Consider the following 72089-nt stretch of genomic DNA (forward strand, 5'->3'; position numbering starts at 1 on the left):
TTGTTAAACAAAACAAAAGACATAAGCCAGACTTCTTCTTCTAGGCATAGCTCTGCTGTACCTACAGCTGTACAGGGCCACCCAAGAGCAATCCCATCTGCAGCGCTCTCTGGACTATGTGAAACGGATCCTCCGGAACCTGAACGGAAGAAGGGTCAGCTTCCTCTGTGGGGATGCTGGACCTCTTGCGGTGGGAGCTGTGGTGCATCACAAATTGCAGAACCAAGCCGAATCAAAGGACTGCATCACAAAGTAAGGGTACTCTTCCCTAAGTCAATCCATAGCAGTTGTACATAGAAGTAGAATCGTTCTCTTGACTACTTTGAAAAAATAATCGATATTGTACTAACAGTAGTACATACATTTTATATAGACTTTTAGGAGGCATCCCCAGAAGGCTCTTAAAAAGCCTGCTACATCATAAGTATTGGGCTTCTAAATCCATACTTATCCCAGAAGTGACCGGAGTGGGTATCCATGCTCACCATACCTGGGAACTTCTGAGCTCCGGCTACTCGGAGCCTTCCCTTTCGTGACACGGCCAGAACTGCCCACTGACATCAGATGACGTTGGTGGGCGGTCCCGCTGATGTCGGTGGGAAACACCCCCATTTAAAGGTAAAATGGGCGGGGAGCAAGGCGTATCAAGACCCTGCTCTCAGGACCCGGAGGATTCGAGTCTTGACCAGGAGAACCGGTGAAGGGATGCTTTACCCGGAGATGTCCCCAGGTATGATGCTCACTTGATACTGATCCCTTTTTTATACCTTCTTCTAAATGAGTCCTCTACCTCTGGAGCCCTTGTGTACGCTGACAGTAATATATAGGTGGAAATATCTAGTCCAATGAAAATATAATGGGAAAGTGGTTAGTTTGATATAGATCCCATTTGTAGCTTAATGCAGAATATCTCTTACAACAAAGATTTGAATAGATTTTGACAATCCTGCAAAAAGCGAGGTGGAAGATGATTGAGTTACGGTCTCAGGGAGTATCGGATTGGGTCGAAATTATATGTTTGCCAAGATTTGTATCCTCTACAAAGCAAAATGTACTCGGTAGAAAAATGAAACACGCAAAGAGGGTTTTTGAAACACTTGTGGCGGTTTTCCTTCTCGTGGTACACTATTGATTAATTCTTCCAGGAAAATAGATACAGTCATATTCACTCCAGAGAAAAGTGTTTCATTAATAGTTTGTGATCAATATATTCATAGGACACGAAGACAAGCAGTCTTAGATAAAATGTAATAAAGGATTATAGCCCTACCAAGTTTTTTTTTTTCTTCTTCTCCAAGGAAAAGGAGAAGACTGTGGCACTGGGTGCTGCTTGGATGGGACTCCACTTATGTTATAACTATATAGGCTCACCAAAAACACTTTTGCAGGAAATATAGTGAAAACTGGTTTATTTGAAAATTGAAAATGGCTAGTGACAAATGAAATAGTACATTGACTTTCAGGTTTGAGGTAAAAATAACTATAGTTGGCCAAGCCAGTATGAGCTGGAGACCAACACCTGGCTTGTTGGGAGTGGAGAACAGGAGGCTGAATCCAAGACCATTAAAACGCCACCTGCCGTATATCGATTCGTATGTGCATTATGAAGGACACACGTGAGGATCTTCAAAGCCCAGCTCACCAACTTCTGTGGTCTATTAAAAATAAATGAATAACATACCGAGTTGGTCCTACAATTGTAACTGTGAAAGGAATCCCTGACTGTTTTAGATGTCATTGTTGCTTTACATAAATAAGTAGCACATTTAGTTTTCTCTGAAGCCATCATATGTGTCCTTTTCTCTCTCTCAGGCTGCTGCAGTTGCACAGTGGTGTGGTCAGCACAGACTCCGAGCTGCCAGATGAGCTACTCTATGGTAGAGCTGGCTACCTGTATGCATTGCTCTATGTAAACACGGAGATCGGTCCTGACATTGTACCCGAGGCTACAATCAAAGAGGTTAGCGCCTGATAACTGCATCTGCCGCATGTAAATGTGTTAATGTTAAAATGATTCAGAGGGCCATTGCTTTGGATTAAGAGAAAACACTGCAAAACAAATAAACCCCACATGTAAATTTAATGCCATGAAAACGTAGTTAGTCGGGCATCTGTTCCTTGCCGCAGCTGGTGTCCTCATCAGGATTGTTTGGTCCTATTACTGTAGATATAAGACGCCCTGCGCAGGTTTTACCCTGTAATGCATCCATACCGCTAGCAGGAAATGGGCTTTGCTCAGGGATGATTTAAGTTGAAGCCAAAAGGCTATTTGAGGTTTCCGTTGTTGCCGAAGGGAAATACACAAAGCAAGGTGAGCTGCAAAGATCATGGATGTGATCTGGCTGGAAAGTTCATTTTGTGTCATTCACTCCACTCTCGTTTGAGAAACGGACAAACTAAACTTGCTCCACAGAGCTGAATTTATTAAATGGGCATATACAACATATGAAAAATGTATCACATAATTTGATTTTATTAACTGGGATACAGTACAGGATGTTTGTGTTCTGGTTTTTTTCCCCCCACTGAGCAGCAATCAAGTACAACTAGTATTCTGTAGTTTGTTAGCGATATGTCTTTTATACTTCTCCATGTCGGGTTTTGTTTGCTGATATTGAATAATTAACATCTACAGCTGTAGATTTATGTTTCTGTACATTTTTATTTTCTGTATAGACATGTGTATTATATAGACTTTCTATGGATATGAATATTTGAAGCTATTGGTTCTCATCTGTTTTTTCTTCTGAATAACAACATTTTTCAAATCCTTTGATCAGTTTTTTTTTTTCTTTAAAAAATCATTATTTTCTGTCTTCCGAATTTTAGCTTGTAGATGCTATTATTGAATCTGGTAAAAACTTGTCAAAAGAGGAACACAAAGCAGAGCGTTGCCCCTTGCTGTACCAGTGGCATAAGAAGCAGTATGTGGGAGCAGCACACGGACTAGCTGGGATCTACTACATGTTGATGCAGGTAGAGTGCTGTCATGGTTCCTCATTCTGTAGTGTGTGCTTATACACCTCGTTTTTATTACATTCTGTACCGAATACCAGTGCAGTGTAAAAGGGATTCCTTAACCCCTTAACGACAATTGCCGGTCCTGGCACGACACGGAAAAGCATGTGCTTTACGACAATTGACGTGCCAGGACCGGCACGTCTTTAAACGGGTGCAGAAAGCGATCTGTTTTCGCTTTCTGCACCCAAAAAACGTTGCTGAATGCCTCGACCTCGAGGCATTCAGCAACGCCGCTATCGGAACGAAGGGGCCATCTCTGGCCCCTCCACGGGGCGTCAACATCCGCCATACTTTGTATGCGGACGCCCGTATTAAAAGCGTTTAGGAGGCGATCGACGATCGCCTCCTAAACTTAAATGGTGTCGCTGGAATGCCTCGATCAGGAGGCATCCAGCAACACCAAACACTTACCTTTCGATGGGCTGTGACCGCTCCGGAGAGCGGTCACAGCCGCAGCTGCCGATGATCTTCGCCATCAAGCAAGATGGCCGCTGCCCTGTAACAGGAACAAACAAATTTTAAAAGTTCGCTAGACGGTCCAGACCATCTAGAGAACTTTGGCTCCACTTGCAGATGGAATACAGGTACTGCATTCACCATGCAAGTCAATGGAAGCCAGCTTTCTAATCACAGTGTGATTAGTAAAAATAAATTAAAAAATAAAATAAAATTTATAATAATTAGAAAAAAAATAGTAAAAAACTAGTAAAATGTAAAAATCATTTCCCACTGATGTCACTATCAGGGGAACCTCCAAGTTGAAAAAAAATGTTAAAAATTTTTTTTTAAAAAGACAAAAAAAATATATATATATATAAAAAATATATTTTTGTGAGCAAGTCCTAAAATTAGCATATTAGCTTAAAACAATTCTCGCATGGAAAGAGTTAAAATACTGGCATATTAAATGCCCGTGGGGTGTCTACTTTTAAAAAAGGTATGATTTGATGGGGTAAATTGAATTGGCCGGGTTCAACAACGTCCCAATTAACACCGGGGGAAGGATGGCCACACACCTAATTTCCAATTAGAAAAATGCACACGTACCAAATGTGGCCTTTTAGTTCCCACAAAAATGACACACCCATGCATGTGGGATATCACTGCACTCAGGAGATGTTGCTGAACACATTATGGGGTGTCGTGTGACAGCGGCATATACCAGGAGCTGTAAATTCATACATAAAGTAGGTGTGTGTGGGAAAAATACACACACAAAAATACTACTGCAAACTTTGAAAACATGCTGGTGGTAAAATGTGTGCATGCAAAGAGTTAAAATACCAGCATTTAAAATACCCTGTGGTGTCTAGTTTTGAAAAATATATGGTTTTGTTGGGCACACTGAAATGGCCCGGCTCAAAGATGTACCAAATAGGGCATGGGCAGTGGATCCCCAAATGCCAAAGTTCAACATTGAAAAATGCGCATGCCCCAAATGTGGCCCTTTTGCCCCCAAACGGCCAGGCAAAATCCTTCATGTGAGGTATCGCTGTACTCAGGAGATGTTGCTGAACACATATTGGGGTGTTTTGTGATAGTGACATATACGAGAACTTTTTAATTCATACCTGAAGTAAAATGTGTGTGGAAAACCAAATGCAAAAAAATGACTACCACAAAGTTTGACAAAGACTGGTGGTAGATATGGTGCATGGAAAGAGTTAAAATACTAGCATTTGGAATACCCTGGGCTGTCTAGTTTTCAAAAATATATGATTTGATGGGGTAAATTGCATTGGCCGGGTTCAAAGATACCCGAAATGGCACATGGGGGGAAGAATTACCAGATTTGGAAAAAATGGCTTTGAAATAGCAAAACGCTACCTGTACATATTGCTCCATAATGGGTAGAAAAAAGCAAAAAAACATAAAAACATTGGGTATTTCTAAACTCAGGACAAATAGTAGAATCCATTTAGCAGGTTTTTTCATTACCTTTTATAGATGAGTAAAAGATTTTTCAACTAAAAATCAGCCTTTGTCACGAAGGGGTTAAGCAGAATCTTTATCCAGTTATGAATGTGCAGAATTGGAGCCTTATTTAAGTGGCAGATACAGATACACTCTTGTCGTCCAAGCATACAACAACATATCGGCAGTACATTGGGAGCACAAATAGATGTTTCCTGATGTTTAACTTTCTCCCAGCGATGTCGCATTACACACTGCTGTAAATAAAATTATAAATGCTTCTGTTTTTTTCAGCCATTATCAAAAGTGGATCAAGAAACTTTAACTGAGCTGGTAAAGCCGAGCATAGACTATGTACGTCATAAGAAATTCCGATCTGGAAACTATCCCTCATCCCTAAGCAATGAAACAGACCGGCTGGTGCATTGGTGCCATGGAGCACCAGGAGTTATACACATGCTGCTTCAAGCTTACAAGGTCAGTCTGCCCCCCCCCCCCTCGCATGTAATGCTTGGAAAACTAACCTGCTCAAAAGTAGATAAATAAAAGGTTCTTCTTCTACCTGCTTTACTTGACATACTGTCAGAGTATAGAAATGTCCATTTGACAAGGCAGAGATTTTTTTTAACAAGATTAAACCAGCAGTGGACAAAGTTATGAAGGATATTGCAAGATGCTGTATTGCATCTTGGACCCATCAACACATCTTTGTTCTACATGCTTAAACGTCACCGTAATATGTATATATATTTAAATGCATTTAATGTCATTTAATACATAAATGTCTTACTCAATTGAATATACAGCTAACATCAGTTGACGAAAACCACCTGCCTTATAACCATGCTTCTAAACCTGCCCTCTAAAACAAAGATCCCTCTTTGGCCATTTGGAACATGGGCAGGTAATTTATGAAATATGTAGTATATGTCCTAATGGAGAGTAAAATGTACATGCGCTCCAGGTTTTCAAAGAAGAGAAGTACCTAAAAGATGCCATGGAATGCAGTGATGTCATATGGCAGAGGGGGCTTCTGAGAAAGGGCTATGGCATCTGTCACGGGACCGCCGGGAATGGATATTCTTTTCTGTCTCTCTATAATCACACCCAGGATAAGAAGTATCTCTACAGGGCGTGTAAGGTAAGCCGATACCCATCTAGCTTTCTGTTTTTGTTTTTTTCTTCATATGGTTTTCACCTTTTTATTAGTTTAACTACGGTTACATTGTTTTACCATTTTCTAGTGACAAAAGCAAGTTCAGTGTGATATAACTGATCCAGACACGGAAGGACATGATTGTCTAAATCTGTCAAGAATACCAAGCCAAAGAGCCAAGTCAGAGTGATTTTGGTCTTAAGAGACTTCACTAGGCCATTTTTGAGCTAGACTGGGTTAAGAACCTAGTGAGTCCCACTAAAGCTCAAATTAATGTTTCTTAGAGATGTTTTGCTTTAGTATTTATTTTATTTTTTTGCCCACACCTACTATACTTAACCTCACTTTTGCAGTCTCTAGAGTAACCTAACTTGTTCTGAGTGTCTAAATCTTTTGCTGCTCGGCAGCATTTACAGTAAATGATATCTCATGGTTAATATGATATGATTTCATGATCACGAAAATAACATTTTCGGGGAAAAGTTATCTTTTATGTCACATTTGGGCAAACCACTTAACTGCAACCCATTATCCTATACGCAACTTGCTGCGCAAATGATCGTTCGGCCACAAGAAGATTAAAAGCCTGATGCTATCCAGATGCAATCGTGTTCTTTTTATTCAGCAAAGTTCGATATTCTGAAATTAAAATTGCATTATCTTACAGATATAATTCTACTTTTTTTAAAATCATTTTTATTCACAATGCAACGTAGAAATGTGAACAATATACAGTATAGAATCTGCCATAGAGTTAACATACATCTTCCAGTCATTGAGGGCAAGGTTGGTGGAAAGGATACCTTTATTCGCTCTTAACATTTTTTTTATATCGAGGTGACTTTTTAATACATCTGATGTCTGCTGTAATAGGGTTTAGAACAAATGAACAAAGTACATAAGGGAGTAATTTTGGCCCCTTTGGTGCACGAAGGCCCTTGGGCCGACGATTTATTGGTGCAACAGTTGGGCCCTTGGAAGTTGGCACCAGTGGTTCTCAAAGGTGACCTGAGACGAGCCTTCTTTGGATGCACGTTTAGCAGCTGTATAACTGCCTTGTTCGTGTTGCTGTCCTCTGTCTAAATGTATGTTTGTTTTTTTTACTGTAAAGACGTAACTTTATCATAGTATTTTACTTCAATGGCTTACCCTTTCTCTCTGACAGTTTGCTGAGTGGTGCTTAGATTATGGGAAGCATGGATGTCGTATCCCCGATAGGCCGTACTCGTTGTTTGAAGGTAAAGGAGTGCGGGAATTTCTTGATCGTAATATATGAAAACTACCACGTATAATTAGGCCTAACCTTTTGAGCCAAATCAAAAGGATCATAGCGCACGTTATTTACATAAAACTGAATCCCCATAAATTGTCAAATACAAAGAAAAAAAAAAGTATAAACCATTAATAGTAAACTCTAAGTAAGAGAACGATACATGTATTATTTATTCACCAAAATAATAATGCAATCTCATACATAATGGTTTCTCTTAAAGTTGGACAGACGTCAGTATGCTGAAAAGGTGGCCATGATTTTAGGGAGGGTAAGAAGAAGAATGGAGGCAACAAAAAAGGTCATCTGTGTTTTATGGTGGTGCCCTGCCTGCACAAGCCTTTTTTTTTTATATATCTAAAGCAGAACAAATCTAGTTTATAAAAAATGGCTCTAAGAAAAGGATGAGCAGTAATGGACGAGGAAACCCTGTCGCACGCCATTCTTGATGTCAACATGATCCAAGAGGCCGCCATCCACCCTATACGCTATGGTTTCAGCTAGGGTCAGTGCCAAATGGGGCTGTAACTTACATGAAGAAAGGCCAGCTTCACCTTTTCTTTATAGGTGGATGGCAGCACACACTCCTTTTTAGAGCTGTTCATAAAATAATTAAGTTATATTGTGTATGAGTTATTTGGTCAATTGCCTATGGACCTGGGGAAAAAGCCCACTTGATCAGGCTTTTACAGGTCTTGGAGTTTAAGTTTCAACTCTCTCACTGCGCTATTCGTTATAAAGGGCGAACTCGCAAATTTCTCAAGCAAGAAGGGTTGAGCTGGCCCTGTATAATGCAATGAGAAGTCTTGCTAATTTAACTATACATTAGTTAAGCCAAGCCAGCCAAGTTCTTCTTGCAGCAGTTCACCGCGGTTGGTCCTTTATAACGTACAATGAATTCCAGGAGCATTATTTAGCATTGCTTTATCTTACAAGTAAACAGTTCTCTTACCCGTTCTGTGAATTCAGATGGTGTTAATGATTTTAGGGATTCTGTTAGTAACGAAAACATGTTTTTGGAACGGGTCAACAAGAACTTTAATGACAAACCCTCTATCTTGTGTAGGCATGGCTGGCACTATCCACTTCCTTTCTGACATGTTGAGACCAGAGATGTCACGCTTCCCTGCATTTGAACTTTGATCTCTTGCCAGGGACGATTGCCAAGGTTGTACACTTGCGTGCTTTTCAGAAGACTCACTTGAGCAGGTGTCGGATTTGCGTTCCTCTCCCTAAGCTGCCTGCTTTAGCACCTCACCGCAAACCGAGTCTTAACGCAAAGGTTACGACAGATGTCTGGCTCCCACATGCACCAAGAGCTGTTCAGTTTTGCTACGCGTGGACGCCTATTTTACGTTTTTTCAAGTTATGTTTCTCGATGCCTTTAGTTTAAGAAATATGCACCGTTCTCACCTTTCGCTCAGCGTGCGATATTCTGAAAAAATTGGTAGCGTTGTATGATTGTCACACGTGGTGCAATTCATTTGCAAACTGGGATATTCAGGAGGCTTCACAATAATAGTCAAACATCCGTCGAAGGCAGTTTTGTTAATGCACTTAATGAATAAATAAAATGTATAGTGAACACTGTGAGCCATTCTTAGTTTATTATGGCGTGTAGAATGTAGAGGAGAAATGTATTATAATTTATGACTTGTATTGGATGTTTTATGTGGCCATTGCAAGAAAACAGTCATAATTCTGGACAAAGTAAGCAAGTAATGCCTCATGTCGATTGAGTAGCTTTCCCTGAATTGAGGAAATTGCAATCAATATAACCTCCCCCTAGTTAAGGGATACATACAGTTGCCTGGCATGCTTCATGCAGATGCACATAATCTTATTAAGTAAAAAATAACAACTTACTGGGTATTTTGCATAGTACATGATTGTGATAAACTCAACTTACAGAGACAACCTCATATACAAAATAGAGGGCCGGTCTGCTTAGCTTTACAGACTAAGAGCAGGCATAACACAACTTAATAAGAAACATGGAAATAACAATATAAGCCAAAGAGAAAAATGAGGCTTTATTGAAAGTCGATACCTTTTTCTGTGGACCAACTAGTTGCATATATTTTCAGGGCCTCCGAGGTGTCTTTTTTTCAGATGGAATAGCATTCTCCGATTCTCCAGATTTTGGTATTTTGCAAAAACATTTATTTTTCAAGCTGAAACAGCTTATTTATAATTAAAGTGAACCAGTCATCTGCGCTGTGCTTTACCATGGAACTTATACATTTGCTTGGAAATATATATGGATACACTTCAATTTTATATTTCCCTGTTCATCAGAAATGTAAGTTTCGTCTGTATGTGTTCACATTCAAACATTGTGCGTTAACCCAAACGATGTAACAATCCGATTTATGCCATACAATGTATGCATATGTGATGTTTTCAACGTTGACATGTTTGTTGATTAATGAATCTATAGAGCAGAATGGTGTGAATTGCATTAAGTACTTTAAAAGGGATGAGCCTTTTAATTGTAACTTTAGTAATATATTTTTACTTCCATCACATGTTCTGTTAACTCTTACCCTCTCTTAATTTTTACCCGGCCTCTCCTTGAAGGTTCCTCATATTTTTATAGAACATTTCCAACTCTATTTACATTGAGCTTGTGCTGTTGATTAATGTAAATGTTTTTGCAGATTTATTTTCTTTTTGTTTATTGATGAATGGGCATCTCTATAAATTCTTCTAGTTTGCACTTTGTTCTTGATAAACGTAGGTGTCCATTTTTGGAATGTATGCCTGAATGTGTAGATATCTGTTAAAGTACAATTGTCCTGTATGTCAACATATGTGATTGTTATGGTCAAGGTATAAAATAGTGACATGTTGTTTGATACCATCCTCCATAATGAGGAACGTTTCATGAACAGTACAAATACAAAATCTATTGCTAGTATTTATATTTCATGGTATTTATTCACAGATAATGTAGTTATAAGCAATCTTTGCTCAGAAGTGCCACAGGATGACTGGATGTATCTCCATTTGGGAACCAAGTTCCACCATCTTGGGTAGCTGTTTATATGTGATACCTTCATACCTACATAATATTAAAAAAAAAAAAAAAGTTTACTTTATAATAATAATCCTTATTAGAAATAAGAGTATAAAGTAAACCTTTTTTATTAGGCTCAAACTGCAATGTAGTTACATTTTCTTCCAGCCTACCTTCTGTCCTAGTTTTGGTAAGGGTCAGGATGACCCTTCTATTGCTGTACAAGATTATAGCCGTCAGAGTGAAAAGTAAACAAGGTTGCATAAGCACTTGAAACTTTTCAGACATGCTGATTCGAGAAACTATTTTTAAAACATACATGCTGACTACGTACATTAGTGACTCAAGGCCTAATAGGTTTTCCTTGTGTGATGACAGTAGTATGACTTCATGCGATTGTCCTGTGCTGCTTCTGGAAGTGGGACCTCTGCCCCTGAACCAGGTATTAGTTACTGCTCCACCTACCACATACTTGAGCTTTGGAAAGAATCATTAAGTTAACAGGCGGGATTGCAACACCCCCCCCAGCAAAAGCTGATGGTTGAAGATCATTGTAAGTGGTCTATCTGAAAACCAAACCAGTTATGAAGATATCCACTTACTAGTTTGGCAGTTAAAGAAAGATTTTTAAAAAATGTTGTCTACTTTTCCACGCACTCATACATTTGTGTGAGCCTAAGCTGTCATACCCAAAGTGTCACAGGAGTTCCCTGGTGTGCTAATGCCCTGTTAGGTATTCAACCGCTTAGCTATAATAGGACGGAGACTAAGCTGGATCTCCTGCATGGTGTTAATAGTTATATAATTCAGTAGATGAATGGGTAGGACATTAATGAGTCTCCATAAAAAAAATCCCTGCACAATCCATTGGATGAATAGCATAGTTTAGTGACCTAAGGGTGGCCGTTATCCTTTAATAAAAAAAATGTGAAATATATGTACATACATTTTTCCACAACATTTTATTGATTAGGAAAGAAGAAAAAAACATGTTTCATCAAATTGGGATTCCATCAACAGCATGCCTTTTACTGTAAATGTTGCATGATCTGCAAACACTCTCTGGACTAGGAGGCAACAAGATGTACTGTACATCACCAGTTGAGAAACAAAGGTACAATGAAGTAGCTACATACAATGGAAGAGGATTAATAAAAATAAAATATCTGGCCTGTTCAGAGAGACACTGGGATAATTTTCTTGCAATTCAAACCCATTCCAAAGCTTTGATGATAAAAAAATAATAATAATAATGTTGCAGCGGGCTCTAAGAATAGTAGAGTTGCAATCACTTTCCAGAAGAACAAAATGGTTCTTCCGTTCGTCCAATCTGCACCAAGACACACAATACTTTTACGTCAATGGAGTCAGCATCATTGCAAAGGATGGTATGCCTCATGGTACGTTTGAGCAGTCATAAAGAGTCAGGGTTAGATAAAATACAGAGCCCAATGTTGCTTCATTTGCAAGCTTTCACCACTTGCTCATAGGGAGGTGGAGGTGTATTGTAATAAGGGGGAGGTGGGAAATTTTGATTCCCTTGCGGGGTTGTTGGCTGGGTGTGGAAAGTTGGTGTTGCTGGATTTCCTGCAGCTCCTCCTGGATCAGAATAATACGGCATTCCTGGTTGCTGAGGCCCTAGAAAATTAAATGATTGAGCTGTTGTTAAGAAATTGATGTAATCATACAATATGCATATTACTCGCATGTATTGATCAAACTCTTACAGGTTCCTCCTTCACATGTTAGCAACTTTAATATATTATGGATACAATGTCTTTATCAGACTGAGTGAAGGGCTACAAAAATGAGACAATAGTACACGGGAGAGGAGATAGGATAAAATATTTAAAAACTTTAACTACATGGATGTAATGTAAGAAAGTATTCCTTTACTAATAGAGTGCTGAATAAGTTTGGCATAAGCATAACACTTTTCTGCAGTAACAAAATAGCAATTACCTAATATGGTAGGCAGCTTAACCCCTTAAGGACCGGGCTCATTTTTCGTTTTGTACCCTGTGGGACCGAGGCTGTTTTAATACTTTTGTGGTGCTTGTGTTCAGCTGTAATTTTCTCTAGGGCTGAAACAACGAATCGATAAAATCGATAATAATCGATAACGGAAATCGTTGTCGACGATTTCCGTTATCGATTAATCGAGTGATCGATTCGTTGTTGGAGCACTCGGCTCCTTTTACTTACCTCCGCGAGCGTTCCCCGCTTCCGCTACACGCGCCTTCTTTTAGTTGCGGTTCGCTCTGTGCGAGTGGCTCCGTTCGCACAGAGCGGTTCGCTCTGTGCGAGTGGCTCCGTTCGCACAGAGCGGTTCGCGGGGGTGGGGGTGGGGTTTCAGGGGATGCAGGGCAGAGTGGGGGTGGGGGGGGCAGGCCAGGGTAGGAGACTGAGTGCAGGGCAGGGTGGGGGTGGGGATGCAGGGCAGGGTGTGAGTGTGGGGGCAGGGCAGGAGACTGGGTGCAGGGCAGAGTGGGGGTGGGGGTGCAGGGCAGAGTTGGAGACTGGGTGCAGGGCAGAGTGTGAGTGTGGGTGCAGAGCAGAGTGGGTGCAGGGTGTGAGTGTGGGGGCAGGGCAGAATGTGGGGGCAGGGCTGGGTGCAGGGCAGAGTTGGAGACTGGGTGCAGGGGCACAGTGCAAAGTGCCAGGGCTGGGTGCAAAGTTCTGGATGCAAAGTGCCAGGGCTGGGTGCAAAGTGCCGGGTGCAAAGTGCTGGGTGCAAAGTGCCAGGGCTGGGTGCAAAGTTCTGGGTGCAAAGTGCCAGGGCTGGGTGCAAAGTGCTGGGTGCAAAGTGCCAGGGCTGGGTGCAAAGTGCCGGGTGCAAAGTGCCAGGGCTGGGTGCAAAGTGCCAGGGCTGGGTGCAAAGTTCTGGGTGCAAAGTGCTGGGTGCAAAGTTCTGGGTGCAAAGTGCCAGGGCTGGGGCAAAGTGCCGGGTGAAAAGTGCCGGGTGCAAAGTGCCAGGGGTGGGGCAAAGTGCTGGGTGCAAAGTGCCAGGGCTGGGTGCAAAGTGCCGGGTGCAAAGTGCTGGGTGCAAAGTTTCTTGAACAGTAATAGTCCACCTCTTTTCAGAATGTTTGGGGTTATTTTGTTTCATAAATATTGTGTTTGGGTTTTTGTACTTTGAAAATATTGTTTTTTTATTACATCATAACAAAATAAGAATGTTAATGTAAATTTTAAGTTGTTTTTTAACATCCAGTTCATTAAATTATTTTAAATAAACAAAAAATTTGCATATTGGTTTTTTTATCCGATTAATCGATTAATCGAAAAAATAATCGGCCAACTAATCGATTATTAAAATAATCGTTAGTTGCAGCCCTAATTTTCTCCTCACCCATTTAGTGTACCCACATAAGTTATATATTGTTTTTTTCAGGACAAGATGGGCTTTCTTTAGATACCATTATTTTGATCGTATCATCTTATTTACTATTAAAAAAAATAAAAAAAACATGGTGAAAAATTGAAAAAAAAACACATTTTATGACTTTTATTTGAAAAATCTTTTACTCACCTAAAAAAGCAAGTAAAAAAACTAGCTAAATAGATTCTACTACTTGTCCTGAGTTTAGAAATACCCAATGTTTTTAGGGTTTTTTGCTGTTTTTTGTAAGTTATAGGGCAATAAGTACAAGCAGCGTTTTATGATTTCCAAATCTTTTTTAACAAATCTGGTCATTCTGCCTCCATCTCCTCTTTGGAACATCTTTGAAGCCGGTTAACTCAATTTAACCCATTCAAACCATATATTTTTGAAAACTAGACACCCCAGGGTATTCCAAATGCTCTTATTTTAACCCTTTCCATGCACCAATTATACAACTACACTTTGTCAAACTTTGTAATAGTAATTTTTTTCACACAAATTGTACTTTAGATATACAGGTCCTGGTATATGCCACTGTCAAACAACACCCCAATGTGTGTTCAGGAACATCTCCTGAGTGCAGTGATACCCGACATGCATGGATTTGTCGTGTTGTTTGAGATTTAAAATGCCACATTTGGGAAGTGCGCTTTTTTTTGTCCATTTTGGAAAGTCTGTACCTATGCCCTATCTTTGAGCTCAGCCACTCCAATTTACCCCATCAGCCATTTTTTTTTATATTAGACACCCCTTGGGTATTTGAAGTGCTTTTATTTTAACTCTTTGTTGAGATTTTTGAGAAATTTTAGCACTTGCTCAAAATAATAAACTTTATTTTATTTTATTTTTTTAATACTTTTTTTATTTTTATTTTATTTTTTACACATTTTGCTGGATGGTTCATCTAGTGACATCGCTGCATAATTATTTTTAAATGTTAGCACTTTTAATTTTTTCCATATTTTTTTTTTTTTTTAATATTTTACTAATCACATTGTGATTAGAAAGCTGGGCTCCATTGACTTGCATGGTTGAATGCAGTACCTGCATTCAACCTGCAAGTGGAGCCAGAGTTCTCTAGACCATCTAGCGAACTTTAAAAACTTGTTCGTTTCTTTTACAGGGCGGCCGCCATCTTGTTGATGGCGAAGAACACCGGCAGCTGCGGCTGTGACCGCTCTCCGGAGCGGTCACAGCCCACCCAGAGGTAAGTGTTTGGTGTCGCTGGATGCCTCCTGATCGAGGCATTCCAGCGACACCATTTAAGTTTAGGAGGCGATCGTTGATCGCCTCCTAAACGCTTTTAAAACGGGCGTCCGCCGACATACAATGTATGGCGGTTGTTGACGCCTCGGGGAGGGGCCAGACATGTCATGACGGTCCTGAACCGGCAAAGGTCGCGAAGGGGTTAAGCAACAAAAATACTTGCATTTGGAAGAAATCCTTACCTGTTGGAGGTACTGCAGGTTGCCGGGTGTAGGATACATTAAATGTAGGTTCCTCAACAAGTATGGGTGGGTACATTCTCCTCCTTATGAAGAATCCAGCCCCACAGCAAAACAGAACACCCATCATAAGCAGAAACCTAAAGAAAAGCAGTTATAACGATATTAAGCTATTCATTACTGCAGTGTAGCTTTTCTTACACAGTATCCCTCGACATCTGAAATAGAGTGTTTGTGAGAATTATTGTGCATGAACAAGTGTTATTAATATTGGCCAAATAAAAGCTAAAGGAAATTCGCCTTCTATGTTATTTCCAATATTAAATTCATGAAATGCTATACATTTGAGTTCCTTGTAGCATATATGTCAAGCTAATTAGATAATAAAATAACATTTTGAAATTTTTCATCTATGTATACTAAAATGTTTAAGTAGATTCACTAAGATATCAAGTGAGATTGCATACCCAAGTTATTGGTAAGTGTATGCAACCTTAAATTTTGCAGGCGAAAGCCATTGCACATGGGTCAGGGATTTGAAAAACCTTTGAGAAGGTATAGACCCCAATTATACTCTGAGCACCAAAATCCCTTTCTCAGATCCCAGGGAACCACACTGTACGTTAGTTTATTTATGTTATGTCAGTATTTTTACCTTCCTCTTAATATAAAAACATTTTTTAGACTATTGACCAAAAATCAAGTGAGGTTACATGCCCTTGCATGCTAATACTTGCGTTCATGAACTTACAAGTTGTTGGTGAGTGCATGCAACTTTAAATTTTGCAGGTGACTTAAAGGTATACAGACCCCAATTATACCAACCTCACCTCAATTGCCTGCTCAGGTCCTAGGGAACACTATTTTTGTTTAATTATGCTTTTATGTTTTTGAAATATGTTCAGGGAAGGGAGGCTCGCACAACAACTTGTGTCCCCTGGTTGCTATTCACAAGCAATTTGCAGGTCGAATCAGCGAGTTGCTTGTTTTTTTCCCACTTGACTCTCATGCACTTCTTTGTATGCGAGTTGGGAGTGATTATCTGCGGGTGCTGATGTGAGTTGGCCTTAATAAATATGGACCGCAGTCCCATTTTTTTTTTGCCAATTTGTATGCACCCATGCTTTAATGAATACACCCATCTGTGGCTATGGCTACAATGAACACAGGTTCACTTTATGTAGGATTATAAACCTTAATACAGCTATAGTAAAAATGTGCCCCAACCCCCAGTATTTAAAGGGTTAAATTTAGAAAAACTCACCATAAATACCATAGCCTCTGAATGGAAAGTGCTCGCACGCAGCATCTGGAACCACAACAATCTTCATATGTACGACATCTATAAAGAAGACCAAACAACTGTCAAACTGCTGGTGATGTAAAATATAAAGATATATTGATCTGTTGAAAACAATTCATACATTGAATAACAAGGAGTTTATTTAGGTCCATACAGAATTCAAATATACTGATGTGTGGGGAAGGCTAATGGCAGGTGATGGCTGAAACATCACTGTCCCAAAGAGTCCTAGACAGGGGGTGCGATATTACCACACAAAGGTGGGATGCCCAGGGTTGGTCCAAAATTGTTTACAAAAGGCTGGTTCCATGTGGACTGGGCCTTTGTGAATAATTTTGGACCGGCCTGGGAGAAGCCCGTAGCTGTTTGCCAGTGTGGCACCTCCCTGATGAGAGCCCCCAGGTACGTCACTGCAACCACTGCACCTCCGCAAAAAGGCTGAGCTTCTCGGCATACCCTCTCCCCCAACCAGAGGAATGGGGGAGAGGCTGTGCTCATCGCCTTTTAGCAGAGGTGCAGAAACTCTCTTTTTCCAAGACTATCGGGAATGAACCACCTGGACACGTGTAAGGGCCAACTCTGGGTAGGGTTGGCTTCTTATGCTACTATACAGCCCTGGTGCTACTTAACCTATCAATGTATCGTTATAATAATCATTATTATTGGGACGGCCCGACCCTTTCTGTAAATACTTCTTTAATCATGTAAAAATGGAAATGCTAAGCTGCCGTTATACGTTTTTGCTATAGAAAAGAAATGTTTATTTGGTTAAAATGCTAGAGAATTTAATGGCTGTTTTGCTTAAGTGGGACAGCGCCTTTAAAAAGCATGCCATAAATCACCCAACAGAGATTTAATTTTGGTCTTATCTCCTGGAAAGGTTTGTAGTTCTCAGAACTAATAAACAAGTTGTTTCAGATTACTGCTGTTAGCTTGGCAGCTCCGGGAACAGAACATGGCTCCAGGGAACAAAGCAAGACAAAGCATTTAAGCTTATTAATGCAGAACATTTGAATCCTACGCAGCTGGTTAAATTGTGTATGCACAAAATAATATATGATCATTTCTTCCGGCATGGAAAATACATGTAAATTTATGCATGTATATGTGTGTATATATATGTGTGTGTGTGTATATATGTTGTCACCTGGGAATTATCAGTCACGGTAGGGGGGAGCAGATGCTGCACACTAATTGGACTTTCCTACTAAACCCAGCAGAACCGGCAATGGCCACAGTGAGCTGCTGTTCTACAGAGGCTGAAAATGTTGTATGCGGTGGGCTGAGATGCTGTGTGCGAGTTGAAGGGATGGCAAAAAAATGAGAAAGGGAAAGAGAGAGAGAAAAAGGAGGAAGATAGTCAAGAGTGAAGAAATAGGAGATATGAGAGAGAACAGAAAGGAGGGAAGCACAGAAAGAGGGTGTGAAATCAAAAATAGAGGGAGAGAGAAGAGAGAAGGACAAAGGAAAAAAAGTAGAGAGTGCAGAAAGATTGAGAGAAGAAATAGAAAGCACAGAAATGGGATACAAAAAAAAGTAGAGAGGAAGGGTGTGAGGGAGAAAGGGAGAGAAAAAAAAGATGGAACAGCCCTCTAGATTGTAAGCTTGCGAGCAGGGCTCTCTCCACCAAATGTTTCGGTTTGTCTTAGTCTGTCAATTCTTGTCTTGTCATATCCCTTGATTTTATGTATTGTATTAAGCGCTGCGTAAACTGTTGGCGCTATATAAATAAAGGATAATAATAATAATAATAAAAAAGAAAAAGGTGAATGTTGTAGCATATACGCTGACCAAGTTTTACTGGTCAGCATATAATCTGACACTATTCCTGTTCTTTCTCAACCGTTCACTCTCTTAATTCCCAACAATGATCAACATTTATCTACTACCTCTCCTCTTTTCCATCTTGAATGTGTCCTGTCCGAACCTAGCTACTTCTTTATACAATTCCACCCTTGCATCTGTTCTCGTGGAAGTAGCCCCAACCACTTCTGGTTCCTTATTTTTCCCAACTCTGGTACACGACACCAACCAGACATCTTCAAAATTGCTCCTGCACTGCTGAAAGTAGCTGAAGGAAGTTTCAATCTGCATTGGACCTCCTACACTATAAATGATCACAACGTTCATATCACTCTGCCATAACTCTTGCTTAAAATACCTACTTAAAACACCAACTTTACCTCCTTATTGTCTCAAAACCTTAAACATCTCCATCTTCGATTCCCTACTTCGCCCAGGTACCCTGTCCTGCCATACAACCTCTGATAACCTTTGATAAAATAGAGACAATATATATATAGTCTATATAAATATATAGATATATATATATATGTTAAATATCTGTCTTCCTCCTGCTCTTACCCTCTCTTTTAATCACATATTTAATCCATCTTCCACCTTTACTGCACCCTACCAATCTGTCAAATCACTGCCAGATCCTTCTACTTCCTTTTGCCTCTGAGCTTCTACAACGGCTTGTATATGACCAACTTTCTCAACTCCAACTCTTTACTTGGCGCTCTTCATTGTGGATTCCGCTCGACACTCTACTTAGACCAGGTTTGCTTATGTGACTTAATGGTAAAACCAGGGGCCACTACTCCTTGCTAATCCTTTTAGACCTCTCTGCTGCATTTGACATTGTGGGCCACCTTCTTTTTCAAACTCTTAACAATCTCGCTCTCTGTGGCCGCTGGTGCTGATCCTACCTTTATGAACACTATAAGTGTCTCTATTTCCAGTAACCCTTCCTCTCTGCTTTCCTCCTCAGTTGGTGTACCCCAAAGCTTAGTTCTAACTATGTTTGGTGTTTAATGGAAATATTTGTGTGGCTGGTCTGTAACAAACATTGGTTCTTTTACATCTTGAGCAATAGACCCCCAACTTTTTCTAGGTCATAAGCTTGTTTGAGCAGGGCCCACCTTAACTTTTCTTTCTGTAAGTCCAATATGATGGTGCTATAGAAATCAATAAATAATATTAATGTACAGCTCCACTTTTTTTTTCACGCTCCACTTTTTTTTTCACGACGAAGTCGGGAAGTTGAAATGTTTAAGTTTATTGAGTGCACCTCATCGTTTAGACAGAAGGATTCTCTAGAGTGTTTTTAGTGTTTCTCATCAATTTACAGTTGTGTGCATAAACCCTTTAAATGGCAGCTTCCCACATCTGATGTAATGTCATTAAAATTAGAGGTAACTTTTAAACCTGACAAAGGGGTAACAATCTATGGTGTTTCATATCACGCGGGCACACTGACAAAGTGTTTATCTTGAACATCCACTTCTTCTTCAGAGACATAAATATAAAAATCGGTTTAGTATTGATGTCTCATTTTCTTCACATCCATTTCCACCCTTAAAAAAATGTAATTGTGATCCACAGGTCTGGATTGGATTTAACCTTGTCCATCAAAATAATCTCTGTTAAGTACCTCTAACATCTATGAAGTGTTCAGCAGCATTTTGACAACAATCTGTTGGCTACATAATTATTTGAGTTCTTTTTCTGCCACGTGTCTCCTGTGTATCAAATAGAATGCAACATCTACCAGTTGGATGACCACAAAATATTACTCTTTTACAATTTAGCTAATCTTTTTTTGCTTAAAAAAAAGATGTATTCACATTGTGAGTTGTGTAACAAGAGAACATTTTCCTGAAAATCGAGAGTCTGTTTAGACTTTAAGTGCTTAATTTTCAGGACTGATCTAGCTGAGGGAGGAGGAAGGCTCATGCACAAATGCGATTATATATAATACAAAATGTATACCACATTATTTATTTTTTTTCATTTAGAGGGTTTAACATTCATCCTCAAAACTTGTTTGGATTTGTGATTACTAAGGAACATAGAACTGGTGCCTCTCCTGGGGTAGTCCCAAGAACTAGGTTTATTACCTGTTTACCATTATACCAGGCCTTTGGATGCACAGTGTCAGAGTTAAGCACTGCAGATGGGGCCTTCCATTGGAAGAACATGGTTAGATATAGATCTTGATACTAGAAAACAATAAAAAAAAATCCCCCATGATGCATTGGTGGCCTTCTTCTGCTAGTGACACAATTAATGGGATGATAATTGTACTTTAAATTAGCAGCAGGCTTTCTCCCACAACTTGGAAGGCAGCTCACTTTTTATACGGAGACAACAGGTTCATCAAGTGGTTTTATAAATCATTCATTAAAATTACATGATTTTCGTTCACCCTCTCCTTTCACACAATTAATTGAGACATCGGACAGCAATGAGTCATCTCAAAGCACAAGCAGCAAAGTCCTCCTTTACAACAGAAATTTATATATTTTTTATTTTTTCTACCCACAATTCCTGTTCTGAGTATCAGATCAGCACATATTTAATTATGAGGCTAAGAGAAGTGTTTTTGCACTCAGTAGGATGTCAATTCGGGAGAAGGCAGAGTGTAGTCGTGATATTGGACCTACAAACATGTGAATGGCAGTTTCCACTACATTTGATTATCACACTATATTTATACACTGCGCTCAGGAAATTGCTAGGGCATACATATATAAAAAAACATACATACATACCTGACTGCAAAAAGTAGAATCAACATATACTTACATGTAGTATGTAGGATATAATCCTTCAAAGTACCAGCAGTGTTTTTTGGCCTCTACGCACTGAAAAAGAAATGAATGTAGAAGTTGTAAAACGAGCAAAGAATGAAGGTCCCAATAATTATTTCTAAATCATAGTATTTCTAGGAGGTGGTATGAATATAATTGCGTACAGGATTTGTTTAGTTATAACAGGATATCACAGTGGCAGTTTGTAGCTTTCTCCATGTTAGTTTATTTCAGTTCAACATGGTAACACAGATTTATAATCCACCATTTGTTCCTTACTTAAACTATATCACAGTTCTATGTTTAAAAGCTTATAATGACCAGTTTGACACACACACAAATACCTCGAAAATATGTTGCTCCAAGATATGACATCGTTAAGGTACTTTTATGAATTGTCTTAATTGTCACCTAGGCTGTGACCTTAACTCCTACTTCATATTTGCACTTTTTGGCTTATCGTCTTTTCTCATTTTACACCAAAAAAAAATCCCTTAAAACCTCCACAAGATAATTTAATCATAGAAAACAGAATAAAAAAAGACTGCCTAGATCTAATAATGTTCCTAAGAACTATATCCCTTCTCATCTGTACGCGCAGCACACCACTACAGAAGCAACAAGCTTCGATAAAGAGAAAAAGACGTCAGTATGGAATGCTACCTACTGTTTATTGGGAGTAGGCATCAAAATATCTTGGACGTTTGTTAGATTAGTGTGCCTTCTACTGACGCACAAATAAGAAACAATGGTGGGATTTGAGGGTGTGTGAGGCTACCAATCCTGATGTAGAGGACACATCCCTGGAGATACCAGATTCTGGTGGGTTGAACCACCATTCCTAGTCAGCACGACATATACAAATGGATTTAAGCATTTTACTACGGATTGAGTTCCGTTTCAGACAAACATTAAATCATGCATTAGGATTTTTTTTTTACGGATTTTCCTAGAGCATTTTCATTTTACGAGAACAGCTGCTGCAAAAATAAAGTGCTGATCCCAAGCACATGTCAAATTATACACTACACGCAAGTCAAAGATAAACATACTCATTAACATAGTTGATTTAAATTTAGGTTTCTTAACATTTTCATTACCAGAAACCAATCCATGTTTGTAACAAAGGGCAATCGTTTATTTTTTTTGAGCAGTAATAAAACCCTTAGATTGTTGAACGGGTACACCATGTGATATGGGCATCCCAGCTATCCTATGCACTTTAACACATATGATAGTTGCTTGATCCCTTTAAAGTTGTGTGTTGTTTGTTTTGTTGCATGTGCCTGTCAGCTAAATGCTGTACAGGGGATGTGTTTGCCTTAATATACTTATCTCCTATCAGCTGCAGCAGTGGCACAGGGAAGGCTGCAGGCGGGGGCCTGGTCAGATCCCTATGCGTGTGGAAAGCACACCCGTTAATTTCAACGGGAGCACTTTCCTGCCAAGGACAGTCGGATCATGGGAGAGGAGGGCAGCTGCTGCAGCAGGACTGCAACTTCTAGCTCAGTACTTAAAGTACTCGCTGCACTTGTTTTGGAGAAAATGAGTAAGTAGTTTACTTCACTGACGCTGATATCAATAATAGAAGGTAGCAAGGCTATGTTGAATCAATTTCATATTCTACAGCTATCTCCCTTCTCCGTCACTTCAAATGTTGAGAGAAACAATTGGTTTTGATATCTGAAAAAACATATGGGAGAATGCAAAGCTTTATCTTCACCAATAAACCTTTATTGTAAAGAGCAGTAAGTCAAGTTAGCTCAAGCCAGAGTGCAAATAATCCCCTCTAACCGGGAGCTGAGGCGTATCGGGATCCGCTTTAAGATCCCATATAATGACTCTGAAAATATATAGAAAAACATCAGCTCAAACTCCGGAATAAGGGTTTGAATAAGCACTTTAGGTGCAAAACTCTTCAAGCGCGTAGCCTGGTCCCGTTTGGTTTCCCCTTTTGTTCATTTGTATACTGTCCAAGGACGTTATTAAAGACCGTTTGCTTTTACATGGACATTGTTTCATCCCCTCCTTCCCATAAAAACAGTGATTTTCACAGGCTTTGTGAGGAGGTTGTGGAAGAATGATAGAAGTTGATTAGATATAGTAACTTTGCCACCTGTTGCAAATAGTCATAGCTTTTTTAGAATACTTGGAGAAGAATGTAGGATTTGGGAAAAGTGATAGATCCACAGAACAGGATGGGTAATTTGAAGTAATTCAGCTGTTTTTTTGTTTTGTTTTGTTACTTTACAACGTCAGCCTAATAGCTTGCTCGCTCACCAGAGAGATCACAAAGCCCCTTGGTACTTTATTCTAACCACTCAAAGGACATGGCATGTATAGGTCCTTTTAACAAGCAACTCCTACACCACTAGATGCTAATTAAACATTGTGCACTGGGTAGTATAATAATCAGCATCCATGACAAAGAGAAAATCAAGTTCAGCTGTGCTACGTGTTATTCTTTCTGTCCGAAGGCAGTAAACACAGTCACTATGAAGAGCTTATTCTACTGTCATGACTCAGACTCATCTAAGTTGCTAAGAGGTTACTATGGAGCCCGCCACAGCTGTGCTCTCCTGAGCCGCTCTGGTATAATCAGTAACCATATTACTTGCAATGACAGGTAGAAATGTAATATCCTATTTACAGTGGACTTCTCTCCTGAAGACGGCATTACATTTATTTACAAAAAAAAATGAGGTAGTTTCTATGTTGTATCCAATGTATTAACAGTTCCATCATAAATCCTACGGTTGGTCATACCAGGTGCAGCATGGCAAGCGTCTTAGAATTTGCACATTGTATACAATTGTTTTTTTCTTTTTATACAAAGATATATAAACTGGTGTGTATCTTTAATAATAAAAACATCCATGATAAAAGCTATATTCACACCAGAAGAGTAGTGTGCCTGTAGACCACATCCACACACAAGAACTTGGTCTCTCTTGGTCTATCTGAAAGTGTCTTAAGCCAAGGTCATAAGAAATAAATGAAACAACATTAATTATTATGTAAGTAAGCCCACCACATTGTCGTAATATTAAAACACAATGAATCCAGTTTATTATTGTCTGAGCTTTTTCAAAGCAATCAGTGTTGCACTGCGTCACTTCAAATCAGAAGGCAAAATTTGGAAGTGGCAGTGGGACATGGGATTGGAGATATCTTAATCCCCATGCCTAATTATTATTTGAAGGAAATTAAGTCTGAAATCTAAAGTTCTCTAAAAGGAAACATTTTGTAATTGTCCCAAAAGTATATGTAATAATTTTCATACTCAACAAGAACAAGTAGAAGTAGAAGAAAAGTAGTGATAATATATATCTATTAAAAATTACATTATATGTATACAATGGGGCTAGTTATCTAAAATTCCTGAATTACACATTCTGCCACATTAAGAGTGAATTTGTTAGTTTTGTTAGCTAACTGAATTGCATTAGATTGCAAGCTTTCTGGCTGCTCAGGGCTCTTTTTCAGGCATATGAATCAAATCTAATTTAGTTAGCCAATAAAGGTATCTTTGTTACCAAATTGTTTCCAGGGCTAACACAGTACAATTCTATACCTCCTCCACATTACGTTATTTATGGCTAAGGTGATGAGCAGATTGTTATGTTGACAAGAAACCATGGCACCGAAAGTTTTGTATGGGAGCATTGTACTTTTTGTAACAAAGGCTCCCACGTTGCGGGGAGCCCCCTGCCCAGTACTGTAAACACCCCAGGCACAAATGTACACAACATGTGAGGACCATGAAGGAGCAGGCAGAAGACGAGCTGTCCGGAGGAAGCTAAGGTGAGTTACAAAGAATATGTGTGTTAGTATGCTACTGTGTGTGTTAGTGTGTGTGATCATGTTACTGTGTGTGTTAGTTTGTGTAATTTTTTTACTGTCTGTAAGTACGTTTGTGTGTGTAAGTGTGTTATTGTTTGTAAGTATGTTAGTATGTGTAAGTATGTCTGTGACTGTTAGTAGAGATCAACTTTAAATAACTCATGTTCATGGTTTATGTTCCTTTTATGTGCATCTTTGTATCATTATGTTAAATGGTCATAGGCTCTGCACAGACTCTATTCCCCATGGCTTTGTCATTTGTTGCTACATCGGTAAAGATGTATCAGTTATTTTACATCGCTTTCTGTATGAGGTAACAAGCTGGGCTGGATCGTCTGTCTTATGAATATACAGATAAAATCGTGTTCTGGATGCTGTAACTTCTGGCAGAGATGCACAATCTTCTGTTATGCTTGAAACAATGGAAATATTCACAAATAAAAACATAAAGTTGATTTCATTAGCTTGAAAATACAGAATCATAGTGATTCTTATCCCATGGAAAATAGCTACTGTTGGTTAATAGCTTGACTTCTACTGTTGAATAAAGTGCACCAAGGCCATCTGATTACAGAAGTCACCATCCCGTCGGAAGCAATGTGTCCCTGATAGACATCAGAAAAAGGAAATAATCATTCCGGCATTAAACACATTGTATAACTTTCCACTAGGGGCCCAGTCCCGACTCCCAGGCCTTATAAAAAACTATTACGCAGACATGTAATGGGGATTAGAAACGCCTGTGGAATCAATCAATCTGTGAAGGCTCTTATGTTTTCCCGAGGGGCAATGTGAGTCAATAAAAATTATATATTGATTAGTATCCAAAAGTGAACTATAATTGAAAAACATCTTTGGATTCACCATCTAGAACAGACTAGAACCAATCAGCATAAAGATGTAATGAGGGGACACCAAAAAAAGAGTTAATTCAGGTTCTCCCAATTGAGATATTTGCTTCTGTCATATTTAATAAGCAAAAGACAAGCCACTTTGTGACCATATGGCCAGTGTGTTTCTCTTCTGAATGTTCAGTGTATGGCTATGCACACAGATGCTCGGAACACATTTCAAGATGCGCCTGTGTTTCTACCCCACGAGAATTCATAATGATGACAAGCTGTTTCCTCGAAGTGGTCTATTTATTTTATATACATAGAACATTTTTTAAGGTTACTTGCATGTCTTAGTAGAATAACAACATCAGTAATAGTAAATAATGTTAAGTTATAAACGGACATATAGATCCACATTTAATCTGTTATTCAATGTATTCTTCATATAAGACTGGATGATGCTAACATCTTGCGCAGTGTCTCATTGCATCAAAAATGGTTGCTCTCTGCTACCATTTAGATCACTCCAACTATATCGGTGGTTCCAACTGTAATCCACAGTCCTCCAATGGCTCCCTGCAAGGGTGATTGGGACCTAACTTCTCGGGAGATCTTTGCTGCCGCTAAGCTTCTTTTAAGGACTCAAGGCACGGGGGTTATGACTAATATACTACTACGAATGAGTGTTTAGCAACACCAGGATGGAAGAGAAGACACATGAAAGTACTGGACAAAAAGTGGGCACCAAACTATAACCACTGACCTACACAACATGTGTTCCTAAGAAAGCATGCACAATGATAAATATTTTTAGAAAGCTAAACTGTGTCAGCCAGTAGTGGAACTGGTACACGAATATGCCGGGCCCCCCTCCCTGGCACTGGTCCCAAATCAACATGTCCCTCCTGCCTCTACTGGTGGCCCTAGGAGCTCAAAATGTTTGGTGGGTATGAGTGTATTACCTGGTTCTACAGCCTTACAAGTCAAAAGAAAACAAATGTAAAAAGCCAAAAAAGTGATTGTAGATTAAATGATTTAACTTTTAATGAGTTCACATTGTAAACAAATGCAGACTGGAGTGGTTGGATGGATGCCACTGAGCTTAGGTGCATTCTACCTGTGGCAATGGTAATGGTTGCATGATTAAAAACTCCTTCACTAATATTGCGTGGTACCATGCAGAAGTCTAAAGGAGTGTGACTCCATTCCGAAAGTAAAGATTGCAAAGTCAGCTATAAATTTGAAGAGTTCGTATATAAAAAAACATCTACGAAGCTGGAGTTGTCATGTGCATGTACTGACTCCTGTTTCCCAAGCAACTTGCTACCAGAAGCCACAAACATTCATTTAAATAGAATCTTTAAAAAAAGAAGGTGGGATTTTCATTTTGCATTAAAATATCTGCTTCAACACAACATTTACTTTAACGCAAGCACATGGTGAGTAGGAGGTGTGACATACCTTTAAGGCAATCTATCATAAGAATGTTATAAATGCATTACACAGACACATTTGCCAGTGTTAGCAAAATCACATGCAACATTAATGGTTCGTTAAATAATTTATTCACTGCCTTAACTTACATAATCTTGCCTCATTTCACATGTAGGTTATCCATAAAGCAGAGTAGACATATCCAAAGAGCAGAGTTTTTTGGGATGCAATTATGTATTACCAGTATATTTATCAAAATCAGTAACACTGACCTTAAAGGCAGATAAGAACCAATCAGGCCATCTAGTCTGCACATTTTTTATGATGACCTTGGTCTTGTCTTAGATTCAAGATAGCTTTATGCCTATCGCATGCATGTTAAAATTCCCTAACTGTATTGGCCTCTACCACTTCTACCTGGAGGATATGGTAAAGTAAACTTTACACTCTGTAAAGTAAACTTTTTCTACATTACTCCAAAACCCCTGACCCTCTAGTTTTAAATGATGGCCTTTTGTTAAGTATATGCCTTTATTTTGTGGTCACACCGTCTTTAAAAGATACTATTTTACTTACTACTAGACTAATGTCTCCTGACTGCACTGTAAAGGCTGTAGCATCTCCTCCTATGTGTTATTTTTCTAAATCTTTTCAGCTGAAGGATCTTGTTAATAAGTGGGTCAGTGAGGTCAGTCAGTTGCTAAGCCTGACATTAAACATTCGGTGTCCTACAGATCATTCATGTAAGGGATATTTATCATGACCTTAAATGGTCCATTGTGTCATTTTTATTAATATTCATTAATTTAATTAAAAAGTGCCCCAACCTTCAATGACCTGTTTTAATAATAAAGTCAAGTTAGCAATCTAGAATGCCTAGCAGGCTTCTGTGCCAATGGTACGGACAGGGGCACTATTAGAAACGTACCTATTTATTATTACAACACTCAATTCACACATTCTATAGGGATGACTTCTAATACCATCATATATTAACTTTCATATTTCAGTTCTATCCCAATATTTTAAAATTCTATTGAAATCTACTATATTATGGGCAAACATAAGGTACTTACACGGCTGGTTGTAGAACAATAGCTGCAATGAGCTTCTGCTGTGGGAGCAACATGCATTAACACCAATTAGACATTTTTACTGTGTGGTTAGGATGTGGAATGCTGTGGAATGATTTTGAGATGCGCACGCTTAACACATGCATGCATTTGAGCAGCTACACAATCACTTATATTAATATTTAATACAGGAATTAACATGCTAAAATGTCAGTTAGATTTTACAATTCAAAATTCGAGATTTAGGATGGGTACATGAATAAATCCAGTAACCTGAAGGTCCTATACTCAAGAGTAGGGAACGCATTAGAGTGCTCTTTTATTCTTATCAATAAATAAAATAAAAAAAGTTGTTGAAAAGGTAATGTATTATTTATACATTGTCGGCTGCACATCCATGATGCGTTCCACCACATCCCAAAGGTGCTCCATTGGATTGATATCTGGTGACTGTGGAGGACATTGGAGTACAGTGAAATCATTGTCATGTTCAAGACCATTCTCTGTAAACCCTAGAGATGGTTGTGCGTGAAAATCCCAGTAGATCAGCAGTTTCTAAATGTTCGGTTTGAACTTCAGCAAGTTGTCTTGACCACCTCTACATGCTTAAATGCACTGAGTTGCTGCATTGTGATTGGCTGATTAGCTATTTGTGTTAGCAAGCAATTTAACAGGTATAACAGGTAAAGTGGCCAGTGAGAGTGTGTGTGTGTGCATATATCAGCAATATATTTAAATAAAACTACTGACATGTCTAACAGCTACAATAAAGGAAAACGTAACCACTAAAAGAGACTGTGCAATGTTCTGAAATGAACATAACACTCTAAAAAAGCAGAATACAGAGAGACTACAAGTCACGATTCCACAATCCATTAACAGCATTTCTAAGACTCCAGTGCTTTAGCATTTTGTGCACTAAGTAAGATGATACAGCAACAAGCATAATTAGCTCTCTCTCTCTCTGAGGAATTCTCACCATAATTGCAGTTACTGATGAGCTGATGTAGCATTAACATTGATTGCATGGTAACTGTATTTTCATCAGCAACAGTGCAACCTGTAACAGTCTTCACCTCTTATAATTGAGATCAATCTTGGCCATCAAGTGGTATCTACCCACCATTAATAAAAGCATGATGCTGCCAAAAAGTCTATATAAAATAGTTGCAAGGCAACAGTATAAATTGATAATACTGATTATCTGGATAGCAGTTATCAAACATTGTTATGTCTAGGGAGCATTTAAAGATGATTTTGGACCAAAGGACCATCTCACCACTTTGGACCACTTGGTCATAAGAAAAAACATAAATAGAAATAACATCTACATACATTAGCACCTTAAGGGCAGAGCTATTTTTTGTACAATGTCTGTTTGTACAATGGCCACTTTCACATTTTTGCGGTGTTGCTGCTTAGCTGTAATTTTCTAAAAGACTACCTTTCTTGGGAATTTTGACATCTGGGCAATCTGTGCCCATGTCCTATTTGGGACATCTTTGAACCGGCCAATTCAATTTACACCATGGGTATTTCCAATGTTAGCATTTTAATTATTTCCATGCCAGGATTTTTGGTAAGATATAGCTCTAATTTTAGGACTTGCTCATAAAAAAATACATTATTATTATTATTATTATTATTGGATTATAATTGGACTAACATTTTGTTGGAACTGGATGGTTACCCTTATGGTGACATCAAAGGATAATTATTTTTACATGTTACCATATTTTTTTACTATTTTACTGTTTTCTTTTTTTATTTCTTATATGTTTTACTAATCACATTGTGATTAGTAAACTGGGCTACATTGACTTGCGAAACTACCACAGTGCTTCCTGGGATGCGTTTTCAGTGTTGCTGAATGCCTCACTATCGAGGCATTTTAGCAACACCGTTTTAGCTTAAGGAGCTTTTAAAGCAGGTGCACGTATATGTAGCACATTGTCGCTCTGTGGGGCAATTACACAGGGCCCCTGCGGCAGTTTTGGGGGTTGCCGAATGCCTCAATACTGAGGCATTACAGCAACACCATTTGGGAGAAGAAACCAATCTGATCACTTTTTAAACCCGTTTAACCCCTGTCACACCAACTTGTGTAGTGCATACATGGACTTGCTACTTGGTAGAGATGGTATGGCCAATTTCAGTATGAGAGGGGTTAATTTGATTGTACAGTCGTGTGGTGCCAAAAGGTCTTGTGAGATAAATGTGTCCTTTGAAGCTCGGACTCCAACCGGGGCCTTCTACAGGGTGTTAGGTCCTGCAGTGGAGCTGCCGTTTTGTCTAGGTTCAAATGTAGACGACCATATGCCTGTTTCCCCCTCATAATACTGGATTCTTTGATATGCTAAGTGACCACTAGCAGTCAGGAAAACCATCTCATATCCAGGTCATATCCAACACATATCAATAATAACTCATATATTCATTATCATACCTCCTTGTGTGCATACCTAGAACGGGGAAAGCGCAGCCTACAAAAAGAGTACAAACATGACAGCGCAACGTAAACGGTTTGGAAGGAATTGTGAAGTCTATGATGGTCAGTCATATGTAGCAAGTGTGACATATCTATGGACTTCACAATTTACAGGAAATTCATAAATGAATTATGGCTGTGGCGAGCACAGGAGGGACGATACAATGAAAATAAGTTATTTTGACGGATATGTTTCCACTACTCAAGGGGGAGGTCACTTATGGTACACCTTCCCTCTGCTTATACCACCTCTGGGCCGGCTTGGAAACTCGAGATGAACTGGGAAAGAGTATAAAGTTAGTGAAAGAAGATTGGTCAGTGTGCTTACTAGGGGCCAAGATCTAATTTTGAGTAAGTCGCCATCTTTCCTTGCCGGAGCCCTACGGACAGAAAAACTGTTACTTGACCATTCAGTGAGTAGTTAGGTTTTCTGTAATTTTCTCCTTTTTATTTTATCTGTTTGGTGTAAATAATCTGTTTATCATCTTTTTGTGTATGCACTGTGATTTTTTTTTATTCATAATAAATATTCCTTTATTAAGTTCTGCCTTTGTCTGGTAAAGACTTGCGTTACCTGAAGAGACTGTTTTATTGGTAATTTTAAATCACATAATTTTTGGGTTAAAATATACTGTGTGGGTTTTTATAGTCTGATTCACTTGGGGTACCAAGACACCCCATTTCTAAATTGTCTTGGTGGTGGCAGCGTTATTTTGATATTTGTTATATCATTCTAGTTAATTGCGGGTGGTATTAAGGGTGGATATTTGTATTTTTATCACTATTTCCGGTCTAGTGCAGACAGATAGTGAATTTTAACCCTTTTACCACCAGAACCAAGTCACGCGCACGCTTGGAGTAGAGTGCGTTCGTGACAAATTGGTGGCACAGCGGTGGGATAGTTAAAAAGATTTTTTCCATCTTTTTCGGTACCAGATTTCAGTGTTGCTGGATTTGCTAGTTAATCCAGACACTAAAAAGAAATTGTTTCTCAATTTCCAAAGGCTGAACTCAGTGCATACTTAGTATATTTACACCTCAACAGTCCCCCCCCCTCTTTGTTTTTCTTTTCTTTTGCTATCATTTGTTTGGGCCGGTGTGATAAATGGAATACCAAACACAGTCCAAGAGTGCTCTGGAGCAACGTTGCCGTGAACAATGTATTCCCATCCGGGGAAAATCAAAGGATGAACTTATTCAAGCGCTTGTGGACTATGATATGCAACAAGCAGCGCAAAGTGATGCTGCAAACACTTCTGAGGGAGGCATGGTCACACGGGAGATACCTGCAGCTGATGTCGGTGACGTGCCAAGATCTGGAGATCCCTTGGACTCTTATCTACAAACTGTTTTCAAATACGTGGACTCAACAGATGCAAACCTCAGACTGCAGCTTATCCTTAAATATCAAGAGAGGGAAGCTGCAGAGCGCCAGGCGGCAAGAGAGCATGAACTAAAACTGGCAGAGTTGGAGAGGTTAAGTGCCTCGCCTATCAGTGTGGTTTCAAGAGACTCTTCTGCACCCAAACCACGTGCAGAGAATTTTCCCACTTTGGACAAAGATGGGGATCTGGATGTTTTTCTGCGCAGTTTTGAAAAGGTTTGCAGGCAGTACCAATTACCAAAAGACCAGTGGGCAAAGTACCTCACCCCTGGTCTCAGAGGTCCTGCACTGGAAGCATTTGCAGAGCTACCAGCAGAATCTGACCAGGACTATGAGGCAATTAAGGCTGCACTGCAGAGACGGTACAACCTCACCCCTGGGGTGTACCGAAAGAAATTCCGGACTTTGCAAAAGCGTTCCACCGAGAGCTACACTGCAGTTGTGGGACACCTGACGACGGCATTCCGGCAGTGGATTAGAGGGCTGGAGATTAAAACCTTAGAAAGCTTGGAAGATCTGATCATCAAGGAACAGTTTTTGCAGCTGTGCCCAGCCAATGTACAAGAATGGCTGCTGGACCGGGAGCCCAAAACAGCATTGGAAGCGGGTGAGCTGGCTGATTTCCACACCGCCAACCGAGCACAATCGGAACGGAGCAGAGGTTTTTCTACGGGAGCATCCAGCTGGAAGAGCGCTACACCACGGCTTCCCATCACCCAGTCTACTATACCATCTTCTGCGTCAGTTTCTACCTCAGGGAGAGGGGGAGCTAGTGCCATTTCTACGTATGGGGATAGCCGCAGGTGTTTTATTTGTAATAAAGTGGGGCACATTAGCGCTACTTGCCCGGAGAAAAGAAATCCTACGCCATCCACAGGAGTGGGTCACCCCTCAGAATCACCATCTTCGGTGTTGTTCGTCTGCAGCGCTGAGAACACCCCCAATGTGAATATGCAACCTGTCACTGTGGGAAACAAGGTAACTGTGGGGCTCAGAGACACGGGGGCAGAAGTGACCCTTGTGCGTCCAGAGCTAGTGAGCTCTGAGGACTTTATTCCTGGCAAGACCTTAACAGTGCGGGGAATTGGAGGAGTACGTCATGCAGTGCCAATGGCACGAGTATTTTTGGATTGGGGAGCAGGGAAGGGTGTAAGAGATGTGGGGGTATCAGATAACATTCCTACTAATGTGTTACTGGGTACTGATTTGGGTAGGCTGTTGTCAAAATATATGCCGGAGGATGATACTTTTGATTTATCCAGGTCTTCTAGGGGCCCTACCATAGAAAGGGCAGTGTATAAAAATGTACCAGGGCAGCCTCATGGGGAGAGTGGGCAGAAAGGTTGTGCGTGTCTGCCTGTACTAGAACCCAGAATGTCTGAGGTGCCGTGGGAGAATGTGAAGGTTTCGCATCACTGGGAGGGAGGGCAGATTGAATCTGTGCCAGAACCAGGGATGTCTGAGGTGCTGTGTGAGAATGTGGAGGTTTTGCATCACTGGGAGGGAGGGCAGAGCGAATCTGTGCCAGAACCAGGGATGTCTGAGGTGCCGTGTGAGAATGTGGAGGTTTCGCATCACTGGGAGGGAGGGCAGAGCGAATCTGTGCCAGAACCAGGGGTGTCTGAGGTACCATGTGAGAATGTGGAGGTTTCGCATCACTGGGAGGGAGGGCAGAGCGAATCTGTGCCAGAACCAGGGGTGTCTAAGGTGCCATGTGAGAATGTGGAGGTTTCGCATCACTGGGAGGGAGGGCAGAGCGAATCTGTGCCAGAACCAGTGGTGTCTCAGGTACCATGTGAGAATGTGGAGGTTTTGCATCACTGGGAGGGAGGGCAGAGCGAATCTGTGCCAGAACCAGGGGTGTCTGAGGTGCCGTGTGAGAATGTGGAGGTTTCGCATCACTGGGAGGGAGGGCAGATTGAATCTGTGCCAGAACCAGGAATGTCTGAGGTGTTTTGTGAAAGTGTGAGAGGACCGCCCGACTGTGAAGAAGGGCAGAGAACGAGTGAATGTCCGTCTGTGCCAGATCCCAGAATGTTTGAGGTGCCGTTTGAGAACTTGAAGTTTTCGCATCACTGGGAGGGAGGGCAGAGTGACTCGATGCCAGAACCAGTGATGTTTGAGGTGCTGTGTGAAAATGTGAGGGGGCCACCCTGTGAAGAAGGGCAGAGGGTGAGTGAGTGTTCCTCTGTGTCAGGATTAACTGGTTCCCAGGGTACTGTATGTATGCCTCCTTGGAGTGGAACAGGTGGAGTGACAGATGTTTCAACCATAGCTGTGGTAACCTGGCAGCAGAATAGGGGACAAAGAGAGGGCTTTTGTGCACCTGTGCCCATATTCTGTGGGACTACGAAGTCAGGACACAAGGGAGAGGGTGAAACTGGTGACCATTCTGTTATCCCTTACGAAGGGCCTACATGGTTTGGGAAGCCAGGGCGAGACACCCTAGCTACCCATCAAGTAGATTTGTTGGGGCTTGTAGCTATACCGAGCCGCATGGAGAACCAATCTGTTACTAAGGGGATGGACTATGCCCCTGGGTACCCTGAGACCATGGCCTTTTCCTGTAACAGAGCAGACAACGTAGCCGATGCTTTGAAAAGTACCTTCTGTAGGGTGGGTTTTCCCAAAGAAATACTTTATCTTAGCCGGAAACTGTTACCCAGGGAAAGAGTAGGTAGGCGCAGAGATAAGCTTGTGGCTTAATCTCTGGGCCACCATCTTATTTGGGGGAGGTGTCACACCAACTTGTGTAGTGCATACATGGACTTGCTACTTGGTAGAGATGGTATGGCCAATTTCAGTATGAGAGGGGTTAATTTGATTGTACAGTCGTGTGGTGCCAAAAGGTCTTGTGAGATAAATGTGTCCTTTGAAGCTCGGACTCCAACCGGGGCCTTCTACAGGGTGTTAGGTCCTGCAGTGGAGCTGCCGTTTTGTCTAGGTTCAAATGTAGACGACCATATGCCTGTTTCCCCCTCATAATACTGGATTCTTTGATATGCTAAGTGACCACTAGCAGTCAGGAAAACCATCTCATATCCAGGTCATATCCAACACATATCAATAATAACTCATATATTCATTATCATACCTCCTTGTGTGCATACCTAGAACGGGGAAAGCGCAGCCTACAAAAAGAGTACAAACATGACAGCGCAACGTAAACGGTTTGGAAGGAATTGTGAAGTCTATGATGGTCAGTCATATGTAGCAAGTGTGACATATCTATGGACTTCACAATTTACAGGAAATTCATAAATGCATGAATTATGGCTGTGGCGAGCACAGGAGGGACGATACAATGAAAATAAGTTATTTTGACGGATATGTTTCCACTACTCAAGGGGGAGGTCACTTATGGTACACCTTCCCTCTGCTTATACCACCTCTGGGCCGGCTTGGAAACTCGAGATGAACTGGGAAAGAGTATAAAGTTAGTGAAAGAAGATTGGTCAGTGTGCTTACTAGGGGCCAAGATCTAATTTTGAGTAAGTCGCCATCTTTCCTTGCCGGAGCCCTACGGACAGAAAAACTGTTACTTGACCATTCAGTGAGTAGTTAGGTTTTCTGTAATTTTCTCCTTTTTATTTTATCTGTTTGGTGTAAATAATCTGTTTATCATCTTTTTGTGTATGCACTGTGATTTTTTTTTATTCATAATAAATATTCCTTTATTAAGTTCTGCCTTTGTCTGGTAAAGACTTGCGTTACCTGAAGAGACTGTTTTATTGGTAATTTTAAATCACATAATTTTTGGGTTAAAATATACTGTGTGGGTTTTTATAGTCTGATTCACTTGGGGTACCAAGACACCCCATTTCTAAATTGTCTTGGTGGTGGCAGCGTTATTTTGATATTTGTTATATCATTCTAGTTAATTGCGGGTGGTATTAAGGGTGGATATTTGTATTTTTATCACTATTTCTGGTCTAGTGCAGACAGATAGTGAATTTTAACCCTTTTACCACCAGAACCAAGTCACGCGCACGCTTGGAGTAGAGTGCGTTCGTGACAACCCCCATGACATGTCAACTGTCATTAAGGGGATGCATTTACATAACGTGCCTGGCATGTCAATTGTCGTCAAGGGGATAAATGCTAAACTAAAAGTAATATATATAGAGGAACCTGTTAATGTTTGCAGTGACATTTTCTCTCCTTCTTCAAGATTTCTAAATGCATACACTTATTTAGTTTTACATCTTTAACCATTCAAATGTCAACCTAGAAAGATCAGTGGGCCAGCTATCAGAAGCACTAATGCAAGGCTTTCCATTGCATCTAACATTTTATTAAAAAAAAAAGTTTATTTGCTTAAGAGGGAGCCTCCAGGTCTACAAATAAAGGACGTTTGTTGAAACAAAAGTAGATTAAAACAGGTTTTGTCAATGCTAAACTACATTACTGTATATAGCACTGTATTTCATGCTCGATAAAAACATTTCCCATTTGTCTGTTCACAAATCTGTATCCTCCTAGCAATCCTCCTGTTTGCCGTGTGACGATTGTGCCTTATGTGTTTTTACCTTTATCTAGTAAATTGTCATCCTGCACTTTATGTTCTTCCTCTGTTATTTCATAATTGTAGTGATTTGGAAATCCTACTTTGATAAGAAGAGCATTATACCCAGTCTGTTTGGGAGTATAATTATTACGTCAGACAATCTGTCTTGAAATACATTTGAGTTGTCTTTAATGAACAGCTGCTCCATTTCATCTAACTCAACATAACTCGGACCTTTATAGATAAACTCCAAAATGTAGACTCCTCTGTTCTGGCTTTGCATTAAAGATGAATATCTCAGCTCAGTTCATCGTGCATTATAAAGGGCCAACCCCTGTGAGACTTTCCTGCAAGTAAAGATGCATTGGCCCTGTATAATGCATTGCTACGTCAGGGTTTGAAATATTTTACTACGGGTTCGTGACAACCCCCAACATTTACTCTTCATAAATGATGCTCCACTGCCTAATATCTGTCATATAAGTAGGGGTATTTAATGATTTGGAAAGGTGTGTAGTGTTTTAGACAACATTAATGTTTGTAGACTTGCAGGTAACATATGGATCAAAACCTTTTTAAATAGTTGTTTGCACTCACGGTGCAATCCCATATGATTCTCCGTTGCACTAGTTCATTAGACCATAGAGCTATATGATACGGTAAGATAAATATATTTCAAACCTATTTTTTCTGTTTTTTTAATATTTGTTACAGTGATACTTCCACTTTAATTATAGTGTTCACTTTTTGTTTGTCACGGTAATATTCAAGTTAAATGTTCACCTTATTGACGCTGAGGTCTGTGGCTGCATGTGGCAGAGCTAACAGTATCTAACAAAATTCCTGTCTTTCTATTTTTCTCATTCACCATTACAAAGGCTGCATGGACCAATCAACAATGATCAGCAACTTAACAATAGGAAGAGTGTTCCTATGGTATACAGCTAATATTTAATGAAAAATATTTGTTATTTAATTCATTTATCTAGCGTACTGTAAGATGTAGCATGTGATAAAAGTGACAGTTCCACTTATAATATAAACATCCATGTTTTTAGAATGCAAAAGCACCTCCCTGTACTGTCTTATATGCTTTTTCATCAAGCTCCCAGGATCTACCTGGCATCTGAGTGATTTTAGAATCATTCAGAATCAAGCAATCCACCAATTTTCAGTATTTTCCTACTATCATAGGAAGACTGGTCTACTTATTCCAGTATTGTTTCCCACTTAGATATCCTTTAAAACAGCCAATCTTTAGTCAAATCTCAGTTTATTGCCAGAATGTAAAAGATGAGCATACAGGGTAAGAATGCACAATGTATTATGAAGCATAGCATGTAAAAACGAGTACGGCGACTGTAGACATAGTAGACAATCCACCTGACATAACAGTGTACAAGGAATGAATGGATACATGACAGGTCTACAAGTACATAGCACAACAGAGTCACAAGTACATTCATTGTAATGTCCCATCAACGTGGAATGGGAGAGAGATTTCCGGAGACGCGAAGGCGTAACACGAGAAACTGTTACCAATAACATAAAATACAATGTAAACAAAAACAAAAATTGCTGCTACATCAATGCCGTTAAAACATCCAATCTTTAACTTAGCTGAGGACCTAAATAGTATTAAGCAGCCCTGCAGCTGCCGTCCTCTTCTGTGGCCTGATGATTCTTGCCACTGATTGGCAGCTTGAAGCAGCCAATCAGTTGCAGGATGGACTCCCTTTAAAATCAATGGGAGCGCTTTTCACTCATGCGTATTGGGGCTTGAACAGACCCCTGCCTGCAAACCAGTGCTGGAGCCGACTGGAGATGAGTATATCACGTGCACTAAGATGTATTCGGCCAAATAAATATCATGCATGGATAATACCTGGGATGCAGAGCAAATTCATATGGGGGGATTCTGCAGAAAGTCCATTTGCAAGTGGGACACCATAAAAAGGTAAAGGAACCACACAGCTATCATATGCATTAAAGTGCGTGAAGCGGCTGGGCTGTGCACTTTATTAAAACTACCTGTATTTTTGGTTTCATAAATATTTCACTTAAAATGGCTATTTTACCTCACTTACTGGCAGATATTGCCAAGTACTAACTCCTTACTCATCATGTCATGCTCCTAAGGGGTAAAATGTAATATTTGGGACAATGCCATATCATCTTAAGTTAATGATGGAAGTTGCACAATACTCGATGGATCCAAGTTGGCAAACAACACTTTAAATAAAATATCAAAGTGAAGACCCCTGCAACACGGTTACAGACTAGCACAAATATACCAATAAAAGTAATATACCGGTTTTTAAGTTATAGTTATTTACATAAACTATACAAAGCATAAACTTTACAACAGATACACCCTGTCTTATTTTAAAATTAGTTTCTAATTGTTGTTGGAAATGCCTAAGGGATGACTAAAATGAGACAAAACAGGCCATTGCCAACATATTAAAACCATTCTGTGCTTTTTCTAAGACGATAAACAGATCCATCACTGACAGTAGAGTATTTTATTCCTGTCTAAGAAAAGATTTATTGTTACAATCAGTAGAGTGTAGATTTGACATGGAATCATTTGGGTCATGTAATCTGGGTCCGCATTCAAAAGCATGTTAAATATTCACAGGTGGCAAAAGAACATGGGTTTTCATATAAAAAGATGACGTCATATGTTTTCTTAAGTGTTTATTTTTTATTTTTGTTGTGTTGTAGTGCACGTCCCATCAAAAAACATTTGTTACATTTTAAGTTACTTTGTAGAGTATCTCATTTCTTATACAAATTAGAACAACACCAACAAAATAATAAAATATGCAGGGTATTTTTATTTTCTGAAATGTCAATTACTGAATAGACTAGTGTCATAATTAGTCTCTATCAAGTATTCTAGAATCATACTTGTGGTAGAGTGATGTAAGCTACCGCCACCTTAACACCTCTGTCCTTTCTTTTGGGTGTCGGGATATGACATCATACCCTGGTGCTCGAATTTTAAAGAATTGCGGCACAAAAGGAAACTACAGAGGACTATATTCTGGCCTAAAATATGCCACTGTTGTGGTGTCAGAATCTTATGGAGATCATAGTTAACTGTTTATTATAATCTATGATTCAACTGATTTGTCCAAGAAAAATATCAACATAAATGTGATAGTGGGAAAACAAACTGTTAGAACAAAGAAACAATTGGATACAACAGAATTTTTGTGCACAAAATAAGACTATTGTGTGCCACAGAAATGAATAAATATTGCTTTTGTTTTCCTAATCTAGTAAACACTTCTAGAAAGAAACGATGCATCCACAATAAAGGGCGCCACTAAAATGAATGAATGTTTCATTTTGGCATTTGTTCAATAGGCCCATGAGGACGAATTCCTACATTAAAATATAGCAATGTGGATGGCTGTGCTAATGTATAAACCCATGAAACTGAACATAAATGTAAAAAAATAATAATAAAACGGGGAAAGGAGGAGGTCAACCTAATATACTTGTAAAGGTTATTTTATAACAAAATGTTGGGAGGATTACTAGGTCTCTAACCTTCTATTTTGCTTGTCTTATCTATGTAGAACAGCCTTGGTCCAGCAGGCCCCTCTTTTGTGCTTACGCCTCCATCTTTACTCTCCTTTCCCACCCATGTTAACAGCTTGCCTGTCTCCTTGTTTCTCAAGACCAGCACACCACGATTACCAGCATAATAGAATGTATATATCTCATGAGGAGCCGTAGCAAAAAATGATTATTTTCCAAGCAGTGTTCAGCTTCACTGACATCAAAATGAAAGAGCATATCAAATAGGGACTCATTTATAATACATGAAAGTAAAGCAATGTAAGGACAGGAAAGTGGGCCACGTATTATCAGACATCTCACTTGGCACATACCTCCCAAGTGCTTTTGCTTAGAACAGACTATCCCGCACTAAAATCTGTGTTACTCATTTCTACTCTCTTGTTGCTGTTTGGGGTTCTCAGAATGTTTGGTAGTATGTATCCCATAGCAAAACCAATATGTTAAAACAAAATGTTCTTACACTAAAGGAATTACTCAGGTACACAAAAGGGCTATCAAACCTTTATGAAGACATGTAAAATGGGTTGCCGAAGAGCATACACTTAATTATGCCCCAAAACACAATAGTCCTTCTAATGCTCTCTGAGATATCGGTAATAAAGATGTGTTCTGTGACGCAATAAGAGTATATCAGGCACTCATAAAAATGGAACGGCAGGGATGAGGAACTTTCTGTACTGAGACTAATTCCTTATATCCCATTTTATGACACTGGTCTGTTAATGAAACGTAAAAGTCAAAACTTGTATAGACTTGCTCTTTTTTTCCCACTGCCAGCAAACTCCAGGGCCCTGGCTGCTTCCCTATACATGTGCAACGAAATGGCTCCCTTTGATTATATATATAGTATACAGTACATTACTACTTACTAAGAACCTTAATACGAAGACACAGTCATTGTTAGTGATGCTGTTTGGAGCAGTAGACTGTACCTTTAAGAGGCATCTATGGATTATATAGGATGGTATAGGAGACACGAGTCCAGAGCAAAACAAACACCTCTCAAAGCCATCAAATAGCTATTTTGAAGCCTATTTTGAGACATAAAATTGTATGTTAGCTCCGTGGTATATTTAGAGTTTAGCCTAATATGGTACTGTCAGCAGAATGAAAAAGCAAGAGAACTGAGATTTTTGCTCCTCTGGCTTGCTCCGTCATGCCATTATACAGAGTGCCAGGAAGTTATATCATAGCAAAATATTCCACGCTACGAAGTTGCTATTTAAGGAGAACCGTTCTCAAGGAGCACGCATCCTATCTACCTCCAGCAATGTGCACTGCCAACAGGATGTCATTTATTTTGGGTGAGATGATGCTTCCCAGCTGGGCCTTGGGCGAAACGCCACTAAATAGATGAATACGCCATTATGTGACATACCTTATAGTTGGAGCCCTGGTAAACATTACCCTAAAAAGTATATAGATATTTTAATGTGACATTTCATTGTCTTTCGTGGCTTTTCATAATTTAGAATGTAGCATGTCCTATTTGATACTTTAGCCTATAATTACCTAAAATAACTTATGTCATACCTCAGCCTATAATTTAAAGCTTACTGGAAAAATAACAGGTTAACTATTCTACCGCTTACCTTTTAAATGAAGTGGCAGGTACATTCTCTTTATTATTTTATTTATAGCTGAAGACTCCCTAGCTCTTTGACCAAGTCAACAGGGATCTCTATCTACCAGACGGGTACTAACTAGGGTCCTCTGTGGGTTTAAAATATGACATCAATTTATGTCAGATATTAGACTTGTGCGCATGGACCAAAAAATGATTCGGACAAATTTTTCATTTTGTTTTCGGACTAATTTTGCTTCGGATCAGACAAACTTCTGAGGGATTTTTTTATTTGGAAATGAAATTCCTTGTCACTCTTATTCAATTTCTCACAGACTCCCTCACACTTTCTCACTTTCTTACACTCTCACACTCTCTCTCTCTCAATGTCTCCCAACCTTGTCCAACAACGGCTTCCATGTCTCCACTTCTCAGTCTCCTTCTGGGCAGCTCCTCTTATTGTTCTCTGTTTCTTGTTTTTCTCCTTCTTCTTCTCCCAGCTCTCCCCAACATTATCCTGGCACCCCCCCCCCCCTTCCCGATGTAGGGGAGAGCCGGGAGCAGCAAAGAGCCAGGAGAGTTAGAAAGAGAAGAACAATTAGCAAAGCTGAACAAGAAGTGGAAAAGAACAAGAATTGGAGAAACTGAAGCAGTTGTTGAGTGTGTGAGGGAGTGTGCGAGACAGCATGAGAGTGTGTGAGGGAGTGTGCGAGACAGCATGAGAGTGTGTGAGGGGAAAAAAAACACTAAAATTACAATGGAAATTAGTTGCTTTCGCTTTTGTTTTCATCTGTTTTGTTGAGGTTACTTTCTTGTACTCAGACATTCATACAAACTAAAGAAATTGGTAAATTTCATTACAATCAAAGTTTGTATGAATCTGGATACACAAGTCTACCAGATAAACTAATCGCATACTGTCCTGAAAAGTCTTGTAATCCTAAAGCATAGGTTATGTGTGTATATATATATATATATATATATATATATATATATATATATATATAATACTGAAACACTGCTACCCTTCCATATTCAAATGCATCACGTTTTTATGAAACAGGCTCCATTGCTGACAATATGCACTGTACCGATTACTGCTACATCATCGCCAAGCCCAAAGCATTGGGAGCATGTGGTCCCACTTTGTGGGAGTCGCAGAAGCCTTTGCAGCTTCCTATTAGCATACCTAGGAACTCTCCAGGTTTGACCCGGAGATCGCCAGGTGAAGCACCCCTTTTCCGGGTTAAGACCCGAATTCTCCAGGTCGTGGGAGCAGGGTCTTGACACGCCCTGCTCCCTGCACAAGTGCTCTATGCTAGGCGTCCACCCCATTCATCATGCATGCTCGCCTTTAAAGGGCAGGAGATCTGCGCCATACTGCCTGGGAGGACGACCTCATGGATCGGATTCAAGGTATGGAGCGGCAGCACCCATGATTAAAGACTTCATATATTACAAAAGAAACAAAACCAAATGTGTGTGACTGTATGTGGCAAACATCACAGATGATTTGGGTTTTCTATAAATTAAATTATTAATATAAAATAAGAAATAGCAAAGCAAAAAAAAGCAAAAGAGCACTCAACAAAGCACAGTTTCACATAATTACTTGCTGATTGCTTTCATTAAAGGGATAGTTTACCGTACCTGACTCCGCTTCTAAAGATGAATGCATATCAAAGTATTCATAAAATGACGAAAACAATGAAAAAAGCACTTACATAATATGAAATCTGCCGCCCGATTGGCTGTTTGAAGCAGCCAAGCAGCAACAGGAAAGTGCTCCCATTGAAATCAATGGGAGCGTTTTCCACACATGCACTGTTGACTGGGGTGAGTATATCAGCCAAAGAAATCTCCTGCACGGCAACTTGCTAGGGGATGGGGAAAGGGGTAAATCCATACGGGGTATTGTGCGAAATCCCCTCATGCATTTGCAAAAGGAACAACATGAACATTAAAAGGATCCATGTATGTATCATATACATTAAAGTGCATATGATGGCTGGAGTGTCCCTTTAACAATTGTTGTCAATAGGTTCTCCCCTGGCACTGGTTCAGGCATCTGTTTTGATGTCCTATCTAGCAGATTATTGGGCAAGTCAATGGAATGAGGAGATGTTTTGGTGTTCTACACGATACAGGGACCCTTGGGAAACTCAACAGTCATCACAAAGGAACATTCATGAAAAAAAAGAAAACTGATATGGCCGTCCATGTAACTGAATGCTTTGTAGGCACGAGTATAAGAAATGTACTAGTATATTTGAAATATCACTGTTCCTATGTCCCTGTACATTATTAAAATATGCATAATAATTCAGCTAGTTGTATACTGTGAGATTAGGTTTAAAAATTGTAGGGTTTTTTTGCCACTTGCATGTGTGAATGTTTTATAATTACTTGCAGACCTATAGCAAATCTTGTGAAATGACTTGAAAATTAACAGAAATAGTAAATAATGACCAGCAGTTCGTGTTCTTGTAGCTCATTTTCAAAGGTCAGCAGCGTACCAGAGAAAGCAAAAATTATGTAGTCAATGTACGTTCTCAGGATATTGATTTAATTGAATGATCAAAAGGTCAGAAAATTCAAATTTAAGGTAAATGATGGAAATTGTCTATATTTTATATGTATTACAATCAGCATGGCTCATATTTACAAGGTCTTCCAGTTTAAATAGTGTGGATGGAGGTCAGACGGCTGTGATGTGATACATAGATGAGGAATTAGAAAGAATTATGGACCTCTTCCATTTCAATAAATCTTTTAATTAAGTTTTTTAATGAAAGGGAACATTGAGGAGAAAAGTAAAATCACAAATAGAGGTCTTCTACTTCTCTTTACACGATCCAGCACTTATTCGGTGATATTCGAAGCTATTATTTTTTTTTGGTGTATATAGCGCCATCATATTCCACGGAGTTGCACAATAGGAGCCTGGGATTCAGATCTAACATTGGCACCAAATCATTGCATGAAGGGAACTTGCTAGACATTGTCCATAAGACAACTTTCATTTGTGTCATGAGAACAATTCGGGTTATTTCTTTAGTGGATACAATGATCCGAGAATGAGTCAACTGACAGTATTTCAACCAAAAACATCTTTTAACAGTTTCATGGTAGAATTGCATTTGAAATTGGCCTTGAAAATACCCAGAGGCCCAGTTTCACGCACCCAACAAAATGCTTGTACGTTGAGCTGGATACTCCATTTGTTTATTTGTGACAACTAAACATATCAGCAAACATGGACAAAACTGAAATTATTATTATTTATTGTTTTATATAGCACCATCATATTCTGTACCGCTGTGCAAAGGGTAGAAAGGATATAACAAGTAGTATATAACATACCAATTTGACAGAAACAACAGGTGAGAAGGTCAAACGAGTTTACAAAGTCCTAACTTTATAGACAAATGAGAACCATTTTTTTTTTAAATAAGATACATTTTTATTAAATTAAACATTTAAAATACACTTTTACTTACAGACAGATTGATTGAGTTTATTTAGAGATGGAACATACTAGTCATAGAAAAGGCAAGCTGTAATGCTGCACAGAACACAGGCATCAACAGGTTAACCCAGTATATACAGACATAACTTGTTGTTAAGTGAATAGTAATAAAAGAGTATACCTGAGACATTGACACTCATACATTTGTATATGTTATACGTCTATGTATATGTCACTTTTGATTCCTTACCCATTGTTATATGAGCTCCCCCTTTCAATATTCCTGCCGTTTTATATATATATATATATATATATATATATATATATAATTTTAACTAAGAACAGAAGTTAAAAAATATCATTCTATATAAAAAAGAACTGCTTCTTTGGTTTTTGGTGGCATAGGATAACCTTTGTGACTTCTGCACTGCCTGGCAAGGTTAGATTCCAGTATCTTGTTGTAACCAACATACTTTGTGACCCTTTGAAATATGTATTTACAAGTAGACAGTAAAAAAGAATATATAAGACATTTTCATAAGTCGTTCCAAAAAGCCTCTGAGAATCTTACAAAGTCAAGTTATACACTGAGTTTCCAATACAATACAAAGCTCATATAAAAGCATATGAAAACAAGATAAGTGTTTCATCCAGTGTGGCTGGAGGTGCAGCTGTGAATGGACCCCCGAGTCACTATGGCTAGCAGAAACCAAGCAGCCTACCTGCTGGAAGGAGATCTAACACTAATCTAATTTTGCTGCTCACTTTCTGGTTCCCATTTTCAGTCACTGCAGGCATCGGCTATACTGCTGGGTAATATATTTGCATGGAGTCCCGATGGAGGAGCAGGTTTGGGCACATGACTCTGGGCAGGGATCAAGTGTTTCAGTAGAGCTTAAATACAGTTCAGGTAACAGGATCAGAATAAACATAAGGTAGCAACTAGATATCAATGGTAAAAGAAAGTGTACTGAAAAGGCATGTTGGGTAGGAAATCAAAATCAAGCTTGTACAAAACTTCATTTTTTATTCCTAGAGATCCGAGGTACCCCATGCTACCCCTGATCATGTGAACATAGGTGACAGGTGATGAATATTATGCCTGAAGAAGAGACCTAGATAGTCTTGAAGGCTTGCAATCCATTCTACGTCAGCTAGCCAATAAAGGTATCATCTTTACCAAATATTGGTAACGGGTAACCTTATAAAAGGCTGTTCCTAGTGTGAAACACTGTACACAATTCAACTATTTGAGATGCAAGGCAAGGTAAAAATAAAAAGACAAGACATGACGACAAACCCGCCTGCTGGCTAAATACAATCAAACCCAAGAAATAACAAGGTTTCTTGTTCAATCCCGACAGCATCAGAACATGATGTTCAGCAGTCCCAGGTCTGAAGCCAGAGCAAGAGTCAAACGAAGACATGAATATTTATACAAAAACATCTATATGTGCTTCATGTTGGAAATATCTATTTTATGAAAATTGCAGCTGCAGACCTCGTTATAAAAAGACAGAAAAGGCTAGATAATCATGTAAATGTAATTGTAGCTTTCTATGTTTTCTATATCTTACAACCACTTGTTTTTCATTGACATAAGCTATGCGTGGTGGTAAAACCTACCAGGTGGGTTGTGAGTTTCTTAAGCCTTACCTCATGAGGGGGTGTCCAATAGAAACACAGAATTTGACCCGAGATAAGAACCAGTCGGGCCATCTAGTCTGCCCATTTTTCCTTAATCAGTCCTGTTATGCCTTGCGGCTTAGCTAGGAGCCAGTAGATCTATGCATCTGCCGGCACGTATATATTTTCTGTGCTTCTTACAATACATAAATTCAAGGGGTATGACAAGACTGGAATTGACAGACTAAGACAAACCGATACATTAGGTGGAGAGAGCCCTGCTCGCAAGCTTACAATATGTTGTTCAAAGTTAGTTTTTCCATAAAAAATACATTCAAAAGACACTCCACTGTGCCATAGAGTCCCACCATCAAGAATGCACATAAGCGCGGGAGACCCCCTTTAAATCTCATGCAAACCAGTGCTGGAGTCGGCTAGGGGTGAGTATACTCCGCATGTGCAACAGAATCTGCTAGTCGAGGCCCGAGGGCAGTCAAACTGTGCAAGTGTACATGGGGGATTGTAATGTATCCCTCCGTGTATTTATAAGAGGAATATTAATATGTTATTAAAGAGGACACAACTATCCCAAGCATTAAAACGCATATGATGGCCGAAGTATCTCTTTAATGACAAAATAATTTAGGTCAGAAACTGAATTCCAGTAACTGTTACGGAGTATTTTCCATAAAAAAAAAAAAAAAAACCTCACAAACACGAAGACAATTTTGTGACCTACTTTTTTTTATTACTGCTGCTAGGTAACGTTTCTTGAAATCTGTTTTGTAGTTAAGTAGGCTGGCAGTTTGTACGCAAAAGCTTCCCCTTCTTAGCAAACCGGTTTTTTATGTACACTGTATGCGTCTTCATTTTCAGATCTTTAACCCCTAAAGGACCAGGCTGTGTTTTACCTTTTGTACCATTGGGACCGAGGCTGTTTTAACACTTTTGCGGTGTTCGTGTTTAGATGTAATTTTCTCTTCACTCATTTAGTGAACCCACACAAATGATATGTTGTTTTTTTCAGGACAAGAAGGGCTTTCTTCAGATACCATTGTTTTAATCATATATCTAAAAAAATTAAAATATGATGAAAAATGTAAAAAAAACCCACATTTTCTGACTTTTACCCCAAAAATCTTTTACTCATCCAAAAAAGCTAATGAAAAAACCTACTAAATATACTCTACTATTTGTCCTGAGTTTAGAAATACCCAATGTTTTTATGTTTTTTTGCTTTTTTCTGCACGTTATGGAGCATTAAGTACAAGTAGCGTTTTGCTATTTCAAAACCATTTTTTCCAAATCTGGTAATTCTTCCCCCCATGTGCCATTTCGGGTATCTTTGAAGCCGACCAATGCAATTTACCCCATCAGATCATATTTTTGAAAACTAGACACCCCAAGGTATTTTGCTAGAATTTTAACTCTTTCCATGCACTAATTCTACCACCAGTCTTTGTCAAACTTTGTGGTAGTAATTTATTTTGTGTTTTTTATCGCTAAAATTGCTCTTCAGGTATGGATTTACAGCTCCTGGTATACATCACTTTCAAACAACACCCCAATATGTGTTCAGCAACATCTCCCAAGTACAGTCATACCCCCCATGCATGGGTTTGTCGGGTTGTTTGGGAGGTAAAATGCCACATTTAGGAAGTGCACATTTTTTAACTTGGAACTTTTACATCTGGTCATTCTGCCCCCATGTCGTAATAGGACCATCTTTGAAGCCAGCTAATTCAATTTACCCCATCAAACCATATATTTTTGAAAACTAGACACCCCAAGGTATTTCAAATGCTAGTATTTTAACCCTTTCCATGCATGAGATTCTACCACCAGCCTTTGCCACACTTTGTGTTAGTATTTTTTTGGTATTTTTTTTTACACAAATTGTACTTTGGGTATACATTTATAGCTCCAGGTATACGTCAAACAACACCCTAATATGTGTTCAACAACGTCTCTCAAGTACAGTGATACCACCCATGCATGGGTTTAACTGATGTTTGGGGTTAAAAGGCCACATTTGGGAAGTGCGCTTTTTTTCCCTATTTTGGTCAGTCTGTGTCTATGCCCTATCTTTGAGCCTGGCCACTACAATTTACCTCATAAAACCATATATTTTTGAAAACTAGACACCCCAAGGTACTTAAAATGGTAGTATTTAACCCTTTCCATGCATCAGATGCTAGCACCAGCCTTTGCCACACTTTGTGGTAGTATTTTTTTTTGTATTTTTTTCACACAAATTGTACTTTGGGTATAAATTTATAGCTCCGGGTATACGTCACTATCAAACAACACCCTAATATGTGTTCAGGAACATCTCCCATGTTCAGTCATACCCCACATGTATGGGTTTGTCTGGTGTTTGGGGTTAAAATGCCACATTTTGGAAGTGCGCTTTTTTTTCCCCCATTTCGGTCAGTCTGTGCCTATGCCCTATCTTTGAGCCCGGCCACTCCAATTTACCCCATCAAACCATTCATTTTTTTAAATTAGACACCCCTTGGGTATTTGAAATGCTTTTATTTAAATTTTTCCACGTCAGGATTTTTGGGAAGATACAGCACTAATTTTAGCACTTGCTCATAATAATAATAAACTTTATTTTTTATTTTATTTATTTTACTCTTTTTGGACTTTTTTTTTTTACATTTTGCTGGAACTGGATAGTTCCTGTAAAGCATAATAATTTTTAAATGTTACCATGTTTTTTTTAAGCTTTTTCTTTTTTTCCTTTTTTTTTTTTATTTTTTTTTAAATATTTTACTAATCACACAGTGATTAGAAAGCTGGGCTCCATTGACTTGTATGGTTGAATGCAGTACCTGTATTCAACCTGCAAGTGGAGCCAGAGTTCTCTAGAGGGTCTGGAGACCGTCTAGCGAACTTTTTCAACTTTATTTTTTTTTTTCCCGGGCCGCCGCCATCTTGCGGATGGCGAAGACTGCGTGCAGCTGCGGCTGTGACCGCTCTCCGGAACGGTCACAGCCCGCCCTGGGGTAAGTATTTGGTGTCGCTGGATGCCTCCTGATCGATGCATTCCAGCGACACCATTGAAGTTTAGGAGGTGATCGTTGATCGCCTCCTAAACGCTTTTAAAACGGGCATCCGCCGCCATACAATGTATGGCGGATGTTGACGCCCCGGGGAGGGGCCAGACATGGCCCATCATGCCGATCTCAGTGTTGCTGAATGCCTCGACATCGAGGCATTACAGCAACACCGTTTAAGCTTAGAAAGTGATCGTTGATCACTTTCTAAGCTTGTTTAAGTCTCATGACGTGTCAGGCACGTCATAGGTCGTTAAGTCATTTGCATGACGTGCCTGACCCGGCAATGGACGTTAAGGGGTTAAATCTCCCTTTTTAATGTTTTCCCTGAAAAATTTCTGTAATATAAAAGCATAGAAAAATAGAATTTGAAGACAGATTCGGCCCGTCTTGTCTGCCCATTAATTCTGCTGTAAAGGTCTTGTCTTAAATTTAGGATAGTCTTATGTCTACCATTTCTACTGGCTGTCCCACTTGTCTACCACCCTCTCTATGTGTTAAAAAAAAAATATACTAGCTGGAAAAACTATTTGTGGAAGGATTCTTAATTCTCAATAATATCAACTCGGCTAAACTGCAGAACGGTCAGTGACCTTAAATCAAGTAAATCTGTCTTGAAATCCACAGTGATGGATTTTGGTGACCTTTGGTCACGAATGATGTATAAAAAGAGCAGTGGCTTGTATGATTTCCAACAGGTCTAACAAGATCTCCCACGCATGTTCGTGATTTCAAAGGGGACACTAACTGGTCACTGACCAAAACTAATGCAAAACTCTGCTGACACGCAGGCAGATGAGGGTAAGATGAAGTAACTAGTAAAGGTTTGCTAAAAGTATGTAAGCTGAAAATCCTCAGCTAATGTGAAAATTCACTGACAATACTTAGAATACACAGCATAAGTCACAGTGGGTAAAGAAGACCTCTCCAGTTAAAATTAAGGAGTCAGCAGAGGCATAAATACTAATTTGCAACCACCAGACAAGCCCAGAGACATGCTGGTAGTGCTGCCACCACTGCAACCGATTCTAGGTAGGCATGTGAAAATAAGGTTAACGATGATCACCTTTTTGCCCTATACATGGAGCCCTTGGAGCAAATGTCTGCTGTGCTAGACAGCCATTAAACAGAATTTGGGACAGAGGTACAATAGCCAGATCACCACTCATGGACAGCTGTATGGTGCTTTCTGGGAGGTTGGATACCGGCTTACTGCTTCAGCCTTGGAGCAATACATGAAGCACACACAACATAAGTTGTGGTGGGGTAAAGGTGATGGATAACACCTCCAGGTAGCATGTATAAAGTGGATATAGAAGCAAAAGGTGATCACTGTTGGCCTTATTTACTTATACCTACCCAGAATCCTCTGCAGTGGTGCAAGATTTCTGTGGGAAAAGCACGTCTTCTGGCTTGCCTGGTGGATGTGGATTAGTGTTTAATAATGCCTCTAAATTCTTAGAATTGGAAAGGATGTTATTGATGTACAGATGGATTACTGCCAAGTAAAATTACACAGCCAACCATCACTGTTTGGAAAACTTTGTAGGATGTTCATTTTTAGTTGTGGCTTCACAAGAAGAGTCATAACCATTAAAAAAAACTTCACTTCATCACTTAAGCACCTTAGACATGCAGTATTTATTTTCCTCTTAAAACAGCTATGTTAATCAGGTAATCAATTCTCAAAGGCATTTGAATGGCAAACTAGCTTATCCTCGGACTGTGTTGTTTCTCTAAAGGAGAAGGCAGCCAGTAGGACATTTTTTGCATCTTTAATTTTTATTTGCAACAGTTGATATTGATTTCACAAGGAACATCCCATGAAAATGATGTTTCAGAAGAAACTCCGCTCATCCTTAGATATAAGTAACTTTCAAATTATCTCAAGATTTAAAGCCAACATTTTTATATTTAAGCATTTGTTAGCCTGAGGGAGATGCATTCCATATCTTTCATATAACCTGCGGTAGTCAACCTCCTTTGAGTCCAGGGGAACTACAGCTCTCCAATGGCTCCCAAATGAACTGATAGTAGAATATATCTAGCTAACATTGAATGAAATGGTATATTACCTGGAAAAGATCCCAAAAAGAGCTATAACGCAACTAGAACAAATTAGATGCTAGATGGAGTCAGCCATTAACCTAAATAAATGCCACAAATACATTCCAACCTCCTTTCATCTTTCCCAATCTCTTCAGTGTTAGAAGTCATCTGGATAATGTTCTTCAAGGGAAACATCTCTAGTCGTCTTCCCATATTTAAAGGGGCATTACAGTTACCATATGAACTATAATAGCACTATGATAGCTCTTTAAATGACAATTTCTACCCCCTGTAAAGGCCCATCTTCTTCACTGCTATGATGGATGGGAAGTGTCTCCTTTGTGTCTTAGGGTTAGGAGAATAAGAGTTTCATATGGGAGAGAAGCGAGGATGAAAAGCCTTTCCCCATGGCTTTAAGGTTTTCGAACATTTATTTTATGGGAAGATACAAGGCTGTATTGCTTCAAAATATGTAGTAAATTGGGTGTAGAAACAACAAGGTTGGTTAAAGGCACTAATATGCAATAATGTGCGTATGATGACTGGAGTGTCCCTTTAATGAGACCCATAACCAACAAAAATAAAATAAACAAAATAAAAATGTATTTTTAAAGGATATTCTATAGGGCTGCAACAACTAATCGATAAAATCGATAATAATCGATAATGAAATTCGTTGCCAACGAATTTCATTATCGATTAGTTGAATCGATTATTATCGATTATAAAATGAGGGTTTTTCAGAGCAAACGCTCTGAAAAATACCCCTCATTACATAATCCGTTTAGTCTGACTCACAGCAGCAGCTCCTACTTACCAGCCCCTCCCTGTAATCACTGTGACAACTGGCCCCGCCCCTTCCTTCTCCCAGAAGGCCAGAACCACATGGCTGTGACACTCATCTAACTGTAAGTATAAAATTAATATTTGGGCTACTGAAAGTTAGGGGAGGTGGGGGTTAATTTAGGGGCAGTTATGGTTAATGGGGTGTTTAGGGTTAATTTAGGGGCAGTTATGGTTAATGGGGTGTTTAGGGTTAATTTAGGGGAAGTTATGGTTAATGGGGTGTTTAGGGGCAGCTATGGTTAATGGGGTGTTTCGGGGCAGCTATGGTTAATGGGGTGTTTAGGGTTAATTTAGGAGCAACTGTGGTTAATGGGGTGTTTGGGGTTAATTTGAGGCAGTTGTGGTTAATGGTGTGTTTAGGGTTAATTTAGGGGCTGTTGTGGTTGACAGGGTCTTTAGGGTTAATTTAGGGGATGCTGTGGTTAATGGGGTGTTTAGGGTTAATTTAGGGGCAGTTATGGTTAATGGGGTGTTTAGGGTTAATTTAGGGTAGTTGTTTTGATGGGGTATTTAGAGTAAATTTAGGGGTAGTTATGGTTAATGGGGTGTTTAGGGTTAATTTAATGATGAGGACTGAGGGTTAATTTGATTAATTTAATAAAGTTAACTTAAGGTGCAGTTAGAGATAAAGGGGGAGCAGACTAAGGGGAGTCTAAATCCTGGGGGCAGTGAAGATTAACCCAGTACTTATTTATAAAAGTATGGTGTCAGTGTGCTGTGAACGGGTCTGTGACTCAATGAGGGGACTATGAGATATCTGGGGGGTATATGGCAAATCAGGGGAGGATGGAGTGACATATCTGGGGGTATAAGGCATATACATTATATAAGGCATATGTGGGGAGGGCAGTGTGGCATGTCTGGGGAGGACGGAGTGGTGTATCAGGGTGTATAAAGCATATCTGGGGCCACAGTGGCATATCTGGGGGTAGAGTGGAGTGGCATATGTGGGGAGGGCAGCGTGGCATGTCTGAGAGGTAGTGTGGCATGTCTGGGGAGGATGGAGTGGTGTATCAGGGGGTATAAGGCGTATCAGGCACAGTGGCATATGTGGGGGTGGAGTGGTATATGTGGGAGGCAGCGTGGAGTGGAATATGTGGGAGGCAGCGTGGAGTGGTATATGTGGGAGGCAGCATGGAGTGGTATATGTGGGAGGCAGCGTGGAGTGGCATATGTGGGAGGCAGCGTGGCATGTCTGGGAGGCAGCGTGGCAAGCCTGGGCTCAAATGTGCATCAATTGGGGGGGCTGGTTGGGAAATAAAGACAAGAAATTTATTTTATCAAAGTTTTTTTTATTCTCCTGTTTGTATTTAACATCATTTGTTTATTAAATTATTTTAAATAAATGAAAAATTTACATTCATTTTTTTTATCCGATTAATCGATTAATCGACAAAATAATCGGCCAACTAATCGATTATGAAAATAATCGTTAGTTGCAGCCCTAATATTCTAAAAGAAAATCTGTTTGCCTCTTAATTGTTATGCAGTAAACTCCTTCTGCCCAGCATGAGCATTTTAACCAAGTCTGTCCATTTTTCATTTCAATGTCTTGTTATTATATATTATTAAATTACGTTGGCGACAAAGAGAAGCAGAGAATAAGAGAAGCAGGTTTGTTGAGCAAACAAAAAAAACATATTTGCCTTTTTTGTGTGTGTTTTCAGTTTGTGACAAGGACAGTCCCTCCTTAGAACCCAAAACCGTGCATCTGTAATTCCTCCCCTGATGTGTAGTGTATATATGTTTGTATTTCTTTAGCACCAACAGAAATACTCAGTGCTTTACAGCTTACAGTGTAATAAAAGGAATGTACAATAGATGCAGTCATATAATAAGTATAGTAGGTATTCAACATGTATGAATAAGTTAGGAAAGGAGCTCCCTGCCCTAAAGATAGAGGCAATCTAGTTAAAGGAGTTTGTGCATTTTAAGTGGTTGTACATTATTATTTAATGTCTTATATAGCGCCATCATATTCTACAGTGCTGTACATTAATGTAGTGCTACAATATAAATGTGTTCCTTTAGCTTTGTTTTTGAAGTTGTGGGGAGTTCATGCTTGGTGAAGGCATGGCGGAGTAAGAGGGAAAGCCTTTGCTAAATCATGGTCAACGCGGGACAATATATTTATCCATAGCATTTGTGTTACAATGTTTTGGCCCACATATGTGCTTCCTACAACGAATCTGTGCTGTGGATTTAAAGATTGGTCCTCTATCCGAAAACAAGCTTATCTAGAAGCCAGCGTAACCTTCCACATAGTCTGTAAACCTTGTAGCATATTAACCAAAACATCTGCTTAAGTTCAGAGCTACAGTAAAAGATTTTCAGTAGACTTTGTTACTTGGCCTCTGCCGGCCCGACGCATTGTTTTTCTCATGGTTAAGAACTTAAAACCCAAGTTAGGCAAATATTTACAACAGATATCACGTGTATCACCGACACTTTCCCTCTCCAAGGTTCCGTGTCAAGCAAGCAGTTCAAGGGTAAATTTGCACAGTCTAGATCCATCCAAATCAAGTTCCATACAAAAAGACGAAAAAAACAACAGCTTCCACTTTGTAACATCAGTTATATCACAACGGTAACATGTATCACGACAATGAAAACAAAACAGATTATATGTTGTTTCAAAGAAACTCTATAGATAATTGGTTGTGCTATTATCATACGTGGGTCTGAAAATTCCACTTACTGCACATTTGATTTATATTATATATATATATATATATATGTTAGTCTGTGTATAAATGTGTGTATATACCGTATTTGCTCGATTATAAGATGAGGTTTTTTTCAGAGCAAATGCTCTGAAAAATACCCCTCGTCTTCTAATCGGGGTCGTCTTCTAATCAGACCTCAAATACAGGTCTGATTATGAGACTAAGATCCAGATCCCCCACACCGCTGCAGGGGACCTGGATCCTCCTGTCTCCCCCCCACACACAGACACTTACCGGTGCTTCCTGCTGTATTGCCGGGGTAGCGGGTTGACGTCTACGCGATCCGCGTAGACAAAGTCCGCTGCAGCCGGAAGGAAGTGTGGCTAGCAGCGGAACTCTGATCTCTGACAGCCGGGGAAGGTATCCGCGACGGACGCAGACAACCCCCACTGCCAACTCCACCTCCTTCCGGCTGCAGCGGAAGGAGACGTCAACCCGCTGCCCCGGCAATACAGCAGGAAATTGGAAGCACCGGCAAGTGTGTGTGTGTGTGTTAAATGGGGGCATAGGGCATTTCTGGAATGCCTTATACCCCTATATGCCACTCTGGCACTTAGGGGGTTAAAAGGCATATTATGGGGCAGAGTGGCATATAGGGAGGTATAAGGCATTTCAGGAGGCAGAGTGGCGTTAAGGGGGCATTTAATAGAGCACTCTGCATATCATGGGCCACAGTGCCATATTGGTGTGGCAAGCCTGGGGGCAGATGTGCGTAACTGGGGGGCAGGTTGGAAAATACAAGGAAATAAAAACAAAAAAAATATTTTTCTCAATCATAGCTTTTATTTAAAAAAATAGTTTACGTGAATTAACATTTACAGGTAAAACTTTTTTCCTTTAGGGTCGTCTTATATTCAGGCTTTTTCTTTTTTTCCTAAGTTAATATTCAGATTTTGGGGGATCGTCTTATAATCAGGGTCGTCTTATAATTGAGCAAATACGGTATATATATATATATATATATATATATATATATATATATATACACAATATACATATTAAAGTATATACAGTATAGTATGTAGATCAAATGTGCAGTGATTTGATCAGTATTATATACCGTATTTGCTCGATTATAAGACGAGGTTTTTTTCAGAGCAAATGCTCTGAAAAATACCCCTCGTCTTATAATCGGGGTCGTCTTATAATCAGACCTCAAATAGGTCTGACTATGAGACGACTAAGATCCAGATCCCCCGCAGCGGCAGGGGACCTGGATCCTCCTGTCTCCCCCCCCCCCCCCGCCCCACTTACCGGTACTTCTGAGTCCCCGGTGTGCAGCCAGGGCAGCGTGTAGATGTCTACGCGATTCGGCCACGCTGGTGCCGAACTCTGATCTCTGACAGTCGGGGAAGGTCTGCGCAATGGACGCAGACAACCCCTGCTGCTAGCCACGCCTTCTTCCGGCTCCAGCATAAGTGCGTGGGATCTACACGCTGCCCCGGCTACATGACAGGGAAGTCAGAAGCACTGGTAAGTTTGGGGGGGGGGCGGAGGAGTGTTAAATGGGGGGCATAAGGCATTTCTGGAGGCAGAGTGCTCTGTGAAATGCCTTTTAACCCCCTTAATGCCACTCTGCCTCCAGAAATGCCTTTTTAACCTTCTATACGCCACTCTGCATCCTGAATGCCTTAAACCTCCCAGTGGCATATAGAGGTATAAGGCCTTTCTGGAGGCAGAGTGGCACATAGGTGGTCAAAGGCATATCATGGGGCACAGTGGCATATAGGGTTAAAAGGCATAGCATGGGGCACAGTGGCATTTAGACGGTTAAAAGGCATATCATGGGGCACAGTGGCATATAGGGGGTATAAGGCATTTCTGGGGCAGATGTGCATAACTGGAGGGCAGGTTGGAAAATAGAAGGAAATAAAACCAAAATATTTTTCTCAATCATAGCTTTTATTTAAAAAAAATAGTTTAGATGAATTAACATTTACTGGTAAAACTTTTTTCCTATAGGGTCGTCTTATATTCAGGCTTTTTCTTTTTTTTCCTAAATTAATATTCAGATTTGGGGGGTCGTCTTATAATCAGGGTCGTCTTATAATCGAGCAAATACGGTGTATATATATATATATATATATATATATAATAGAATATATATACTGTGTAGTATGTAGACCAGATGTGCAGTAAGTAAAAGTAGTATATACATAGTGTATTCACTCTGTACGAGAAGGTTATACATAGAAATGGCATATTGAAAAGACGGTGTTCTGGACCATGGTCACTAGAGCTTACAATACATGTGTGTGTAATGATCAGACATTCAGAATCAATTCAATCAACATTGGGAGTCAATAAATCGTGGGATTCACAGCTGCTGTGGTTCAGCATCTCACTTTTTGACCCCATTCGCATGCCTTTATTACTGCGCTGTATTGAGTTTTGATGGAAACTGTAGGCTAGGTACATGCAGCCAGCGAGACCATGAAGCTGAGAGAGCAAAACAATGAAGTTACAAAGTTACATTCAAGATCAGTCTCCTAAAACCCATCTGCTTGGCGAAAGGGTGCACTAGATGTAGTCCATGACTGAATAGGTATTGGTCTTCTTCATTAGACACATGTCAGGGAACGAGAAAAGGCCCTGCAGTATGGATTTGAAACAAGTTACTGTGCCTCAAACTGAAACGGGGCATTCTAACTAAAGGAGAACAACGTACTGCATGCTGTAAATTCCGTATCATATATCAATAACAGCCATTCAGCCCACCTAGTATGTTAGTTATTCCCTGTGAAGACTCAAACCTTACATGATTGCTCCAGGAGAGTGTTACGGGAGGTCTAACAAGACCCCTGCTATCTGCATACACAATAAGTACTCTTACTGAGTTCAATAAGAAAACTTTCTTGACACTGATTGGCTAATTAAAGCAGCCAATCAGGGGTTCAAATCATAGACCATGGAGGAGGCAGGGAGCTGCAGATTCTACTGAAAGGTAAGTCATTTTTCTAAATATTTTTTTTGGGTTTAAAGTATGAATTCTTTAATTAAAGGACTGCTCTACTACCCTCTAAGCAAAACAGGAAAAGTACTAACAGTTTAGCTCAGGCATTTATTTGTTTGTCAAAGCAATATGAATGTATTTTGAAACTTTTGTAGCAAAATATTTACATTGCCGATCCCCTAATAATTTATTTTGCAAGTCATGGTGTTTGTACAAAAAATAGTTTGTAGGGAAAAACACTGTAAAGAAACGTTTAAGTTGTTACTTTCCAAACTCCTTGCGTATATATACACATAGACATATATGATATACACCGTATACATACATATCTATAAATTTCTATATAAATATATATATATATAGATATATATTTATATAAATATATAAATTGCGTGCGCATCGGGGTCGTCTACCCAAAATGCTCTTTGTAGGCTAAACCCTTCTCCAGGGGGTAACTTTTCATCCCTACATTTGCTAGAAAAGTGGCTTGCGCAATGTATAGATCAACTTTTTCCCTCTACTGTCACCATTTAAAGTAAGTACTTTACTGAGATTTACAAAAGTAATAATCATATAAGAAAGGTATTACGACGGTATTTAAACATGCAGATTTAAAAGAATAGTAAGGGTTAAACAATTCTCTTATCTACAAATGACCTCACACATACATTACCTCACTGGCTTCTGTGATGAGTGACTGAAATGTGATAATGGGCTAAATAATTTATAATATTCCAAAACAGATTAGCCCCTGAGACCAACTGTTTCTTGCAGTGTGATAAATGATGGAGCTAAGGACTTATTCTTCTCCCACACAGCATAGGTTCAGTACTGGGATCCGGGCACCTCTATAACGCTAAACAAACACGCTTTACTGAGAGGGTGGTAGATAAATGGAACGGCCTCCCATGAGAAGTGGTAGAGGCTAATACAGTGAGGAAATTTAAACATGCATGGGACAGGCATAAAGCTATCCTGAATCTAAGACAAGATAAAGGACTGATTAAGATCAGGGGCAAATTTCACCTTCTCACTCACACTTTCCAGACATAGACACAAGGAGGGTGATGTGCTAAAAATATCCATTTCTTCCAGTGTACATTCCTAAAATGTAAAAAGTCCAATAAATGCTCCCTTTAGAGTGTCAGCTCATACGACCAGGGCCTTAAACACCATTCTGTCTTGCACTGTTTAGTTTCTAACTCTTCCCTACACAATACAAATGTGCCTTCTATCAATAAATCCAATTTCTTTTCCATTTAAGAATGACCAAAACAGATCTTCCTGAAAAAAAACAAAAAAACCCCAAATGATCTTGAACATTACTATATTAGGATCCAGTGCATCTTAACCATATATAGCCTCTCATATAATAATCTCCATAACAATAGGAGGGTGGCTTTGTGTCTGGCAGTACAGAAGCGACATAAATAATTTAGGGTATATGTGAAGCAGTATACAAGATCAAACAATAAGGAAGTCATATTCTACTTACCCTTATCATGTATTGGGGTCAGACTCATATCTATCTATCTAATCTATCTATCTATCTATCTATCTATCTATCTATCTATCTATCTATCTATATATATATATATATATATATATATATACACACACATATATATACATATACATATATACCCACACACATAAATATATATATAATATATATATACATATACACACACATATATATATATATATATATATATATATATGTATACACATATCCATATACAGTATATACTCATCTACATAGGTGGCAGGCTATACAGGAAGGTAGATGAAGGCATGAGTTACTATATATGACCAGGGGATCTTACCTCCAGTAGCAGAGACAGTAGGAATAATCCTGCACACTGTAAACTCTTCATGCCTGCCTTTAAGGACTCCCCCCCCTAGGACATCAAAACGGGGATAATGTCTTCTTCATCCAGCATAAATAATCCTTTTGCAACGCAACCTTTTTTTCCCCAGAATTGGAATAAAATAATAAAAAAATAGACAATCTAAAATTTCCCAGCAGCCACTGCGGTGCCTCCCTTTAGTTTTTCTCCATCTGGAAAAGTCACATTCCAAATTAGGGTGATGATTTCTGGATAAATCAGAATGATCAGGGGTGGTGGGAGAAGATCCTCCTCTTGTTTCCAGTAGATGACAGCGAGCAGGGTGTTAACTGTTCAGGTGAGGATGGAGATCCTAAAGGAGAGGAGAAAAGCAGGCTGGGGAGGAAAAAGTGCTGAGAGAGAGATTGCACCGGATCACGAAGGCAGGGTGGTGTTCTGTTGTTGTTTTTTGTTGTTTGTTTTTGTTTTTTTGTTAATCTCTTCCCCCGCCTCATGGAAATGATTTTCAAAGATGGAAATGGAGAGGGTATGCTGAGATCACAAAGTGAGGAGGAGATTATGGGGAGGAGGGGAAAGCTCCTCCACCCCCTCTGTCGTGTAATTCTTTACAGCTACTAGCAAGATGTTTCCTTCTCTATCCCTCTGGTCACTGGAGGCTTTATTTCAGTGATGGACTGCAGGGTATCAGGAGCATTAGGAGTATTAATACAAACTAAAGATCAGGACTTTAACTTATCTGGAGTCCTCTATGACAGGGAATGCATTATACTGGATCCAGAACCCTGCTCTGTTAACCACTTCAGGGCATGGATGACCATACCACCTTTAAATGGATGAACTAGAAACTGTGTGATTGGATTAACATCACTCTAGCCCTGGAGAATGCATTATTTAGTCTCTTTATAAACCCCAACAAAAGAAAGAGGAGGTCTGACAGTCTTCACCAAAGGTTCAGGCTTCATCAAAGACATTGCAGGTCAGCCTGTCCTGTTTACAGGGGTTCAGATCTAGATTTTTAATGAAGCCTTGGACTGTTAAGATTTCATGTAGCCTATCACAAGTTCAGGGTTGCCATATGCCTATCCCATGCATGTTTAAATTTCCTTATTGTGTTACCCTCTACCACTCCTACTGGGAGGCTGTTCCACTTACCTACCACTCTCTTGGTAAAGTAAAACTTCTTTATGTTAGGGCTAAGCCTCTGACCCTCTAGTTTTAGATCATGACCTATTGTTCTAAAATATCTCCTCTTGAAATAAATAAACATGTTAAATAAACAGGTTTGTATAGTGGGTGTAAGATTAGAAGATTACAGTTTAGTCATTTCCTGACTTGGGATGTGGTGGAGTGAGTAGTTTTCTGGTTTGCAGGAGTCTCTTTAAACAAAGGTACTTCTGGAAATAATCAAAGGCAGTAATGTAAGTTTTAAAAGTGGCCTTGTCACCATGGAAACCAGTGGAATGATCGGTGTCCAGGGGTGGGGGGTCAACCTTCTGACTTAAATTTCACCCATCGATTGAAAACAAGGCAGGGGCGTTTAGATATTCCTATCAAGCTCGGATGGCTCTGGGATAAATGTATTACAAGCTGTCCTGTCTCTAATTTCATTTAAAAAACAGATCCGCCACCGCATGTCTGGACCAGCAATTTGGCTGAACATCAGAGAGGAGCCGTAGCATGTGCCTGGACGTCACATGACGTCACATCGCTGTCATCAATGTGCATGATCCTCTCCAGGAGATCACCGAGGAGCAGTGTTGGATTTCTGCACAAGGCTAGCCCGGGCGGAAATATTAAATAAAATACATACGTGTGTCTATCTATGTACATATGAGGCCACTACAGCACCAACCATGATGATCAATGACGTTGGCAGTGCCAACATTCTATACCATTCTGATGATACCATCCCCATTGGATTGGGCAGGGCATTTTAGCCCCACTCATGTTCCACCTTATCCTATTTATGCCACACCTCTGCCCATGATGATTCTGCTGACACAACATGTTATTGTTTTCTATTGAGATAAGAACACTTTTAAGACATCATTTTGGTGCATTTCAGGGGTTGGGGGTGCAGATGGGGGGTCAGAGGACAGATGGTGGGCTGAAGAGGGCAGGTGGGGGTGCTAAGGTAGGCAGAGTTGATGTATGTGGAGATATGGGGGATCAGAAGGCAGATGAGCAGTGAAGGGGGCAGAGTTGAGTGAATTTTGGAGCTGGAGTGGCTTAAGAGGGCACTTGGGGTGTGAGGTGGCTGATGATGACAGTGGCTAATTATTATTATTATCTTTTATTTATAGAGCGCCAACAATTTACGCAGCGCTTAATACAATACATATATTAAAGGGGTATGACAAGACGAGAATTGACAGACTAAGACAAACCGATACATTAGGTGGAGAGAGCCCTACTCGCAAGATTACAATCTTGAGATAATGATGAGGGCAAATGGTATGGCTGAAGCAGACAGGTGAGGTTGGAGATGTGAGGCGTGATGTGGTTGCGGGTTTGGAGGGTGCAGATAGAAAAATAAGGAAGAGGGCCTGAAGGAATTAAAAAGGGGCCTGAAGTGGCTTAAGGAGTCAGGTAGGGTGGCTAAATGGGCATATCTTAAGCTGATGTAATCACTATCTCATTGATTATGTTGCTTTTTATGTCATCACTGGGTCATTCATTATGTATTTGTGATGCCTATATTTGTGATGTTATGTCACATATGTCTGATGCCATTAGCAAACTTAATTTCAAAGAATTCAAGAAATTGAGCATGGCATTAAGAAAAGTTTTTCCCATTGGATTTATATTGTTTTCTTTTCCTAACTGCCTAGAAAAAATAGGAAGTGCAATCAAAATTGTGTTCCCCAGTAGCATACCTAGGGGGAGGCGTGGGGGTCCTCCCCATGTGCCACTCATCAGAGGGGGTGCTACCAGGCTAGCATCGGGTGCACACCCCTCCAGAGACAGACTTTAATGTCCGTCGCTAGAGGAGCAGGCTCTGCTTAAAATCAATCAAGGGAGCTCCCTTGCGGTGATAGCCGGCAACTGATGCTGTGCATCAGGATTTGATGTTATATACGGACGCACAACACTGAGCCACAAATGAGACAGAATAAGAAGAGCCATGAGCATGAACAAAGAGGAGGAGGTGGACAAGGAAAAGTAAATGCGACAAAGGAAAGGTAGGGGGGCATTTAGAGAGAGAGAGAGAAAGCATTAGTAAGTGTGTGAGAGTGATGGCAGTTCTACTGTACTATTGTCAATGTTTTGTTCAGTGTATAGTGGTGGGAGTTATACTGTACTACCCTCAGTGCCTGGCTCAGTATTTAGTGATGGGAGTTATGATTTAAAGTAGATCATAACTCCCATCAGTAATGTACCTAGCAGGGGGAGGGGCGGTCCACCACGGGTGCCGCTCATCAGGGGGGTGCCACCGCGCCAGCAGCCCTCCAGAGACGGACATTAAGGTCCAACGCTAGAGGAGCAGGCTCGGTTGGGGAGATCAAGGACCTCCCTCTAACCGGCTTAAAAACAGTCCTCCTCCCTTGCAATGCGCGCCGCAACTGATGCTGTGCGCCGAAATTTGCTATCATAGCCTGGCGCACAATACTGAAGCCACGCCCACCGCCTTCCGCGCTCACTGCAACAGAAGGAGACAGAAGAAGAAGAGCCAAGAGGAAGAACGAAGAGGAGGAGGAAAAGGAGCTGTAGCGGGAAAAGTAGCAGTGACAGAGGATAGGTAGGAAAACATTCAGCGAGAGTGAATGTTTGTGAATGAGTGTGTGTGTGATAGCATTGATGTGTAAGTATGTAATCTCACTTCTACCATGCCCAGGTTCCAGCATGTACTGGCTGCCTGGGCATGATAGGAGCGTGATTGCTGTTAGCAATCATAAATATATATATAGATATTACATTGTTAATGATTTTTTTTTGTCCAATTTTGGGGTTTTAACCACACTTTTATTTAAAAAAAAGTAACGCTCCAAAATTGGACAGAAAAATTCAATAACAATATAAATATATATATGATTATTAGCAACAATCACACTCCTATCATGCCCAGGCAACCAGTACATGCTAGAACCTGGGCATGATAGGAGTGTGATTGCTGTTAATAATCATATATATATATTAATATTGTTATTGACATTTTCTGTCCAATTTTGGAGTGTTACTTACTTTAAAAAAAAGTGTGGTTAACTTTTATTGAATTTTTGGTTTCGGTCCAGAATTTTCATTTTGGTGCATCCCTACACTAAGTCAGACACTGAAGTGGTAGGCCTTCACCACATTCATTTTTGGTTTAGTATATAGTGATAGGGGTTATGCTGCATTATTGTCAATGTCTGGCTTAATTTATAGTGATAGGTGTTATGCTGTACCCCCGTCAATGTGTGCCTCAGTATATAGTGATAGGTGTTATGCTGTACCACCGTCAATGTGTGGGGGGTGCCACATACAGGATCTGCCCCAGGTGTCAAATACTCTAGGTACGCCCCTGACTCCCATCACAATATACTGAGACAGACTTTACATTATATGAATGTATAAAGCTCCAGCAGATTCTGTAGCGCTGTTACAATCAGTTAGTAAAATTAAAAAAACACATAACAAACCACAAAAGAAGAAGCTTACAATCTAGTTGACGTTGGTCCAGGATAACTCCTATTGCTATATTCCACCGTCAATGTCTGTTAGGGTGACCACATCGCTCATGTTTTCCAGGACATGTATATGTTTTTCATATCGATGACCAGCACAGGTAAAGTGCTTCCCTGCAGTATGTGGCATGTATAGACTCATGGAAGGGAACTAATTAGTCAGTACTTTATCTGATCTGGTCAGCAATATGTAAAAATTATATGTCTCCAGGAAAACATGGCATATGTGTTCACTCTAGTCTCAGTATATAATGATAGCAGTTATGCTGTACCACCCTCAATATCTGGCTCAGTGTATAGTGATAGTAGTTATGCTGTTCCACTTTCATGTCTGACCCAGTATATAGCGGTCGGATTTATGCTATACCACTGTGAATGTCTGCCTCAGTATATAATGATAGAAGTTAGACTGTACCATCATCAATGTCTGCCTCAGTGTATAATGGTAGCGGTTATAATGTACCACCTTCAACCATATCTGTCTCAGTTTATAATAATAGCAGTTATGCTGTACTGCTGTCAATCTCTGGCTCAGTTTATAATGATAGCAGTTATGTTGTACCACCGTCAACGTCTGTCTCAGTGTATATTGATAGTAGTTACGCTGTTTCACTGTAATGTCTGGCTCAGTATATAGTGGTAGGATTTTTGCTGTGCCACCGTCAATGTCTGCCTCAGTGTATAATTGTAACAGTTATGCTGTACCACCTTCAACAATATCTGTCTCAGTTTATAATAATAGCATTTATCCTGTATCACAGTCAATGCCTCAGTATATAATGATAGCAGTTATGCTGTACCACCTTCGATGCCTGGCTCAGTATATAATGATAACAGTAATGCTGTACCACTGCCAATATCTGCCTCAGTATATAATGGTAGTAGTTATGCTCTCCCACTGTCAATGCCTGGCTCAGTATACAGTGATAGGTGTTATGCTGTACCACTGTCAATGTCTGGCTCGGTATGATGGCAGTCAGGTTGTACCTTCGTCAATGTCTGTCTCAGTATATAATGATAGCAGTTATGCGGTTTTAAAGTGTGGAAGGGGGTTGCCACATACAGGATATGTCCCATGTGCCAGCAAAATCAAGAATGCAATTTTAATAGTTGTAAGATCAATGGTAATTGTATAGTTATATCAAGAGGCAATGTGATGCTAAAGTGATTAATATTTTAGTTGCTTTGTTTATTAAATATAATGTTCCATCTTTTAATAATCAATGCTCCCTAACAATTGTTAGCACCACGTTGGATTCATAGCTTAAAAAATAATAATAGTAATTTAAAGTAGATTCAGTATGGGATTATTAATAATTCTAATTATAAATAATAATGTAAGAAGATTTATAAATAAATCTGAGGAATCACACATTTTAATTACCTAAATTCAGTAGGGTGTTCAGTAAGGGATTGGAGAATCTAGATGTAACGCTTAATACATAGCTCCTCTGAGAGGCCTCTAAGTCACATTCCTATTAGACACTAGCTGTGTTGTACTCAGGAAAGACTTCAAAGGAAGTCCATATTAATTATTGATATGAACACTGCCCTGAATAAGGCCATGAGCAGCATACATTCATAGCACACATTTTCATCTTGAGCATAGATTTGCATGTTTGCATTGATATGCCATGTGAAAAAAGAAGAGATGGTACAGTGAAGATCGGATAGAAATAGCCACTAATGACACAATCCGAGGGAATCCTACTAATCAGTGACCTGATAACAAAAGGTGTACCACCCGAAAAAAAACACCTATTTTATACAATACAAAAGAAACATATAGCTATCTGAAAACAGTGATAGCTACACCACAAAGAGACTAGATACAATAATAAATATAATATATAGTGTCTAGTTCCTTCGAGGTATTGCTGATACATTCAGGTCACGTCACCTCGAGGCATTCGGCAACACCGAGATCGGCATTAGGGGCCATGTCTGGCCTCTCCCCGGGGCTTCAACATCCGCCATACACTGTATGGCGGCAGACACCCATTTTAAAAGAGTTTAGGAGGCAATCAACGATCGACCTCCTAAACCTCAATGGTGTAGCTGAAATGCCTCGAACGCGAAGCATTTAACGACACCGAACACTCACCCCACTCTGTGACCGCTCTCCAGCGCCACGGCGAGGGATTTTGCCATTTGCAAGATGGCAGCCCGTCCTTTAAAAAAAAGTTGGAAACGTTTTCTAGAGGGTCACCAAACCCTCTTGAGAACTCTTGCTCCACTTGCAGGTACTGCATTCAACCATGCAAGTCAAGGGAGCCCAGCTTTCTAATCCACAATATAGAAAAAAAAGCTAAAAATAAAAAGTGGTAACATTTAAAAATAATTATGCATCAGAGGAACCATCCAGTTCCAGCAAAATGTAAAAAAAAGTCCAAAAAGAATAAAATAAAAAAAGTTTATTTATTGACATAGAAAGAGTTAAAGTAAAAGCATTTCAAATATGTCTAATTGGAGTGGTCAGGCTCAAAGATAGGGCATAGGCACAGACTGACCAAAATGGGGGGGGGGGCGCACTTCCCAAAGCCTCCAAACACCAGACAAACCCATGCATGGGTGGTATCACTGTACACGGGAGATGTTGCTGAACACATATTGGGGTGTTGTTTGAAAGTGACAAATACCAGGAGCTGTAAATCCATACCAGAAGCGCAATTTTTGTGCTCAGAAAAACACAAAATAAATTACTACCACAAGGTTTGACAAAGGGTGGTAGTAGAATTAGTGCATGGAAAGGGTTAAAATACCAGCATTTGAAATATGAGGTGTCTAGTTTTAAAAAATATATGGTTTGATGGGGTAAATTGCATTGGCCAGCTTCAAAGATAGCTGAAATGGCACATGGGACAGAATGACCAGATTTGGAAAAATAATGGTTTTGAAATAGCAAAACGCTACTTGTACTTATTGCCCAATTATTTCAATTTTACATCATATAATTTATAGGAAATTAGATAATATGATCAAAAAATGGTATCTGAAGAAAGCCCTTCTATATAAACTTGTATATATAACTTGTGTGGGTACATTAAAAGGATGAGGAGAAAATTACATCTAAACACGAGCACCGCAAAAGTGTTAAAACAGCCTCGGTCCCAAAGGGTACAAACAAGTAAAAAAAACCAGCCTGGTCCTTAAGGGGTTAAAGAAAAAATCAGCTGTATAGGGTAACATACTAAGGGATATGACCGTAATATTGGTGTGGTTAATTTGCATACAAAAGTAAACAGAATTTGACATCAGATAAGAACCAATTTGGCTCATCTTGTCTGCATGATATTTATGCTGTGACTGGAGGTATATCTTTGGCATGTATGTGAACTAGAGGACTGCATTGGGAGGCGGGCGGTCTTGCTGGTGATGCGGGCGGGAGCGGGCGGTCAGGCACTGTACCTGCGGGTCCCGGTAATCCCGCGCAGTCCCGCAAGGCTGCCTTCTCGCTGCTCTCTTACAGTGTCTCCTCTCTTCCTCCGCCCAGGATGTGATGTCACTTCCCATGACTCCGCCTTGTTCCTGGGCTGAGCAAGAGAAGAGAAGAGACAGTGCGAGGGAGCAGCGAGAAGGCAGCCTTGCGGGACTGCGTGGGAACTCTGCAGTTCAGGTAAGGAGGTGGGCATGATTGGCCACAAATGTGGCGGGAGCGGGCGGGATTGGCCACAAATGTGGCGGGAGTGGAACACCCACATTGCGGGAGCGGGCGGGAGTGGGCAAAAAATCAGCGGGAGTGGGATTAAAAAAGCAGTCCCGCGCAGGGCTCTAATGTGAACCTCCCGCGTCAGGACACCCTGAGCTCTCCCTTTTCTATAATTCTGAAAGACTGCTTCCGGTCAAGAAGAAGTTCTTCTTTGTATAACAGGCTAATTTACACAAATAACCGATTTGCTCAATTATAATTTAAATAGGGAAAAAAGAAAAGGCCCGAATATAAGACTACTCTATAGGAAAAAAAGTTTTACTAATAAATATTAATTTGCATGTAAACTATGTTTTCCTATTAAATAGAAACTTTGAGAATAATGCATTTATTTTTTTTATTTCCTTTTATTTGCCAACCTGCAGTTATGGACATCTGACCCCAGTTATGAATACATAAGTGGGAACTTCTGAGCTTTGGCTCCCTGGGACGCAGTCAGGACTGCCAACTGATGTTGATGGGCGGTCCTGTGATGTGGGGGGCATTCCTGCTGATGCCAGTGTGCGTTTAAAAAAGTTTTACTAATAAATATTAATTTGCATGTAAACTATGTTTTCCTATTAAATAGAAACTTTGAGAATAATGCATTTCTTTTTTTTATTTCCTTTTATTTGCCAACCTGCCCCCCCAGTTATGGACATCTGACCCCAGTTATGCATACATACGTGGGAACTTCTGAGCTTTGGCTCCCTGGGACGCGGTCAGGACTGCCAACTGATGTTGATGGGCGGTCCTGTGATGTGGGGGGCATTCCTGATGATGCCAGTGGGCGTTCCTGCTGACATCACAGGAAACAGCCCCAAGGGGAAATGGAGAGAGAGAGCAGTGCATGTCAAGACCCCGCTCCTGCGACCCGGAGGATTCGGATGTATGCATATCTGCCCCCAGGCTTGCCACTCAGCCCCCCAGACTTGCCACTCTGCCACCCCAGACATACCAATGCATCCTCAGACTTGCCCCCTGTGCTCCAGAACCCCTGGTGTTTAGTGGGGGCAGCCGGTGGACATCTGCGCAATGCGTATAGACAACCTCTGCTGCTGCATGGCACTTTACGGCCGGGCTTCTAGGACTGAACACCCGCTGATGTCAGTGTGCATTCCTGGCCGCGTCCCGCAAGGAAAGGCTCCGGGTAGCCGGAGCCCAGAAGTTCCCAGGTATGGTTGTGTGTTACTGTATTTTTAAATCTTATTAAATATCTGTTAATTTAGACGAACCCTTGTGATATATTTATCTGCTCAGCCTTCTTTTGTGATGCTGTGCCATGGTGCAATGTTAAAAGTGGGTGAGTTATTTTTGGATTCACTTACCAAGCCCTCCTTCTCAAAGCTTACCTTAATATAATGCAGCATCATGTATGAGTATAAGTGACCACATAATGGATAGATTCACAACAGGAATTATTTAACAAGGAATAGGAAAATAAGACAGAATAGGTTAAATTAAAAAGAACGCTAATCAATAAACTTAATGTGTTTCTTGGCCTAGAAAATGGGCTAATTCCTTAGAAGTAAATTTACAGAGATCTCAGATACAGACAATATATCAAGAGATACTAAGGTAATTGAACTTAGAACCTTTGTATTTTCACTTGATACCAAAACTATAAATCAGCTCTACCATGTGTCTCACATTCATATAAATAGGTAAAAAAGTCTATTTAATACATATATATAGATAAGTCCGTTGTTAAGCAGCTTTTTAACGATAATTGTCCTGAGTGCTGCAGACTGCTGAAACAGAAAAGCAGCTAATCAAATGTATGGAAGTCCTGTCCAAGGGCCCAGACTAGCCATCTGGCACACAAGGCTAATACAAGCACCAGATCAGGTCCTGCATTATGCCGCCAATGGCTGTAAATGTATATGCACGGCCACGGCACTGCAAACGTATACTGCCATATCCAGCCAGCGGCTGCTTGTATGTCATTTGGTGCCACAGGTCTTAAAGTGCCAGTGATGCTTAGTCACCCCTAGTCCGGGTAGTGTGGATCAAGCTTAGGTCAGTTAGCTAAAGAAGTTGTGTGTGCTATTATTTCCCCCCAAAACCCCAAAATAGTGAACTGTTCCTAAAAGCGCCCACACCTCTGTGGTTGTACGTGTATGTACTCTATACAGACAATCCATGTAGGTGACCGTACGTTGTGCATCATTCTGGCTAAAGGTGGGAGATGTAATCAACACAAACTCATAGACCCTTTTTAGCAGTATTTAAAAAATAAGTGGGCCCTTGTCTCTTTAGTTCTTTTTTTATTTAGGGAGGAGTGGGGGTTTAGTATGGCTGGCGATGATGAAATGGTCCTGGCACTTATAGGCCAGTGGCGGCCTGATGACATTAGTGTGGCCAAAGGCTGTATACGCGCGCCTGTAAGCTATGTTTTTATACTCACAAAGTCATTTATCAGGAGAGTTTTTAGGGGTGAGAAAATGGGAACCCTGCCCAATATTTTTTTAATACAATACACGGCTTCACGTAAGGGGCATCTGCCATCATTAGAGGATCTCATAGCCCCATTTGGTTAATGGTCCAGCTGGGATAGTAAATGCTGGAGCACTGTGAAGAAATGGCTTCACTCAGGGGTAACCAGGAATAAAGGACTCTCATGGAAAACTTCAGGTAGGTTTTCCAACACACTACTTAGCTACGCACACAACACAACGGTATCTCAGTGATTACACGGTTATGCCACAAGAGAAAAACGGTTCTGTTTTAATAAGTTTATTATACAGAAAATATTAACAGTACATAGTCTTCATAAACCTAGGCCTGCTAATATAGTACCAATTCCATAAGATTTATTGAAGCGAATATGTTCAATTTTACGGATTTTCTTTTGTGGATTTGAGGTGGAGCTGTTCCAGTGCTCATTTGTTTTAGCATACTTTGCTGCCATTGGGAATGCTTAATGAAATTGTAATATTTCCTGGTTGTTCTTGATTTAAGTTGTTTTTTATTATGTGAATTAAGGGCCAAATCTTTCTTTTACAGCATTAATAAAAAAAATCTTGCATAATCCTCACATATGCATAAATAACAGCATCTGGATATATTGTAAGATTGCTAGCTAGCTGGATCAACATCACTTTACAAGGCAATGCCCTAGCCATTTGGCAAAAGGCTCCCGAAACATATACACAATGAAACACAATGGATTCATCCCTAATTGCTTTAGAGACCTTCATCTGTAACATTACCTTGATATTTAGCACTGAAATGGGATATACTGTACATATACTGTCATACACATTATGAACAAAGTAGTCATTTCAAAATGCGCTTGTAACGTAATAGAGTCAACTGTAGACCA

At 39.9% G+C, this 72089-nt stretch overlaps 3 protein-coding genes across 3 annotated transcripts in view; 2 read left to right on the plus strand and 1 right to left on the minus strand.

Moving 5' to 3' along the window:
- Nucleotides 1-8504, plus strand: part of LOC149300665 (lanC-like protein 2) — a 10330-nt gene extending 1826 nt beyond the window's left edge. Inside the window, exons 3-9 of the mRNA XM_089484899.1 lie at nucleotides 45-252; nucleotides 1813-1960; nucleotides 2830-2976; nucleotides 5230-5412; nucleotides 5900-6076; nucleotides 7257-7329; nucleotides 8428-8504. Coding sequence (XP_089341025.1) covers nucleotides 45-252; nucleotides 1813-1960; nucleotides 2830-2976; nucleotides 5230-5412; nucleotides 5900-6076; nucleotides 7257-7329; nucleotides 8428-8504 — 1013 coding nt within the window. The remainder of the gene's footprint in view (nucleotides 1-44; nucleotides 253-1812; nucleotides 1961-2829; nucleotides 2977-5229; nucleotides 5413-5899; nucleotides 6077-7256; nucleotides 7330-8427) is intronic.
- A 3335-nt stretch (nucleotides 8505-11839) lies between these two features.
- On the minus strand, nucleotides 11840-28350 carry LOC149300666 (WW domain binding protein VOPP1-like). The gene is made up of 6 exons (XM_089484740.1): nucleotides 28298-28350; nucleotides 25220-25363; nucleotides 21104-21226; nucleotides 16475-16552; nucleotides 15214-15350; nucleotides 11840-12018 (listed from the first exon to the last, which is right to left on the minus strand). The coding sequence occupies exons 1-6, from the start codon at nucleotides 28348-28350 to the stop codon at nucleotides 11840-11842; spliced, it is 714 nt and encodes a 237-aa protein (XP_089340866.1).
- Nucleotides 28351-31887: 3537 nt separating this feature from the next.
- Nucleotides 31888-43118, plus strand: LOC149300667 (uncharacterized). The gene is made up of 2 exons (XM_089484741.1): nucleotides 31888-33508; nucleotides 42895-43118. The coding sequence occupies exons 1-2, from the start codon at nucleotides 31888-31890 to the stop codon at nucleotides 43116-43118; spliced, it is 1845 nt and encodes a 614-aa protein (XP_089340867.1).
- The last annotated feature ends 28971 nt before the right edge of the window (nucleotides 43119-72089 follow it).

Source organism: Sceloporus occidentalis, unplaced genomic scaffold (genome assembly GCF_023333645.1).
Source record: "Sceloporus occidentalis isolate IW3139 unplaced genomic scaffold, rSceOcc1.0.p SCAF_23, whole genome shotgun sequence".
Lineage (NCBI taxonomy): Eukaryota > Metazoa > Chordata > Lepidosauria > Squamata > Phrynosomatidae > Sceloporus > Sceloporus occidentalis.

Coding starts and splice junctions, on each gene's coding strand:
- LOC149300666 (XM_089484740.1), bottom strand. CDS start 28,350: ATGTTGCTCCCACAGCAGAAGCTCATTGCAGCTATTGTTCTACAACCA. Junction 21,227..25,219: donor ACTGATACATCTTTACCGAT/GTAGCAACAAAT, acceptor ACTATGATTTAG/AAATAATTATTGGGACCTTC. Junction 12,019..15,213: donor ACCTGCAGTACCTCCAACAG/GTAAGGATTTCT, acceptor TTAATTTTCTAG/GGCCTCAGCAACCAGGAATG.
- LOC149300667 (XM_089484741.1), top strand. CDS start 31,888: ATGGAATACCAAACACAGTCCAAGAGTGCTCTGGAGCAACGTTGCCGT. Junction 33,509..42,894: donor TGGGGAGAGTGGGCAGAAAG/GTTGTGCGTGTC, acceptor TTTATGAAACAG/GCTCCATTGCTGACAATATG.